This window comes from Schistocerca serialis, unplaced genomic scaffold (genome assembly GCF_023864345.2).
Source record: "Schistocerca serialis cubense isolate TAMUIC-IGC-003099 unplaced genomic scaffold, iqSchSeri2.2 HiC_scaffold_1393, whole genome shotgun sequence".
NCBI classification, from domain to species: domain Eukaryota; kingdom Metazoa; phylum Arthropoda; class Insecta; order Orthoptera; family Acrididae; genus Schistocerca; species Schistocerca serialis.
This window is the reverse complement of record NW_026047617.1, coordinates 2,435,124-2,507,212: the sequence shown is the minus strand read 5'-3', so window position 1 is coordinate 2,507,212 and position 72,089 is coordinate 2,435,124.

Below are 72,089 nucleotides of genomic sequence, written 5' to 3'. Positions count from 1 at the left end.
GTTGATGATCATCTGATATCCTCCTTTCGAGAGACTGTCCATTCCGTTCAACTTCTCATCCAAGTCCTTTGCTGTCTCTGGCAGAATTACAATGTCATCGTCGAAACTCAAAGTTTTTATTTCTTCTCCATGGATTTTAATACCTACTCCAAATTTTTCTTTTGTTTCCTTTACTGCTTGCTCAATATACAGAAATTAGACAAATCCACGCCACGTCATGTTGGGACACATCTGCATGCTCTCATGTGCTCTACACAATGTTAGGTAGGTGTCCCACATTCTGAGCACCTTCAGTGTATAATATAGAGTACGCCTGTATTGATGACCTCGTCTGAAGCATCTGGTAACCAAACTATAATCACACATTAACCAAAATATGTTACGAGAAGTGGAGCAACCAATTTGAAAGAAGCCTGCCTAAGAGTATTATGTTGTCAATAAGGAAGCAGTAATAACTTTGTGGCTCAAAAAAAATCCATGACTAACATTGTTGACTAATCATTAGGTGTCACGTGAATAACTAATGAATGTACTCAACAAATATAGTTCTTAAAAGGTAGCTACATCAACTTAATATAAGTAAGAAGTCTTTGATATCTAAATTGTAGTAAATTTTTATTTCCTCACAGCAGAGTGTTCTCGATACAAGGCTGCAATGTTTCTTAGGCCATCGACTGCGACTTTGGAGGAAATAACACACCACCAGGAGCTTGATGTTCACAACAGAATGAAATCGGACGTGCCTTCTTTCTATTGGTATCTACTCAGGCTTTACAGTTTTAAAAAGTGCGTTCCTTTAGGTTCATATAAGAACGTAATTTTATTTCCAAAATGCAGTAAATCTTTGTTTCCTCAAAGCAGGGTGTTCGCGTTGTAAGGCTGCAATTTTTATTTGCCCATTAACTGGGCTTTTGGTGGAAATGACACACCACCAGCAGCATGATGTCCACGAAGGGGGGAGGGGGGAGGAGGACAAATAGTTCTTCTATTGGTATGTACTCAGGCTTTGTATTGTTTTGGAAATTGTTTTTTCAAGTTCATATAAGAACGTTGTATTTTATTTCCCAAATGTAGTAAATCTTTGTTTCATCACAGCAGGGTGTTCGCGTTGTAAGATTGCAATTTTTATTTGCCCATTAAGTGGGCTTTTGGTGGTAATGAGACACCACCAGCAGCATGATGTCCACGAGGGGGGAGGGGGGAAGAGGACAAGTAGTTCTTCTATTGGTATATACTCAGGCTTGGTATTGTTGTAGAAATTGTTTTTTCAAGTTCATATAAGAACGTAGTATTTTATTTCCAAAAGTAGTAAATCTTTGTTTCCTCACAGCAAGGTGTTCGAGTTGTAAGATTGCAATTTTTATTTGCCCATTAACTGGACTTTTGGTGTATATAACACACCACCAGCAGCATGATGTCTGCGAGGGGGGGAGGGGGGAAGAGGACAAGTAGTTCTTCCATTGGTATGTACTCAGGCTTTGTATTGTTTTAAAAATTGTTTTTCAAGTTCATATAAAAAACGTAGTATTTTATTTCCCAAATGTAGTAAATCTTTGATTCCTCACAGCAGGGTGTTCGCGTTGTAAGATTGCAATTTTTATTTGCCCATTAACTGGACTTTTGGTGGAAATGACACACTACGAGCAGCATGTTGTCCACGAGAGGGGGTTGAGGGCGAGGGGGGGGGGATTGGGGGGGGAGCGGAAGAGGACAAGTTGTTCTTCTATTGGTATGTACTCAGGCTTTATAGTGATTGAAAGATTGTTCGATCAAGTATATAAGAACGTAGCATTTTATTTCCAAAGAGTGGTAAATCTCTGTTTTCTCACAGCAGGGTGATCGCACTACAAGGCTGCAATTTTTATTTGTCCATCAAGTGGGCTTTTGGTGGAAATGACTCACCACCAGCAGCATGTTGTCAACGAAAGGGTGGAGGGAGCAGAAGAGGACAAGTTGTTCTTCTATTGGTATGTACTCAGGCTTTATAGTGTTTTAAAGATTGTTCGTTCAAGTTCATATAAGAATGTAGCATTTTATTTCCAAAGTGTAGTAAATCTCTCCTTTCTCACAGCAGGGCGATCGCATTACAAGGCTGCAATTCTTATTTGCCCATGAATTGGGCTTTTGGTGGAAATGACACACCGCCAGCAGCATTTTGTCCATGAGGGAGGGGGGAGCGGAAGAGGACAAGTTGTTCTTCTATTGGTATGTACTCAGGCTTTATAGTGTTTTAAAGACTGTTCGTTCAAGTTCATATAAGAACGCAACATTTTATTTCCAATGTGTAGTAAATCTTTGTTTTCTCACAGCAGGGTGATCGCATTATAATGCTGCTATTTTTGTTTGCCCATGAAGAGGGCTTTTGGTGGAAATGACACACCACCAGCAGCATGTTGTCCAAGAGAGGGGGGGGGGGGGGGGGGGCGGGAGGAGCGGAGGAAGACATGTTTTTCTTCTATTGGTATGTACTCAGGCTTTATAGTGTTTTAAAGATGGATCGTTCAGTTCATATAATAACGTAGCATTTTATTTCCAAAGTCTAGTAAATCTTTGTTTTCTCACAGCAGGGTGACCGCATTATAATGCTGCCATTTTTGTTTGCCCATGAAGAGGGCTTTTGGTGGAAATGACACACCACCAGCAGCATGTTGTCCAAGAGAGGGGGGTGGGGGGTCGAGCGGAAGAGGACAAGTTGTTCTTCTATTGGTATGTACTCAGGCTTTATAGTGTTTTAAGGAATGTTCGTTCAAGTTCATATAATAACGTACCATTTTATTTCCAAAGTGTAATAAATGTTTGTTTTCACTCAGCAGGTAGAACGCACTACAAGGCTGCAATTTTTATTTGCCATCAAGTGGGCTTTTGGTGGAAATGACACACAACCAGCAGCATGTTGTCCACGAGATCCGGTGTGGACGGGGAAGGGGGGTGGGGGGTCGAGCGGAAGAGGACAAGTTGTTCTTCTATTGGTATGTACACAGGCTTTATAGTGTTTTAAAGAATGTTCGTTCAAGTTTATATAAAAACGTAGCATTATATTTCCAAAGTGTAGTAAATCTAGGTTTTCTCACACCAGGGTGATCGCACTACAAGGCTGCAATTTTTATTTGCCCATCAAGTGGGCTTTTGGTGGATATGACACACCACCAGCAGCAAGTTGTCCGCGAGGGGGGGGGGGGGGGGGGGCGTGCAGAAGTGGCTAGTTGTTCTTCTATTGGTATGTACTCAGGCATTATAGTGTTTTAAAGAATGTTCGTACAAGTTCATATAAGAATGTAGCATTTTTTTTCCAAAGTGTAGTAAATATTTGTTGCCTCACAGCAGGGTGTTCGCAGTACAGGGCTGCAATTTTATTTTGCCATCGAGTGGGCTTTTGGTGGAAATGACAAACCACCAGCAGCATGTTGTCCTCGAGAAGGGAGGGGGGGGGGGGGGGCGGAAGAGGAGAAGTTGTTCTTCTATTGGTATGTACTCAGGCTTTGTAATTTTTTAAAGAATGTTCGTTCAAGTTCATATAAGAACGTAGCATATTATTTCAAAAGTGTAGTAAATTTGTGTTTTCTCACAGCAGGGTGATCACACTACAAGACTGCAATTTTTATTTGCCCATCATGTGGGCTTTTGGTGGAAATGACACACCACCAGCAACATGTTGTCCTCGAGAGGAGGGGGGGGGGGGGGGGGCGGGCGAGCGGAAGAGGACAAATTGTTCTCAGGCTTTATAGTGTTTTAAAGAGTGTTCGTTCAAGTTCATATAAGAACGTAGCATTTCATTTCCAAATTGTAGTAAATCCTTGTTTTCTCACCACAGGATGATCGCACTACAAGGCTGCAATTTTTATTTTTCCCTAATGTGGGCTTTTGGTGGAAATGACACACCACCAGCAGCAAGTTGTCCACGAGAGAGGGTGGGTGGGGGGGGGGGGGGCGAGTAGAAGAGGCAAGTCGTTCTTCTATTGGTAAGTAATCAGGCTTAATAATGTTTTAAAGATTGTTCGTTCAAGTTCATATAATAACGTAGCATTTTATTTCCAAAGTCTAGTAAATCATTGTTTTCTCACAGCAGTGTGATCGCACTACCAGGCTGCAATTTTTATTTGCCCATCAAGTGGGCTTTTGGTGGAAATGACACACAACCAGCAACATGTTGTCCACGAGATCCGGTGTGGACGGGGAAGGGGGGTGGGTGGTCGAGCGGAAGAGGACAAGTTGTTCTTCTATTGGTATGTACTCAGGCTTTATAGTGTTTTAAGGAATGTTCGTTCAAGTTCATATAAGAACGTAGCATTTTATTTCCAAAGTGTAATAAATCTTTGTTTTCACACAGCAGGGTGATCGCAATACAAGGCTGCAATTTTTATTTGCCCATCAAGTGGGCTTTAGGTGGATATGACACACCACCAGCAGCATGTTGTCCACGACAGGGGGGGTGGGAGGGGGTGGGGCGAACAGAAGAGGGCAAGTTGTTTATCTATTGGTATGGACGCAGTCTTTATAGTGTTTTAAAGAATGGTCGTTCAAGTTCATATAATAACGTAGCATTTTATTTCCAAAGTGTAGTAAATCTTTGTTTTCCCACAGAAGTGTGATCGCAATACAAGGCTGCAATTTTTATTTGCCCATCAAGTGGGCCTTTGGTGGAAATGACACACCACCAGCAGCATGTTGTCCACGACAGGGGGGGTGGGAGGGAGTGGGGCGAACGGAAGAGCGCAAGTTGTTCTTCTATTGGTATGTACTCAGGCTTTATATCGTTTTAAAGAATGTTCGTTTAAGTTCATGTAAGAATGTAGCATTTTATGTCCAAAGTGTAGTAAATCTTTGTTTTCCCACAGAAAGGTGATCGCAATACATGGCTGCAATTTTCATTTGCCCATCAAGTGGGCTTTTGTTGGATGTGACACACCACCAGCAGCATGTTGTCCACGACAGGGGGGGGTGGGAGGGGGTGGGGCGAACGGAAGAGGGCAAGTTGTTCTTCTATTGGTATGTACTCAGGCTTTATAGTGTTTTAAGGAATGTTCGTTCAAGTTCATATAAGAACGTAGCATTTTATTTCCAAAGTGTAGTAAATCTTTGTTTTCCCACAGAAGGGTGATCGCAATACAAGGCTGCAATTTTCATTGGCCCATCAAGTGGGCTTTTGGTGGAAATGACACACCACCAGCAGCATGTTGTCGACGTCAGGGGGGGTGGGAGGTGGTGGGGTGAACGGAATAGGGCAAGTTGTTTATCTATTGGTATGTACTCAGGCTTTATGGTGTTTTGAAGAATGTTCATTCAAGTTCATATAAGAACGTAGCATTTTATTTCCAAAGTGTGGTAAATCTTTGTTTTCCCACAGAAGGGTGATCGCAATACATGGCTGCAATTTTCATTTGCCCATCAAGTGGGCTTTTGGTGGAAATGACACACCACCAGCAGCATGTTGTCCACGACAGGGGGGGTGGGAGGGGGTGGGGCGAACAGAAGAGGGCAAGTTGTTTATCTATTGGTATGGACGCAGTCTTTATAGTGTTTTAAAGAATGGTCGTTCAAGTTCATATAATAACGTAGCATTTTATTTCCAAAGTGTAGTAAATCTTTGTTTTCCCACAGAAGTGTGATCGCAATACAAGGCTGCAATTTTTATTTGCCCATCAAGTGGGCCTTTGGTGGAAATGACACACCACCAGCAGCATGTTGTCCACGACAGGGGGGGTGGGAGGGAGTGGGGCGAACGGAAGAGCGCAAGTTGTTCTTCTATTGGTATGTACTCAGGCTTTATATCGTTTTAAAGAATGTTCGCTTAAGTTCATGTAAGAATGTAGCATTTTATGTCCAAAGTGTAGTAAATCTTTGTTTTCCCACAGAAAGGTGATCGCAATACATGGCTGCAATTTTCATTTGCCCATCAAGTGGGCTTTTGTTGGATGTGACACACCACCAGCAGCATGTTGTCCACGACAGGGGGGGGTGGGAGGGGGTGGGGCGAACGGAAGAGGGCAAGTTGTTCTTCTATTGGTATGTACTCAGGCTTTATAGTGTTTTAAGGAATGTTCGTTCAAGTTCATATAAGAACGTAGCATTTTATTTCCAAAGTGTAGTAAATCTTTGTTTTCCCACAGAAGGGTGATCGCAATACAAGGCTGCAATTTTCATTTGCCCATCAAGTGGGCTTTTGGTGGATATGACATTCCACCAGCAGCATGTTGTCCACGACAGGGGGGAAGCGAGGGGTTGGGGCAAACGCAAGAGGGCAAGTTGTTCTTCTATTGGTATGTACTCAGGCTTTATAGCGTTTTAAAGAATGTTCGTTCAAGTTCATATAAGAACGTAGCATTTTATTTCCAAAGTGTAGTAAATATTGGTTTTCCCACAGAAGGGTGATTGGAATACAAGACTGCAATTTTTATTTGCCCATCAAGTGGGCTTTTGGTGGAAATGACACACCACCAGCAGCATGTTGTCGACGACAGTGGGGATGGGAGGGGGTGGGGCGAACGGAAGAGCGCAAGTTGTTCTTCTATTGGTATGTACTCAGGGTTTATAGTGTTTTAAAGAATGTTCGTTCATGTTCATATAATAACGTAGCATTTTATTTCCAAAGTGTAGTAATTCTTTGTTTTCCCACAAAAGGGTGATCGCAATACAAGGCTGCAATTTTCATTGGCCAATCAAGTGGGCTTTTGGTGGAAATGACACACCACCAGCAGCATGATGTCCACGACAAAGGGGGTGGAAGGCGGTGGGGCGAACGGAAGAGGGCAAGTTGTTTATCTATTGGTATGTACTCAGGCTTTATGGTGTTTTAAAGAATGTTCGTTCATGTTCATATAAGAACGTAGCATTTTATTTCCAAAGTGTGGTGAATCTTTGTTTTCCCACAAAAGGGTGATCGCAATACATGGCTGCAATTTTCATGTGCCCATCAAGTGGGCTTTTGGTGGAAATGACACACCACCAGCAGCATGTTGTCCAGGACAGGGGGGGTGGGAGGGGGTGGGGCGAACGGAAGAGGGCAAGTTGTTCTTCTATTGGTATGTATGCAGGCTTTATAGTGTTTTAAACAATGTTCGTTCAAGTTCATATAAGAACGTAGCATTTTATTACCAAAGTGTAGTAAATCTTTGTTTTCCCACAGAAGGGTGATCGCAATACAAGGCTGCAATTTTCATTTTCCCATCAAGTGGGCTTTTGGTGGAAACGACACACCACCAGCAGCATGTTGTCCACGACAGGGGGGTTGGGAGGGGGTGGGGCGAACGGAAGAGGGCAAGTTGTTCTTCTATTGGTATGTACTCAGGCTTTATGGTGTTTTAAAGAATGTTCGTTCAAGTTCATATAAGAACGTAGCATTTTATTTCCAAACTGTGGTAAATCTTTGTTTTCCCACAGAAGAGTGATCGCGATACATGGCTGCAATTTTCATTTGCCCATCAAGTGGGCTTTTGGTGGAAATGACACACCACCAGCAGCATGTTGTCCACGACAGGGGGTGTGGGAGGCGGTGGGGCGAACGAAAGAGGGCAAGTTGTTCTTCTATTGGTATGTACGCAGTCTTTATAGTGTTTTAGAGAATGGTCGTTCAAGTTCATATAATAACGTGGCATTTTATTTCCAAAGTGTAGCAAATCTTTGTTTTCCCACAGAAGGGTGATCGCAATACAAGGCTGCAATTTTTATTTGCCCATCAAGTGGGCTTTTGGTGGATATGATACAACACCAGCAGCATTTTGTCCACGACAGGGGGGGTGGGAGGGGGTGGGACGAACGGAAGAGCGCAAGTTGTTCTTCTATTGGTATGTACTCAGGCTCTATAGTGTTTTAAAGAATGTTCGTTCAAGTTCATATAATAACGTAGCATTTTATTTCCAAAGTTTAGTAACTCTTTGTTTTCCAACAGAAGGGTGATCGCAATACAAGGCTGCAATTTTTATTTGCCCATCAAGTGGGCATTTGGTGGAAATGACACACCACCACCAGCATGTTGTCCACGACAGGGAGGGTGGGAGAGAGGTGGGGCGAACGGAAGAGGGCAAGTTGTTATTCTATTGGTATGTACGCAGGCTTTATAGTGTTTTAAAGAATGTTCGTTCAAGTTCATATAAGAACGTAGCATTTTATTTCCAATGTGTAGTAAATCTTTGTTTTCCCACAGAAGGGTGATCGCAATACAAGGCTGCAATTTTCATTTGCCCATCAAGCGGGCTTTTGGTGAAAATGACACACCACCAGCAGCATGTTGTCCACCACAGGCGGGGTTGGAGGGGGTGGGGCGAACGGAAGAGGGCAAGTTGTTCTTCTATTGGTATGTACTCAGGCTTTATAGTGTTTTAAAGAATGTTCGTTCAAGTTCATATAAGAACGTAGCATTTTATTTCCAAAGTGTAGTTAATCTTTGTTTTCCCACAGAAGGGTGATCGCAATACAAGGCTGCAATTTTTATTTGCCCATCAAGTGGGCTTTTGGTGAAAATGACACACCACCAGCAGCATGTTGTCCACCACAGGCGGGGTTGGAGGGGGTGGGGCGAACGGAAGAGGGCAAGTTGTTCTTCTATTGGTATGTACTCAGGCTTTATAGTGTTTTAAAGAATGTTCATTCAAGTTCATATAATAACGTAGCATTTTATTTGCAAAGTGTAGTAAATCTTTGTTTTCCCACAGAAGGGTGATCGCAATACAAGGCTGCAATTTTCATTTGCCATTCAAGCGGGCTTTTGGTGGATATGACACACCACCAGCAGCATGTTTTCCACGACAGGCAGGGGGGGAGGGGGTGGGGCGAACGGAAGAGGGCACGTTGTTCTTCTATTGGTATGTACTCAGGCTTTATAGTGTTTTAAAGAATGTTCGTTCAAGTTCATATAAGAACGTAGCATTTTATTTCCAAAGTGTAGTTAATCTTTGTTTTCCCACAGAAGGGTGATCGCAATACAAGGCTGCAATTTTTATTTGCCCATCAAGTGGGCTTTTGGTGAAAATGACACACCACCAGCAGCATGTTGTCCACCACAGGCGGGGTTGGAGGGGGTGGGGCGAACGGAAGAGCGCAAGTTGTTCTTCTATTGGTATGTACTCAGGCTTTATAGCGTTTTAAAGAATGTTCGTTCAAGTTCATATAAGAACGTAGCATTTTATTTCCAAAGTGTAGTAAATCTTTGTTTTCCCACAGAAGGGTGATAGCAATACAAGGCTGCATTTTTCATTTGCCCATCAAGTGGGCTTTTGGTGGATATGACACCACCAGCAGCATGTTGTCCACGACAGGCGGTTGGGAGGGGGTGGGGCGAGCGGAAGAGCGCAAGTTGTTCTTCTATTGGTATGTACTCAGGCTTTATAGCGTTTTAAAGAATGTTCGTTCAAGTTCATATAAGAACGTAGCATTTTATTTCCAAAGTGTAGTAAATCTTTGTTTTCCCACAGAAGGGTGATAGCAATACAAGGCTGCATTTTTCATTTGCCCATCAAGTGGGCTTTTGGTGGATATGACACCACCAGCAGCATGTTGTCCACCACAGGCGGGGTTGGAGGGGGTGGGGCGAACGGAAGAGGGCAAGTTGTTCTTCTATTGGTATGTACTCAGGCTTTATAGTGTTTTAAAGAATGTTCGTTCAAGTTCATATAAGAACGTAGCATTTTATTTCCAAAGTGTAGTTAATCTTTGTTTTCCCACAGAAGGGTGATCGCAATACAAGGCTGCAATTTTTATTTGCCCATCAAGTGGGCTTTTGGTGAAAATGACACACCACCAGCAGCATGTTGTCCACCACAGGCGGGGTTGGAGGGGGTGGGGCGAACGGAAGAGGGCAAGTTGTTCTTCTATTGGTATGTACTCAGGCTTTATAGTGTTTTAAAGAATGTTCGTTCAAGTTCATATAAGAACGTAGCATTTTATTTCCAAAGTGTAGTTAATCTTTGTTTTCCCACAGAAGGGTGATCGCAATACAAGGCTGCAATTTTTATTTGCCCATCAAGTGGGCTTTTGGTGAAAATGACACACCACCAGCAGCATGTTGTCCACCACAGGCGGGGTTGGAGGGGGTGGGGCGAACGGAAGAGGGCAAGTTGTTCTTCTATTGGTATGTACTCAGGCTTTATAGTGTTTTAAAGAATGTTCATTCAAGTTCATATAATAACGTAGCATTTTATTTGCAAAGTGTAGTAAATCTTTGTTTTCCCACAGAAGGGTGATAGCAATACAAGGCTGCATTTTTCATTTGCCCATCAAGTGGGCTTTTGGTGGATATGACACCACCAGCAGCATGTTGTCCACGACAGGGGGGGTGGGAGGGGGTGGGACGAACGGAAGAGGGCACGTTGTTCTTCTATTGGTATGTACTCAGGCTTTATAGTGTTTTAAAGAATGTTCATTCAAGTTCATATAATAACGTAGCATTTTATTTGCAAAGTGTAGTAAATCTTTGTTTTCCCACAGAAGGGTGATCGCAATACAAGGCTGCAATTTTCATTTGCCATTCAAGCGGGCTTTTGGTGGATATGACACACCACCAGCAGCATGTTTTCCACGACAGGCAGGGGGGGAGGGGGTGGGGCGAACGGAAGAGGGCACGTTGTTCTTCTATTGGTATGTACTCAGGCTTTATAGTGTTTTAAAGAATGTTCGTTCAAGTTCATATAAGAACGTAGCATTTTATTTCCAAAGTGTAGTTAATCTTTGTTTTCCCACAGAAGGGTGATCGCAATACAAGGCTGCAATTTTTATTTGCCCATCAAGTGGGCTTTTGGTGAAAATGACACACCACCAGCAGCATGTTGTCCACCACAGGCGGGGTTGGAGGGGGTGGGGCGAACGGAAGAGCGCAAGTTGTTCTTCTATTGGTATGTACTCAGGCTTTATAGCGTTTTAAAGAATGTTCGTTCAAGTTCATATAAGAACGTAGCATTTTATTTCCAAAGTGTAGTAAATCTTTGTTTTCCCACAGAAGGGTGATAGCAATACAAGGCTGCATTTTTCATTTGCCCATCAAGTGGGCTTTTGGTGGATATGACACCACCAGCAGCATGTTGTCCACGACAGGGGGGGTGGGAGGGGGTGGGACGAACGGAAGAGCGCAAGTTGTTCTTCTATTGGTATGTACTCAGGCTCTATAGTGTTTTAAAGAATGTTCGTTCAAGTTCATATAATAACGTAGCATTTTATTTCCAAAGTTTAGTAACTCTTTGTTTTCCAACAGAAGGGTGATCGCAATACAAGGCTGCAATTTTTATTTGCCCATCAAGTGGGCATTTGGTGGAAATGACACACCACCACCAGCATGTTGTCCACGACAGGGAGGGTGGGAGAGAGGTGGGGCGAACGGAAGAGGGCAAGTTGTTATTCTATTGGTATGTACGCAGGCTTTATAGTGTTTTAAAGAATGTTCGTTCAAGTTCATATAAGAACGTAGCATTTTATTTCCAATGTGTAGTAAATCTTTGTTTTCCCACAGAAGGGTGATCGCAATACAAGGCTGCAATTTTCATTTGCCCATCAAGCGGGCTTTTGGTGAAAATGACACACCACCAGCAGCATGTTTTCCACGACAGGCAGGGGGGGAGGGGGTGGGGCGAACGGAAGAGGGCACGTTGTTCTTCTATTGGTATGTACTCAGGCTTTATAGTGTTTTAAAGAATGTTCGTTCAAGTTCATATAAGAACGTAGCATTTTATTTCCAAAGTGTAGTTAATCTTTGTTTTCCCACAGAAGGGTGATCGCAATACAAGGCTGCAATTTTTATTTGCCCATCAAGTGGGCTTTTGGTGAAAATGACACACCACCAGCAGCATGTTGTCCACCACAGGCGGGGTTGGAGGGGGTGGGGCGAACGGAAGAGGGCAAGTTGTTCTTCTATTGGTATGTACTCAGGCTTTATAGTGTTTTAAAGAATGTTCATTCAAGTTCATATAATAACGTAGCATTTTATTTGCAAAGTGTAGTAAATCTTTGTTTTCCCACAGAAGGGTGATCGCAATACAAGGCTGCAATTTTCATTTGCCATTCAAGCGGGCTTTTGGTGGATATGACACACCACCAGCAGCATGTTTTCCACGACAGGCAGGGGGGGAGGGGGTGGGGCGAACGGAAGAGGGCACGTTGTTCTTCTATTGGTATGTACTCAGGCTTTATAGTGTTTTAAAGAATGTTCGTTCAAGTTCATATAAGAACGTAGCATTTTATTTCCAAAGTGTAGTAAATCTTTGTTTTCCCACAGAAGGGTGATAGCAATACAAGGCTGCATTTTTCATTTGCCCATCAAGTGGGCTTTTGGTGGATATGACACCACCAGCAGCATGTTGTCCACGACAGGGGGGGTGGGAGGGGGTGGGACGAACGGAAGAGCGCAAGTTGTTCTTCTATTGGTATGTACTCAGGCTTTATAGCGTTTTAAAGAATGTTCGTTCAAGTTCATATAAGAACGTAGCATTTTATTTCCAAAGTGTAGTAAATCTTTGTTTTCCCACAGAAGGGTGATAGCAATACAAGGCTGCATTTTTCATTTGCCCATCAAGTGGGCTTTTGGTGGATATGACACCACCAGCAGCATGTTGTCCACCACAGGCGGGGTTGGAGGGGGTGGGGCGAACGGAAGAGGGCAAGTTGTTCTTCTATTGGTATGTACTCAGGCTTTATAGTGTTTTAAAGAATGTTCGTTCAAGTTCATATAAGAACGTAGCATTTTATTTCCAAAGTGTAGTTAATCTTTGTTTTCCCACAGAAGGGTGATCGCAATACAAGGCTGCAATTTTTATTTGCCCATCAAGTGGGCTTTTGGTGAAAATGACACACCACCAGCAGCATGTTGTCCACCACAGGCGGGGTTGGAGGGGGTGGGGCGAACGGAAGAGGGCAAGTTGTTCTTCTATTGGTATGTACTCAGGCTTTATAGTGTTTTAAAGAATGTTCATTCAAGTTCATATAATAACGTAGCATTTTATTTGCAAAGTGTAGTAAATCTTTGTTTTCCCACAGAAGGGTGATCGCAATACAAGGCTGCAATTTTCATTTGCCATTCAAGCGGGCTTTTGGTGGATATGACACACCACCAGCAGCATGTTTTCCACGACAGGCAGGGGGGGAGGGGGTGGGGCGAACGGAAGAGGGCACGTTGTTCTTCTATTGGTATGTACTCAGGCTTTATAGTGTTTTAAAGAATGTTCGTTCAAGTTCATATAAGAACGTAGCATTTTATTTCCAAAGTGTAGTTAATCTTTGTTTTCCCACAGAAGGGTGATCGCAATACAAGGCTGCAATTTTTATTTGCCCATCAAGTGGGCTTTTGGTGAAAATGACACACCACCAGCAGCATGTTGTCCACCACAGGCGGGGTTGGAGGGGGTGGGGCGAACGGAAGAGCGCAAGTTGTTCTTCTATTGGTATGTACTCAGGCTTTATAGCGTTTTAAAGAATGTTCGTTCAAGTTCATATAAGAACGTAGCATTTTATTTCCAAAGTGTAGTAAATCTTTGTTTTCCCACAGAAGGGTGATAGCAATACAAGGCTGCATTTTTCATTTGCCCATCAAGTGGGCTTTTGGTGGATATGACACCACCAGCAGCATGTTGTCCACGACAGGGGGGGTGGGAGGGGGTGGGACGAACGGAAGAGCGCAAGTTGTTCTTCTATTGGTATGTACTCAGGCTCTATAGTGTTTTAAAGAATGTTCGTTCAAGTTCATATAATAACGTAGCATTTTATTTCCAAAGTTTAGTAACTCTTTGTTTTCCAACAGAAGGGTGATCGCAATACAAGGCTGCAATTTTTATTTGCCCATCAAGTGGGCATTTGGTGGAAATGACACACCACCACCAGCATGTTGTCCACGACAGGGAGGGTGGGAGAGAGGTGGGGCGAACGGAAGAGGGCAAGTTGTTATTCTATTGGTATGTACGCAGGCTTTATAGTGTTTTAAAGAATGTTCGTTCAAGTTCATATAAGAACGTAGCATTTTATTTCCAATGTGTAGTAAATCTTTGTTTTCCCACAGAAGGGTGATCGCAATACAAGGCTGCAATTTTCATTTGCCCATCAAGCGGGCTTTTGGTGAAAATGACACACCACCAGCAGCATGTTTTCCACGACAGGCAGGGGGGGAGGGGGTGGGGCGAACGGAAGAGGGCACGTTGTTCTTCTATTGGTATGTACTCAGGCTTTATAGTGTTTTAAAGAATGTTCGTTCAAGTTCATATAAGAACGTAGCATTTTATTTCCAAAGTGTAGTTAATCTTTGTTTTCCCACAGAAGGGTGATCGCAATACAAGGCTGCAATTTTTATTTGCCCATCAAGTGGGCTTTTGGTGAAAATGACACACCACCAGCAGCATGTTGTCCACCACAGGCGGGGTTGGAGGGGGTGGGGCGAACGGAAGAGGGCAAGTTGTTCTTCTATTGGTATGTACTCAGGCTTTATAGTGTTTTAAAGAATGTTCATTCAAGTTCATATAATAACGTAGCATTTTATTTGCAAAGTGTAGTAAATCTTTGTTTTCCCACAGAAGGGTGATCGCAATACAAGGCTGCAATTTTCATTTGCCATTCAAGCGGGCTTTTGGTGGATATGACACACCACCAGCAGCATGTTTTCCACGACAGGCAGGGGGGGAGGGGGTGGGGCGAACGGAAGAGGGCACGTTGTTCTTCTATTGGTATGTACTCAGGCTTTATAGTGTTTTAAAGAATGTTCGTTCAAGTTCATATAAGAACGTAGCATTTTATTTCCAAAGTGTAGTTAATCTTTGTTTTCCCACAGAAGGGTGATCGCAATACAAGGCTGCAATTTTTATTTGCCCATCAAGTGGGCTTTTGGTGAAAATGACACACCACCAGCAGCATGTTGTCCACCACAGGCGGGGTTGGAGGGGGTGGGGCGAACGGAAGAGCGCAAGTTGTTCTTCTATTGGTATGTACTCAGGCTTTATAGCGTTTTAAAGAATGTTCGTTCAAGTTCATATAAGAACGTAGCATTTTATTTCCAAAGTGTAGTAAATCTTTGTTTTCCCACAGAAGGGTGATAGCAATACAAGGCTGCATTTTTCATTTGCCCATCAAGTGGGCTTTTGGTGGATATGACACCACCAGCAGCATGTTGTCCACGACAGGCGGTTGGGAGGGGGTGGGGCGAGCGGAAGAGCGCAAGTTGTTCTTCTATTGGTATGTACTCAGGCTTTATAGCGTTTTAAAGAATGTTCGTTCAAGTTCATATAAGAACGTAGCATTTTATTTCCAAAGTGTAGTAAATCTTTGTTTTCCCACAGAAGGGTGATAGCAATACAAGGCTGCATTTTTCATTTGCCCATCAAGTGGGCTTTTGGTGGATATGACATTCCACCAGCAGCAAGTTGTCCACGACAGGGGGGGTGGGTGGGGGTGGGGCGAACGGAAGGGGGCAAGTTGTTCTTCTATTGGTATGTACTCAGGCTTTATTGCGTTTTAAAGAATGTTCGTTCAAGTTCATATAAGAACCTAGCATTTTATTTCCAAAGTGTATTAAATCTTTGTTTTCCCACAGAAGGGTGATCGCAATTCAAGGCTGCAATTTTCATTTGAACATCAAGTGGGCTTTTGGTGGAAATGACACACCACCAGCAGCATGTTGTCCACGACAGGGGGGGTGGGTGGGGGTGGGGCGAACGGAAGGGGGCAAGTTGTTCTTCTATTGGTATGTACTCAGGCTTTATAGTGTTTTAAAGAATGTTCGTTCAAGTTCATATATGAACGTAGCATTTTATTTCCAATGAGTAGTAAATCTTTGTTTTCCCACAGAAGGGTGATCGCAATACAAGGCTGCAATTTTCATTTGCCCATCAAGTGGGCTTTTGGTGGATAAGACACACCACCAGCAGCAGGTTATCCATGACAGGGGTGGGGGGAGGGGGTGGGGCGAACGGAAGAGGGCAAGTTGTTCTTCTATTGGTATGTACTCAGGCTTTATGGTGTTCTAAAGAATGTTCGTTCAAGTTCATATAAGAACGTAGCATTTTATTTCCAAACTGTGGTAAATCTTTGTTTTCCCACAGAAGAGTGATCGCGATACATGGCTGCTATTTTCATTTGCCCATCAAGTGGGCTTTTGGTGGAAATGACACACCACCAGCAGCATGTTGTCCACGACAGGGGGCGTGGGAGGGGGTGGGTCGAACGGAAGAGGGCAAGTTGTTCTTCTATTGGTATGTACACAGTCTTTATAGTGTTTTAGAGAATGGTCGTTCAAGTTCATATAATAACGTGGCATTTTATTTTCAAAGTGTAGCAAATCTTTGTTTTCCCACAGAAAGGTGATCGCAATACAAGGTTGCAATTTTTATTTGCCCATCAAGTGGGCTTTTGGTGGAAATGACACAACACCAGCAGCATTTTGTCCACGACAGGGGGGGTGGGAGGGGGTGGGGCGAACGGAAGAGCGCAAGTTGTTCTTCTATTGGTATGTACTCAGGCTCTATAGTGTTTTAAAGAATGTTCGTTCAAGTTCATATAATAACGTAGCATTTTATTTCCAAAGTTTAGTAACTCTTTGTTTTCCCACAGAAGGGTGATCGCAATACAAGGCTGCAATTTTTATTTGCCCATCAAGTGGGCATTTTGTGGAAATGACACACCACCAGCAGCATGTTGTCCACGACAGGGGGGGTGGGAGGGCGTGGGGCGAACGGAAGAGCACAAGTTGTTTATCTATTGATATGTACTCAGGTTTTATGGTGTTATAAAGAATGTTCGTTCAAGTTCATATAAGAACGTAGCATTTTATTTCCAAAGTGTGGTAAATCTTTGTTTTCCCACAGAAGGGTGATCGCAATTCATGGCTGCTATTTTCATTTGCCCATCAAGTGGGCTTTTGGTGGAAATGACACACCACCAGCAGCATGTTGTCCACGACAGGGAGGGTGGGAGGGGGTGGGGCGAACGGAAGAGGGCAAGCTGTTCTTCTATGGGTATGTACTCAGGCTTTATAGTGTTTTAAAGAATGTTCGTTCAAGTTCATATAAGAACGTAGCATTTTATTTCCAATGTGTAGTAAATCTTTGTTTTCCCACAGAAGGGTGATCGCAATACAAGGCTGCAATTTTCATTTGCCCATCAAGTGGGCTTTTGGTGGATATGACACTACACCAGCAGCATGTTGTCCACGACAGGCGGGGGGGGGAGGGGGTGGGGCGAACGGAAGAGGGCACGTTGTTCTTCTATTGGTATGTACGCAGGTTTTATAGTGTTTTAAAGAATGTTCGTTCAAGTTCATATAAGAACGTAGCATTTTATTTCCAATGTGTAGTAAATCTTTGTTTTCCCACAGAAGGGTGATCGCAATACAAGGCTGCAATTTTCATTTGCCCATCAAGTGGGCTTTTGGTGGAAATGACACACCACCAGCAGCATGTTGTCCACGTCAGGGGGGGTGGGAGTTGGTGGGGTGAACGGAAGAGGGCAAGTTGTTTATCTATTGGTATGTACTCAGGCTTTATGGTGTTTTAAAGAATGTTCGTTCAAGTTCATATAAGAACGTAGCATTTGATTTCCAAAGTGTGGTAAATCTTTGTTTTCCCACAGAAGGGTGATCGCAATACATGGCTGCAATTTTCATTTGCCTATCAAGTGGGCTTTTGGTGGAAATGACACACCACCAGCAGCATGTTGTCCACAACAGGGGGGGTGGGAGGGGGTGGGGCGAACGGAAGAGGGCAAGTTGTTTTTCTATTGGTATGTACGCAGTCTTTATAGTGTTTTAAAGAATGGTCGTTCAAGTTCATATAAGAACGTAGCATTTTATTTCCAAAGTGTAGTAAATCTTTGTTTTCCCACAGAAGGGTGATCGCAATACAAGGCTGCAATTTTTATTTGCCCATCAAGTGGGCTTTTGGACGAAATGACACACCACCAGCAGCATGTTGTCCACGACAGTGGGGATGGGAGGGGGTGGGGCGAACGGAAGAGCGCAAGTTGTTCTTCTATTGGTATGTACTCAGGGTTTATAGTGTTTTAAAGAATGTTCGTTCAAGTTCATATAATAACGTAGCATTTTATTTCCAAAGTGTAGTAAATCTTTGTTTTCCCACAGAAGGGTTATCGCATTACAAGGCTACAATTTTCATTGGCCAATCAAGTGGGCTTTTGGTGGAAATGACACACCACCAGCAGCATGATGTCCACAACAGGGGGGTTGGGAGGCGGTGGGGCGAACGGAAGAGGGCAAGTTGTTTATCTATTGGTATGTACTCAGGCTTTATGGTGTTTTTAAGAATGTTCGTTCAAGTTCATATAAGAACGTAGCATTTTATTTCCAAAGTGTGGTGAATCATTGTTCTCCCACAGAAGGGTGATCGCAATACATGGCTGCAATTTTCATGTGCCCATCAAGTGGGCTTTTGGTGGAAATGACACACCACCAGCAGCATGTTGTCCAGGACAGGGGGGGTGGGAGGGGGTGCGGCGAACAGAAGAGGGCAAGTTGTTCTTCTATTGGTATGTACGCAGGCTTTATAGTGTTTTAAACAATGTTCGTTCAAATTCATATAAGAACGTAGCATTTTATTACCAAAGTGTAGAAAATCTTTGTTTTCCCACAGAAGGGTGATCGCAATACAAGGCTGCAATTTTCATTTGCCCATCAAGTGGGCTTTTGGTGGAAATGACACACCACCAGCAGCATGTTGTCCACTACAGGGGGGTTGGGAGGGGGTGGGGCGAACGGAAGAGGGCAAGTTGTTCTTCTATTGGTATGAACTCAGGCTTTATGGTGTTTTAAAGAATGTACGTTCAAGTTCATATAAGAACGTAGCATTTTATTTCCAAACTGTGGTAAATCTTTGTTTTCCCACAGAAGAGTGATCGCGATACATTGCTGCAATTTTCATTTGCCCATCAAGTGGGCTTTTGGTGGAAATGACACACCACCTGCAACATGTTGTCCACGACAGGGGGCGTGGGAGGGGGTGGGGCGAACGAAAGAGGGCAAGTTGTTCTTCTATTGGTATGTACGCAGTCTTTATAGTGTTTTAGAGAATGGTCGTTCAAGCTCATATAATAACGTGGCATTTTATTTCCAAAGTGTAGCAAATCTTTGTTTTCCCACAGAAGGGTGATCGCAATACAAGGCTGCAATTTTTATTTGCCCATCAAGTGGGCTTTTGGTGGAAATGACACAACACACGCAGCATTTTGTCCACGACAGGGGGGGTGGGAGGGGGTGGGGCGAACGGAAGAGCGCAAGTTGTTCTTCTATTGGTATGTACTCAGGCGCTATAGTGTTTTAAAGAATGTTCGTTCAAGTTCATATAATAACGTAGCATTTTATTTCCAAAGTTTAGTAACTCTTTGTTTTCCCACAGAAGGGTGATCGCAATACAAGGCTGCAATTTTTATTTGCCCATCAAGTGGGCATTTGGTGGAAATGACACACCACCAGCAGCATGTTGTCCACGACAGGGGGGGTGGCAGGGCGTGGGGCGAACGGAAGAGCGCAAGTTGTTTATCTATTGGTATGTACTCAGGTTTATGGTGTTATAAAGAATGTTCGTTCACGTTCATATAAGAACGTAGCATTTTATTTCCAAAGTGTGGTAAATCTTTGTTTTCCCACAGAAGGGTGATCGCAATACATGGCTGCAATTTTCATTGGCCCATCAAGTGGGCTTTTGGTGGAAATGACACACCACCAGCAGCATGTTGTCCACGACAGTGAGGGTGGGAGGGGGTGGGACGAACGGAAGAGGGCAAGTTGTTCTTCTATTGGTATGTACTCAGGCTTTATAGTGTTTTATAGAAAGATCGTTCAAGTTCATACAAGAACGTAGCATTTTATTTCCAATGTGTAGTAAATCTTTGTTTTCCCACAGAAGGGTGATCGCAATACAAGGCTGCAATTTTCATTTGCCCAACAGGTGGGCTTTTGGTGGATATGACACACCACCAGCAGCATGTTGTCCACGACAGGCGGGGGGGGGAGTGGGTGGGGCGAACGGAAGAGGGCACGTTGTTCTTCTATTGGTATGTACGCAGGCTTTATAGTGTTTTAAAGAATGTTCGTTAAAGTTCATATAAGAACGTAGCATTTTATTTCCAATGTGTTCTAAATCTTTGTTTTCCCACAGAAGGGTGATCGCAATACAAGGCTGCAATTTTCATTTGCGCATCAAGTGGGCTTTTGGTGGATATGACACACCACCAGCAGCATGTTATCCACGACAGGTGGGGGGGGGAGGGGGTGGGGCGAACGGAAGAGGGCACGTTGTTCTTCTATTGGTATGTACTCAGGCTTTATAGTGTTTTAAAGAATGTTCGTTCAAGTTCATATAAGAACGTAGCATTTTATTTCCAAAGTGTGGTAAATCTTTGTTTTCCCACAGAAGGGTGATCGCAATACATGGCTGCAATTTTCACTTGCCCATCAAGTGGGCTCTTGGAGGAAATGACACACCACCTGCAGCATGTTGTCCACGACAGGGGGGGTGGGAGGGGGTGGGTCGAACGGAAGAGGGCAAGTTGTTCTTCTATTGGTATGTACTCATGCTTTATAGTGTTTTAAAGAATGTTCGTTCAAGTTCATATAAGAACGTAGCATTTTATTTCCAAAGTGTATTAAATCTTTGTTTTCCCACAGAAGGGTGATCGCAATTCAAGGCTGCAATTTTCATTTGATTATCAAGTGGGCTTTTGGTGGAAATGGCACACCACCAGCAGCATGTTGTCCACAACAGGGGGGGTGGGTGGGGGTGGGGCGAACGGAAGGGGGCAAGTTGTTCTTCTATTGGTATGTACTCAGGCTTTAAAGTGTTTTAAAGAATGTTCGTTCAAGTTCATATAAGAACGTAGCATTTTATTTCCAATGAGTAGTAAATCTTTGTTTTCCCACAGAAGGGTGATCGCAATACAAGGCTGCAATTCTCATTTGCCCATCAAGTGGGCTTTTGGTGGATATGACACACCACCAGCAGCAGGTTATCCATGACTGGGGCGGGGGGAGGGGGTGGGGCGAACGGAAGAGGGCAAGTTGTTCTTCTATTATTATGTACTCAGGCTTTATGGTGTTCTAAAGAATGTTCGTTCAAGTTCATATAAGAACGTAGCATTTTATTTCCAAACTGTGGTAAATCTTTGTTTTCCCACAGAAGAGTGATCGCGATACATGGCTGCTATTTTCATTTGCCCATCAAGTGGGCTTTTGGTGGAAATGACACACCACCAGCAGCATGTTGTCCACGACAGGGGGCGTGGGAGGGGGTGGGGCGAACGAAAGAGGGCAAGTTGTTCTTCTATTGGTATGTACACTGTCATTATAGTGTTTTAGAGAATGGTCGTTCAAGTTCATATAATAACGTGGCATTTTATTTTCAAAGTGTAGCAAATCTTTGTTTTCCCACAGAAGGGTGATCGCAATACAAGGCTGCAATTTTTATTTGCCCATCAAGTGGGCTTTTGGTGGAAATGACACTACACCAGCAGCATGTTGTCCACGACAGGCGGGCGGGGAGGGGGTGGGGCGAACGGAAGAGGGCACGTTGTTCTTCTATTGGTATGTACGCAGGTTTTATAGTGTTTTAAAGAATGTTCGTTCAAGTTCATATAAGAACGTAGCATTTTATTTCCAATGTGTAGTAAATCTTTGTTTTCCCACAGAAGGGTGATCGCAATACAAGGCTGCAATTTTCATTTGCCCATCAAGTGGGCTTTTGGTGGAAATGACACACCACCAGCAGCATGTTGTCCACAACAGAGGGGGTGGGAGGGGGTGGGGCGAACGGAAGAGGGCAAGTTGTTTTTCTATTGGTATGTACGCAGTCTTTATAGTGTTTTAAAGAATGGTCGTTCAAGTTCATATAATAACGTAGCATTTTATTTCCAAAGTGTAGTAAATCTTTGTTTTCCCACAGAAGTGTGATCGCAATACAAGGCTGCAATTTTTATTTGCCCATCAAGTGGGCCTTTGGTGGAAATGACACACCACCAGCAGCATGTTGTCCACGACAGGGGGGGTGGGAGTGTACTCAGGCTTTATATCGTTTTAAAGAATGTTCGTTTAAGTTCATGTAAGAATGTAGCATTTTATGTCCAAAGTGTAGTAAATCTTTGTTTTCCCACAGAAAGGTGATCGCAATACATGGCTGCAATTTTCATTTGCCCATCAAGTGGGCTTTTGGTGGAAATGACACACCACCAGCAGCATGTTGTCCACAACAGAGGGGGTGGGAGGGGGTGGGGCGAACGGAAGAGGGCAAGTTGTTTTTCTATTGGTATGTACGCAGTCTTTATAGTGTTTTAAAGAATGGTCGTTCAAGTTCATATAATAACGTAGCATTTTATTTCCAAAGTGTAGTAAATCTTTGTTTTCCCACAGAAGGGTTATCGCAATACAAGGCTGCAATTTTCATTGGCCAATCAAGTGGGCTTTTGGTGGAAATGACACACCACCAGCAGCATGATGTCCACGACAGGGGGGGTGGGAGGCGGTGGGGCGAACGGAAGAGGGCAAGTTGTTTATCTATTGGTATGTACTCAGGCTTTATGGTGTTTTTAAGAATGTTCGTTCAAGTTCATATAAGAACGTAGCATTTTATTTCCAAAGTGTGGTGAATCATTGTTTTCCCACAGAAGGGTGATCGCAATACATGGCTGCAATTTTCATGTGCCCATCAAGTGGGCTTTTGGTGGAAATGACACACCACCAGCAGCGTGTTGTCCAGGACAGGGGGGGTGGGAGGGGGTGCGGCGAACAGAAGAGGGCAAGTTGTTCTTCTATTGGTATGTACGCAGGCTTTATAGTGTTTTAAACAATGTTCGTTCAAATTCATATAAGAACGTAGCATTTTATTACCAAAGTGTAGTAAATCTTTGTTTTCCCACAGATGGGTGATCGCAATACAAGGCTGCAATTTTCATTTGCCCATCAAGTGGGCTTTTGGTGGAAATGACACACCACCAGCAGCATGTTGTCCACTACAGGGGGGTTGGGAGGGGGTGGGGCGAACGGAAGAGGGCAAGTTGTTTATCTATTGGTATGTACTCAGGCTTTATGGTGTTTTTAAGAATGTTCGTTCAAGTTCATATAAGAACGTAGCATTTTATTTCCAAAGTGTGGTGAATCATTGTTTTCCCACAGAAGGGTGATCGCAATACATGGCTGCAATTTTCATGTGCCCATCAAGTGGGCTTTTGGTGGAAATGACACACCACCAGCAGCGTGTTGTCCAGGACAGGGGGGGTGGGAGGGGGTGCGGCGAACAGAAGAGGGCAAGTTGTTCTTCTATTGGTATGTACGCAGGCTTTATAGTGTTTTAAACAATGTTCGTTCAAATTCATATAAGAACGTAGCATTTTATTACCAAAGTGTAGTAAATCTTTGTTTTCCCACAGATGGGTGATCGCAATACAAGGCTGCAATTTTCATTTGCCCATCAAGTGGGCTTTTGGTGGAAATGACACACCACCAGCAGCATGTTGTCCACGTCAGGGGGGGTGGGAGTTGGTGGGGTGAACGGAAGAGGGCAAGTTGTTTATCTATTGGTATGTACTCAGGCTTTATGGTGTTTTAAAGAATGTTCGTTCAAGTTCATATAAGAACGTAGCATTTTATTTCCAAAGTGTGGTAAATCTTTGTTTTCCCACAGAAGGGTGATCGCAATACATGGCTGCAATTTTCATTTGCCCATCAAGTGGGCTTTTGGTGGAAATGACACACCACCAGCAGCATGTTGTCCACAACAGAGGGGGTGGGAGGGGGTGGGGCGAACGGAAGAGGGCAAGTTGTTTTTCTATTGGTATGTACGCAGTCTTTATAGTGTTTTAAAGAATGGTCGTTCAAGTTCATATAATAACGTAGCATTTTATTTCCAAAGTGTAGTAAATCTTTGTTTTCCCACAGAAGTGTGATCGCAATACAAGGCTGCAATTTTTATTTGCCCATCAAGTGGGCCTTTGGTGGAAATGACACACCACCAGCAGCATGTTGTCCACGACAGGGGGGGTGGGAGTGTACTCAGGCTTTATATCGTTTTAAAGAATGTTCGTTTAAGTTCATGTAAGAATGTAGCATTTTATGTCCAAAGTGTAGTAAATCTTTGTTTTCCCACAGAAAGGTGATCGCAATACATGGCTGCAATTTTCATTTGCCCATCAAGTGGGCTTTTGGTGGAAATGACACACCACCAGCAGCATGTTGTCCACAACAGAGGGGGTGGGAGGGGGTGGGGCGAACGGAAGAGGGCAAGTTGTTTTTCTATTGGTATGTACGCAGTCTTTATAGTGTTTTAAAGAATGGTCGTTCAAGTTCATATAATAACGTAGCATTTTATTTCCAAAGTGTAGTAAATCTTTGTTTTCCCACAGAAGGGTTATCGCAATACAAGGCTGCAATTTTCATTGGCCAATCAAGTGGGCTTTTGGTGGAAATGACACACCACCAGCAGCATGATGTCCACGACAGGGGGGGTGGGAGGCGGTGGGGCGAACGGAAGAGGGCAAGTTGTTTATCTATTGGTATGTACTCAGGCTTTATGGTGTTTTTAAGAATGTTCGTTCAAGTTCATATAAGAACGTAGCATTTTATTTCCAAAGTGTGGTGAATCATTGTTTTCCCACAGAAGGGTGATCGAAATACATGGCTGCAATTTTCATGTGCCCATCAAGTGGGCTTTTGGTGGAAATGACACACCACCAGCAGCGTGTTGTCCAGGACAGGGGGGGTGGGAGGGGGTGCGGCGAACAGAAGAGGGCAAGTTGTTCTTCTATTGGTATGTACGCAGGCTTTATAGTGTTTTAAACAATGTTCGTTCAAATTCATATAAGAACGTAGCATTTTATTACCAAAGTGTAGTAAATCTTTGTTTTCCCACAGATGGGTGATCGCAATACAAGGCTGCAATTTTCATTTGCCCATCAAGTGGGCTTTTGGTGGAAATGACACACCACCAGCAGCATGTTGTCCACTACAGGGGGGTTGGGAGGGGGTGGGGCGAACGGAAGAGGGCAAGTTGTTCTTCTATTGGTATGAACTCAGGCTTTATGGTGTTTTAAAGAATGTACGTTCAAGTTCATATAAGAACGTAGCATTTTATTTCCAAACTGTGGTAAATCTTTGTTTTCCCACAGAAGAGTGATCGCGATACATGGCTGCAATTTTCATTTGCCCATCAAGTGGGCTTTTGGTGGAAATGACACACCACCTGCAACATGTTGTCCACGACAGGGGGCGTGGGAGGGGGTGGGGCGAACGAAAGAGGGCAAGTTGTTCTTCTATTGGTATGTACGCAGTCTTTATAGTGTTTTAGAGAATGGTCGTTCAAGCTCATATAATAACGTGGCATTTTATTTCCAAAGTGTAGCAAATCTTTGTTTTCCCACAGATGGGTGATCGCAATACAAGGCGGCAATTTTTATTTTCCCATCAAGTGGGCTTTTGGTGGAAATGACACAACACCAGCAGCATTTTGTCCACGACAGGGGGGGTGGGAGGGGGTGGGGCGAACGGAAGAGCGCAAGTTGTTCTTCTATTGGTATGTACTCAGGCGCTATAGTGTTTTAAAGAATGTTCGTTCAAGTTCATATAATAACGTAGCATTTTATTTCCAAAGTTTAGTAACTCTTTGTTTTCCCACAGAAGGGTGATCGCAATACAAGGCTGCAATTTTTATTTGCCCATCAAGTGGGCATTTGGTGGAAATGACACACCACCAGCAGCATATTGTCCACGACAGGGGGGGTGGCAGGGCGTGGGGCGAACGGAAGAGCGCAAGTTGTTTATCTATTGGTATGTACTCAGGTTTATGGTGTTATAAAGAATGTTCGTTCACGTTCATATAAGAACGTAGCATTTTATTTCCAAAGTGTGGTAAATCTTTGTTTTCCCACAGAAGGGTGATCGCAATACATGGCTGCAATTTTCATTTGCCCATCAAGTGGGCTTTTGGTGGAAATGACACACCACCAGCAGCATGTTGTCCACGACAGTGAGGGTGGGAGGGGGTGGGGCGAACGGAAGAGGGCAAGTTGTTCTTCTATTGGTATGTACTCAGGCTATATAGTGTTTTATAGAAAGATCGTTCAAGTTCATATAAGAACGTAGCATTTTATTTCCAATGTGTAGTAAATCTTTGTTTTCCCACAGAAGGGTGATCGCAATACAAGGCTGCAATTTTCATTTGCCCAACAAGTGGGCTTTTGGTGGATATGACACACCACCAGCAGCATGTTGTCCACGACATGCGGGGGGGGAGTGGGTGGGGCGAACGGAAGAGGGCACGTTGTTGTTCTATTGGTATGTACGCAGGCTTTATAGTGTTTTAAAGAATGTTCGTTAAAGTTCATATAAGAACGTAGCATTTTATTTCCAATGTGTTCTAAATCTTTGTTTTCCCACAGAAGGGTGATCGCAATACAAGGCTGCCATTTTTATTTGCCCATCAAGTGGGCTTTTGGTGAAAATGACACACCACCAGCAGCATGTTTTCCATGACAGGCGGGGGGGGAGGGGGTGGGGCGAACGGAAGAGGGCACGTTGTTCTTCTATTGGTATGTACTCAGGCTTTATAGTGTTTTAAAGAATGTTCGTTCAAGTTCATATAAGAACGTAGCATTTTATTTCGAATGTGTAGTAAATCTTTGTTTTCCCACAGAAGGGTGAACGCAATATAAGGCTGCAATTTTCATTTGCCCATCAAGTAGGCTTTTGGTGGATATGACACACCACCAGCAGCATGTTGTCCACGACAGGCGGGGGGGGAGGGGGTGGGGCGAACGGAAGAGGGCACGTTGTTCTTCTATTGGTATGTACGCAGGCTTTATAGTGTTTTAAAGAATGTTCGTTCAAGTTCATATAAGAACGTAGCATTTTATTTCCAAAGTGTAGTAAATTTTTGTTTTCCCACAGAAGGGTAATCGCAATACAAGGCTGCCATTTTTATTTGCCCATCAAGTGGGCTTTTGGTGAAAATGACACACCACCAGCAGCATGTTTTCCATGACAGGCGGGGGGGGAGGGGGTGGGGCGAACGGAAGAGGGCACGTTGTTCTTCTATTGGTATGTACTCAGGCTTTATAGTGTTTTAAAGAATGTTCGTTCAAGTTCATATAAGAACGTAGCATTTTATTTCGAATGTGTAGTAAATCTTTGTTTTCCTACAGAAGGGTGATCGCAACACAAGGCTGCAATTTTCATTTGCCCATCAAGTGGTCTTTTGGTGGATATGACACACCACCAGCAGCATGTTGTCCACGACAGGCGGGGGGGCAGGGGGTGGGGCGAACGGAAGAGGGCACGTTGTTCTTCTATTGGTATGTATGCAGGCTTTATAGTGTTTTAAAGAATGTTCGTTCAAGTTCATATAAGAACGTAGCATTTTATTTCCAATGTGTAGTAAATCTTTGTTTTCCCACAGAAGGGTGAACGCAATATAAGGCTGCAATTTTCATTTGCCCATCAAGTAGGCTTTTGGTGGATATGACACACCACCAGCAGCATGTTGTCCACGACAGGCGGGGGGGGAGGGGGTGGGGCGAACGGAAGAGGGCACGTTGTTCTTCTATTGGTATGTACGCAGGCTTTATAGTGTTTTAAAGAATGTTCGTTCAAGTTCATATAAGAACGTAGCATTTTATTTCCAATGTGTAGTAAATCTTTGTTTTCCCACAGAAGGGTGATCACAATACAAGGCTGCAATTTTCATTTGCCCATCAAGTGGGCTTTTGGTGGATATGACACTACACCAGCAGCATGTTGTCCACGACAGTGAGGGTGGGAGGGGGTGGGGCGAACGGAAGAGGGCAAGTTGTTCTTCTATTGGTATGTACTCAGGCTTTATAGTGTTTTATAGAAAGATCGTTCAAGTTCATACAAGAACGTAGCATTTTATTTCCAATGTGTAGTAAATCTTTGTTTTCCCACAGAAGGGTGATCGCAATACAAGGCTGCAATTTTCATTTGCCCAACAGGTGGGCATTTGGTGGATATGACACACCACCAGCAGCATGTTGTCCACGACAGGCGGGGGGGGGAGTGGGTGGGGCGAACGGAAGAGGGCACGTTGTTCTTCTATTGGTATGTACGCAGGCTTTATAGTGTTTTAAAGAATGTTCGTTCAAGTTCATATAAGAACGTAGCATTTTATTTCCAATGTGTAGTAAATCTTTGTTTTCCCACAGAAGGGTGATCGCAATACATGGCTGCAATTTTCATTGGCCCATCAAGTGGGCTTTTGGTGGAAATGACACACCACCAGCAGCATGTTGTCCACGACAGTGAGGGTGGGAGGGGGTGGGGCGAACGGAAGAGGGCAAGTTGTTCTTCTATTGGTATGTACTCAGGCTTTATAGTGTTTTATAGAAAGATCGTTCAAGTTCATACAAGAACGTAGCATTTTATTTCCAATGTGTAGTAAATCTTTGTTTTCCCACAGAAGGGTGATCGCAATACAAGGCTGCAATTTTCATTTGCCCAACAGGTGGGCTTTTGGTGAAAATGACACACCACCAGCAGCATGTTTTCCACGACAGGCGGGGGGGGAGGGGGTGGGGCCAACGGAAGACGGCACGTTGTTCTTCTATTGGTATGTACGCAGGCTTTATAGTGTTTTAAAGAATGTTCGTTCAAGTTCATATAAGAACGTAGCATTTTATTTCCAATGTGTAGTAAATCTTTGTTTTCCCACAGAAGGGTGATCGCAATACATGGCTGCAATTTTCATTGGCCCATCAAGTGGGCTTTTGGTGGAAATGACACACCACCAGCAGCATGTTGTCCACGACAGTGAGGGTGGGAGGGGGTGGGGCGAACGGAAGAGGGCAAGTTGTTCTTCTATTGGTATGTACTCAGGCTTTATAGTGTTTTATAGAAAGATCGTTCAAGTTCATACAAGAACGTAGCATTTTATTTCCAATGTGTAGTAAATCTTTGTTTTCCCACAGAAGGGTGATCGCAATACAAGGCTGCAATTTTCATTTGCCCAACAGGTGGGCTTTTGGTGGATATGACACACCACCAGCAGCATGTTGTCCACGACAGGCGGGGGGGGGAGTGGGTGGGGCGAACGGAAGAGGGCACGTTGTTCTTCTATTGGTATGTACGCAGGCTTTATAGTGTTTTAAAGAATGTTCGTTAAAGTTCATATAAGAACGTAGCATTTTATTTCCAATGTGTTCTAAATCTTTGTTTTCCCACAGAAGGGTGATCGCAATACAAGGCTGCAATTTTCATTTGCGCATCAAGTGGGCTTTTGGTGGATATGACACACCACCAGCAGCATGTTATCCACGACAGGTGGGGGGGGGGGAGGGGGTGGGGCGAACGGAAGAGGGCACGTTGTTCTTCTATTGGTATGTACTCAGGCTTTATAGTGTTTTAAAGAATGTTCGTTCAAGTTCATATAAGAACGTAGCATTTTATTTCCAAAGTGTGGTAAATCTTTGTTTTCCCACAGAAGGGTGATCGCAATACATGGCTGCAATTTTCACTTGCCCATCAAGTGGGCTCTTGGAGGAAATGACACACCACCTGCAGCATGTTGTCCACGACAGGGGGGGTGGGAGAGGGTGGGTCGAACGGAAGAGGGCAAGTTGTTCTTCTATTGGTATGTACTCAGGCTTTATTGCGTTTTAAAGAATGTTCGTTCAAGTTCATATAAGAACCTAGCATTTTATTTCCAAAGTGTATTAAATCTTTGTTTTCCCACAGAAGGGTGATCGCAATTCAAGGCTGCAATTTTCATTTGATTATCAAGTGGGCTTTTGGTGGAAATGGCACACCACCAGCAGCATGTTGTCCACGACAGGGGGGGTGGGTGGGGGTGGGGCGAACGGAAGGGGGCAAGTTGTTCTTCTATTGGTATGTACTCAGGCTTTAAAGTGTTTTAAAGAATGTTCGTTCAAGTTCATATAAGAACGTAGCATTTTATTTCCAATGAGTAGTAAATCTTTGTTTTCCCACAGAAGGGTGATCGCAATACAAGGCTGCAATTTTCATTTGCCCATCAAGTGGGCTTTTGGTGGATATGACACACCACCAGCAGCAGGTTATCCATGACTGAGGTGGGGGGAGGGGGTGGGGCGAACGGAAGAGGGCAAGTTGTTCTTCTATTATTATGTACTCAGGCTTTATGGTGTTCTAAAGAATGTTCGTTCAAGTTCATATAAGAACGTAGCATTTTATTTTCAAACTGTGGTAAATCTTTGTTTTCCCACAGAAGAGTGATCGCGATACATGGCTGCTATTTTCATTTGCCCATGAAGTGGGCTTTTGGTGGAAATGACACACCACCAGCAGCATGTTGTCCACGACAGGGAGCGTGGGAGGGGGTGGGGCGAACGAAAGAGGGCAAGTTGTTCTTCTATTGGTATGTACACTGTCTTTATAGTGTTTTAGAGAATGGTCGTTCAAGTTCATATAATAACGTGGCATTTTATTTTCAAAGTGTAGCAAATCTTTGTTTTCCCACAGAAGGGTGATCGCAATACAAGGTTGCAATTTTTATTTGCCCATCAAGTGGGCTTTTGGTGGAAATGACACAACACCAGCAGCATTTTGTCCACGACAGGGGGGGTGGGAGGGGGTGGGGCGAACGGAATAGCGCAAGTTGTTCTTCTATTGGTATGTACTCAGGCTCTATAGTGTTTTAAAGAATGTTCGTTCAAGTTCATATAATAACGTAGCATTTTATTTCCAAAGTTTAGTAACTCTTTGTTTTCCCACAGAAGGGTGATCGCAATACAAGGCTGCAATTTTTATTTGCCCATCAAGTGGGCTTTTGGTGGAAATGACACACCACCAGCAGCATGTTGTCCATGAGAGGGGGGGTGGGAGTTGGTGGGGTGAACGGAAGAGGGCAAGTTGTTTATCTATTGGTATGTACTCAGGCTTTATGGTGTTTTAAAGAATGTTCGTTCAAGTTCATATAAGAACGTAGCATTTTATTTCCAAAGTGTGGTAAATCTTTGTTTTCCCACAGAAGGGTGATCGCAATACATGGCTGCAATTTTCATTTGCCCATCAAGTGGGCTTTTGGTGGAAATGACACACCACCAGCAGCATGTTGTCCGCAACAGAGGGGGTGGGAGGGGGTGGGGCGAACGGAAGAGGGCAAGTTGTTTTTCTATTGGTATGTACGCAGTCTTTATAGTGTTTTAAAGAATGGTCGTTCAAGTTCATATAATAACGTAGCATTTTATTTCCAAAGTGTAGTAAATCTTTGTTTTCCCACAGAAGTGTGATCGCAATACAAGGCTGCAATTTTTATTTGCCCATCAAGTGGGCCTTTGGTGGAAATGACACACCACCAGCAGCATGTTGTCCACGACAGGGGGGGTGGGAGTGTACTCAGGCTTTATATCGTTTTAAAGAATGTTCGTTTAAGTTCATGTAAGAATGTAGCATTTTATGTCCAAAGTGTAGTAAATCTTTGTTTTCCCACAGAAAGGTGATCGCAATACATGGCTGCAATTTTCATTTGCCCATCAAGTGGGCTTTTGGTGGAAATGACACACCACCAGCAGCATGTTGTCCACAACAGAGGGGGTGGGAGGGGGTGGGGCGAACGGAAGAGGGCAAGTTGTTTTTCTATTGGTATGTACGCAGTCTTTATAGTGTTTTAAAGAATGGTCGTTCAAGTTCATATAATAACGTAGCATTTTATTTCCAAAGTGTAGTAAATCTTTGTTTTCCCACAGAAGGGTTATCGCAATACAAGGCTGCAATTTTCATTGGCCAATCAAGTGGGCTTTTGGTGGAAATGACACACCACCAGCAGCATGATGTCCACGACAGGGGGGGTTAGAGGCGGTGGGGCGAACGGAAGAGGGCAAGTTGTTTATCTATTGGTATGTACTCAGGCTTTATGGTGTTTTTAAGAATGTTCGTTCAAGTTCATATAAGAACGTAGCATTTTATTTCCAAAGTGTGGTGAATCATTGTTTTCCCACAGAAGGGTGATCGCAATACATGGCTGCAATTTTCATGTGCCCATCAAGTGGGCTTTTGGTGGAAATGACACACCACCAGCAGCGTGTTGTCCAGGACAGGGGGGGTGGGAGGGGGTGCGGCGAACAGAAGAGGGCAAGTTGTTCTTCTATTGGTATGTACGCAGGCTTTATAGTGTTTTAAACAATGTTCGTTCAAATTCATATAAGAACGTAGCATTTTATTACCAAAGTGTAGTAAATCTTTGTTTTCCCACAGATGGGTGATCGCAATACAAGGCTGCAATTTTCATTTGCCCATCAAGTGGGCTTTTGGTGGAAATGACACACCACCAGCAGCATGTTGTCCACTACAGGGGGGTTGGGAGGGGGTGGGGCGAACGGAAGAGGGCAAGTTGTTCTTCTATTGGTATGAACTCAGGCTTTATGGTGTTTTAAAGAATGTACGTTCAAGTTCATATAAGAACGTAGCATTTTATTTCCAAACTGTGGTAAATCTTTGTTTTCCCACAGAAGAGTGATCGCGATACATGGCTGCAATTTTCATTTGCCCATCAAGTGGGCTTTTGGTGGAAATGACACACCACCTGCAACATGTTGTCCACGACAGGGGGCGTGGGAGGGGGTGGGGCGAACGAAAGAGGGCAAGTTGTTCTTCTATTGGTATGTACGCAGTCTTTATAGTGTTTTAGAGAATGGTCGTTCAAGCTCATATAATAACGTGGCATTTTATTTCCAAAGTGTAGCAAATCTTTGTTTTCACACAGATGGGTGATCGCAATACAAGGCGGCAATTTTTATTTTCCCATCAAGTGGGCTTTTGGTGGAAATGACACAACACCAGCAGCATTTTGTCCACGACAGGGGGGGTGGGAGGGGGTGGGGCGAACGGAAGAGCGCAAGTTGTTCTTCTATTGGTATGTACTCAGGCGCTATAGTGTTTTAAAGATTGTTCGTTCAAGTTCATATAATAACGTAGCATTTTATTTCCAAAGTTTAGTAACTCTTTGTTTTCCCACAGAAGGGTGATCGCAATACAAGGCTGCAATTTTTATTTGCCCATCAAGTGGGCATTTGGTGGAAATGACACACCACCAGCAGCATGTTGTCCACGACAGGGGGGGTGGCAGGGCGTGGGGCGAACGGAAGAGCGCAAGTTGCTTATCTATTGGTATGTACTCAGGTTTATGGTGTTATAAAGAATGTTCGTTCACGTTCATATAAGAACGTAGCATTTTATTTCCAAAGTGTGGTAAATCTTTGTTTTCCCACAGAAGGGTGATCGCAATACATGGCTGCAATTTTCATTTGCCCATCAAGTGGGCTTTTGGTGGAAATGACACACCACCAGCAGCATGTTGTCCACGACAGTGAGGGTGGGAGGGGGTGGGGCGAACGGAAGAGGGCAAGTTGTTCTTCTATTGGTATGTACTCAGGCTATATAGTGTTTTATAGAAAGATCGTTCAAGTTCATATAAGAACGTAGCATTTTATTTCCAATGTGTAGTAAATCTTTGTTTTCCCACAGAAGGGTGATCGCAATACAAGGCTGCAATTTTCATTTGCCCAACAAGTGGGCTTTTGGTGGATATGACACACCACCAGCAGCATGTTGTCCACGACATGCGGGGGGGGAGTGGGTGGGGCGAACGGAAGAGGGCACGTTGTTGTTCTATTGGTATGTACGCAGGCTTTATAGTGTTTTAAAGAATGTTCGTTAAAGTTCATATAAGAACGTAGCATTTTATTTCCAATGTGTTCTAAATCTTTGTTTTCCCACAGAAGGGTGATCGCAATACAAGGCTGCAATTTTCATTTGCCCATCAAGTGGGCTTTTGGTGGATATGTCACACCACCAGCAGCATGTTATCCACGACAGGTGGGGGGGGGAGGGGGTGGGGCGAACGGAAGAGGGCACGTTGTTCTTCTATTGGTATGTACTCAGGCTTTATAGTGTTTTAAAGAATGTTCGTTCAAGTTCATATAAGAACGTAGCATTTTATTTCCAAAGTGTAGTAAATTTTTGTTTTCCCACAGAAGGGTAATCGCAATACAAGGCTGCCATTTTTATTTGCCCATCAAGTGGGCTTTTGGTGAAAATGACACACCACCAGCAGCATGTTTTCCATGACAGGCGGGGGGGGAGGGGGTGGGGCGAACGGAAGAGGGCACGTTGTTCTTCTATTGGTATGTACTCAGGCTTTATAGTGTTTTAAAGAATGTTCGTTCAAGTTCATATAAGAACGTAGCATTTTATTTCGAATGTGTAGTAAATCTTTGTTTTCCTACAGAAGGGTGATCGCAACACAAGGCTGCAATTTTCATTTGCCCATCAAGTGGTCTTTTGGTGGATATGACACACCACCAGCAGCATGTTGTCCACGACAGGCGGGGGGGCAGCGGGTGGGGCGAACGGAAGAGGGCACGTTGTTCTTCTATTGGTATGTATGCAGGCTTTATAGTGTTTTAAAGAATGTTCGTTCAAGTTCATATAAGAACGTAGCATTTTATTTCCAATGTGTAGTAAATCTTTGTTTTCCCACAGAAGGGTGAACGCAATATAAGGCTGCAATTTTCATTTGCCCATCAAGTAGGCTTTTGGTGGATATGACACACCACCAGCAGCATGTTGTCCACGACAGGCGGGGGGGGGGGGGGGTGGGGCGAACGGAAGAGGGCACGTTGTTCTTCTATTGGTATGTACGCAGGCTTTATAGTGTTTTAAAGAATGTTCGTTCAAGTTCATATAAGAACGTAGCATTTTATTTCCAATGTGTAGTAAATCTTTGTTTTCCCACAGAAGGGTGATCACAATACAAGGCTGCAATTTTCATTTGCCCATCAAGTGGGCTTTTGGTGGATATGACACACCACCAGCAGCATGTTTTCCACGACAGGCGGGGGGGGAGGGGGTGGGGCCAACGGAAGAGGGCACGTTGTTCTTCTATTGGTATGTACGCAGGCTTTATAGTGTTTTAAAGAATGTTCGTTCAAGTTCATATAAGAACGTAGCATTTTATTTCCAAAGTGTAGTAACTCTTTCTTTTCCCACAGAAGGGTGATCGCAATACAAGGCTGCAATTCTCATTTGCCCATCAAGTGGGATTTTGGTGGATATGACACACCACCAGCAGCATGTTGTCCACGACAGGGGGGGTGGGAGGGGGTGGGGCAAATGCAAGTGGGAAAGTTGTTCTTCTCTTGGTATGTACTCAGGTTTTATAGTGTTTCAAAGAATGTTCGATCAAGTTCATATAAGAACGTAGCATTTTATTTCCAAAGTGTAGTAACTCTTTGTTTTCCCACAGAAGGGTGATCGCAATACAAGGCTGCAATTCTCATTTGCCCATCAAGTGTGCTTTTGGTGGATATGACACACCACCAGCAGCATGTTGTCCACGACAGGGGGGGTGGGAGGGGTGGGGCGAACGGAAGAGTGCAAGTTGTTCTTCTATTGGTATGTACTCAGGCTTTATAGTGTTTTAAAGAATGTTCGGTCAAGTTCATATAAGAACGTAGCATTTTATTTCCAAAGTGTAGTAAATCTTTGTATTCCCACAGAAGGGTGATCGCAATACAAGGCTGCAATTTTCATTTGCCCATCAAGTGGGATTTTGGTGGATATGACACACCACCAGCAGCATGTTGTCCACGACAGGGGGGGTGGGAGGGGGTGGGGCGAACGGAAGGGGGCAAGTTGTTCTCCTATTGGTATGTACTCGGGCTTTATAGTGTTTTAAAGAATGTTCGTTCAAGTTCATATAAGAACGTAGCATTTTATTTACAAAGTGTGGTAAATCTTTGTTTTCCCACAGAAGGGTGATCGCAATACATGGCTGCAATTTTCATTAGCCCATCAAGTGGGCTTTTGGAGGAAATGACACACCACAAGCAGCATGTTGTCCACGACAGGGGGGGGGAAGGGGGTGGGGCGAACGGAAGAGGGCAAGTTGTTCTTCTATTGGTATGTATGCAGGCTTTATAGTGTTTTAAAGAATGTTCGTTGAAGTTCATATAAGAACGTAACATTTTATTTCCAAAGAGTAGTAAATCTTTGTTTTCCCACAGAAGGGTGATCGCAATACAAGGCTGCAATTTTCATTTGCCCATCAAGTGGGCTTTTGGTGGATATGACACACCACCAGCAGCAGGTTATCCATGACAGGGGGGCCGGGAGGGGGTGGGGGTGAACGGAAGAGGGCAAGTTGTTCTTCTATTGGTATGTACTCAGGCTTTATAGTGTTTTAAAGAATGTTCGGTCAAGTTCATAAAAGAACGTAGGATTTTATTTCCAAAGTGTAGTAAATCTATGTATTCCCACAGAAGGGTGATCGCAACACAAGGCTGCAATTTTCATTTGCCCATCAAGTGGTCTTTTGGTGGATATGACACACCACCAGCAGCATGTTGTCCACGACAGGCGGGGGGGCAGCGGGTGGGGCGAACGGAAGAGGGCACGTTGTTCTTCTATTGGTATGTATGCAGGCTTTATAGTGTTTTAAAGAATGTTCGTTCAAGTTCATATAAGAACGTAGCATTTTATTTCCAATGTGTAGTAAATCTTTGTTTTCCCACAGAAGGGTGAACGCAATATAAGGCTGCAATTTTCATTTGCCCATCAAGTAGGCTTTTGGTGGATATGACACACCACCAGCAGCATGTTGTCCACGACAGGCGGGGGGGGGGGGGGGGTGGGGCGAACGGAAGAGGGCACGTTGTTCTTCTATTGGTATGTACGCAGGCTTTATAGTGTTTTAAAGAATGTTCGTTCAAGTTCATATAAGAACGTAGCATTTTATTTCCAATGTGTAGTAAATCTTTGTTTTCCCACAGAAGGGTGATCACAATACAAGGCTGCAATTTTCATTTGCCCATCAAGTGGGCTTTTGGTGGATATGACACACCACCAGCAGCATGTTTTCCACGACAGGCGGGGGGGGAGGGGGTGGGGCCAACGGAAGAGGGCACGTTGTTCTTCTATTGGTATGTACGCAGGCTTTATAGTGTTTTAAAGAATGTTCGTTCAAGTTCATATAAGAACGTAGCATTTTATTTCCAAAGTGTAGTAACTCTTTCTTTTCCCACAGAAGGGTGATCGCAATACAAGGCTGCAATTCTCATTTGCCCATCAAGTGGGATTTTGGTGGATATGACACACCACCAGCAGCATGTTGTCCACGACAGGGGGGGTGGGAGGGGGTGGGGCAAATGCAAGTGGGAAAGTTGTTCTTCTCTTGGTATGTACTCAGGTTTTATAGTGTTTCAAAGAATGTTCGATCAAGTTCATATAAGAACGTAGCATTTTATTTCCAAAGTGTAGTAACTCTTTGTTTTCCCACAGAAGGGTGATCGCAATACAAGGCTGCAATTCTCATTTGCCCATCAAGTGTGCTTTTGGTGGATATGACACACCACCAGCAGCATGTTGTCCACGACAGGGGGGGTGGGAGGGGTGGGGCGAACGGAAGAGTGCAAGTTGTTCTTCTATTGGTATGTACTCAGGCTTTATAGTGTTTTAAAGAATGTTCGGTCAAGTTCATATAAGAACGTAGCATTTTATTTCCAAAGTGTAGTAAATCTTTGTATTCCCACAGAAGGGTGATCGCAATACAAGGCTGCAATTTTCATTTGCCCATCAAGTGGGATTTTGGTGGATATGACACACCACCAGCAGCATGTTGTCCACGACAGGGGGGGTGGGAGGGGGTGGGGCGAACGGAAGGGGGCAAGTTGTTCTCCTATTGGTATGTACTCGGGCTTTATAGTGTTTTAAAGAATGTTCGTTCAAGTTCATATAAGAACGTAGCATTTTATTTACAAAGTGTGGTAAATCTTTGTTTTCCCACAGAAGGGTGATCGCAATACATGGCTGCAATTTTCATTAGCCCATCAAGTGGGCTTTTGGAGGAAATGACACACCACAAGCAGCATGTTGTCCACGACAGGGGGGGTGGAAGGGGCTGGGGCGAACGGAAGAGCGCAAGTTGTTCTTCTATTGGTATGTACACAGGCTTTATAGCGTTATAAAGAATGTTCGTTCGAGTTCATATAAGAACGTAGCATTTTATTTTCAAAGTGTAGTAAATCTTTGTTTTCCCACAGAAGGGTGATCGCAATACAAGGCTGCAATTTTCATTTGCCCATCAAGTGGGCTTTTGGTGGATATGATACACCACCAGCAGCATGTTGTCCACGACAGGGGTGGTGGGAGGGGGTGGGGCGAACGGAAGAGGGCAAGTTGTTCTTCTATTGGTATGTACTCAGGCTTTATAGTGTTTTAAAGAATGTTCGTTCAATTTCATGTAATAATATAGCATTTAATTTACAAATGGTAGTAAATCTTTGTTTTCCCACAGAAGGGTGATCGCAATACAAGGCTGCAATTTTTATTTGCCCATCAAGTGGGCTTTTGGTGGTAATGACACACCACCAGCAGCATGTTGTCCACGACAGGGGGGGTGGGAGGTGGTGGAGCGAACGGAAGAGCGCAAGTTGTTCTTCTATTGGTATGTACTCAGGCTTTATAGTGTTTTAAAGAATGTTCGTTCAAGTTCATATAAGAACGTAGCTTTTTATTTCCAAAGTGTAGTAAATCTTTGTTTTCCCACAGAAGGGTGATCGCAATACAAGGCTGCAATTTTCATATGCCCATCAATTGGGCTATTGGTGGAAATGACACACCACCAGCAGCATGTTGTCCACGACAGTGGGGGTGGGAGGGGGTGGGGCGAACGGAAGAGGGCAAGTTGTTCTTCTATTGGTATGTACTCAGGATTTATGGTGTTTTAAAGAATGTACGTTAAAGTTCATATAAGAACGTAGCATTTTATTTCCAAAGTGTAGTAAATCTTTTTTTCCCACAGAAGGGTGATCGCAATACAAGGCTGCAATTTTCATTTGCCCATCAAGTGGGATTTTGGTGGTTATGACACACCACCAGCAGCATGTTGTCCACGACAGGGGGGGTGGGAGGGGGTTGGGCGAACGGAAGAGGGCAAGTTGTTCTTCTATTGGTATGTACTCAGGCTATATGGTGTTTTAAAGAATGTTCGTTCAAGTTCATATAAGAACGTAGCATTTTATTCCAAAGTGTAGTAAACCTTTGTTTTGCCACTGAAGGGTGATCGCAATACAAGGCTGCAATTCTCATTTGCCCATCAAGAGGGGTTTTGTTGGAAATGACACACCACCAGCAGCATGTTGTCCACGACAGGGGCGGTTGGAGGCTGTGGGGCGAACGGAAGAGGGTGAGTTGTTCTTCTATTGGTATGTACTCAGTTTTTATGGTGTTTTAAAGAATGTTCGTTCAAGTTCATATAAGAACGTAGCATTTTATTTCCAAAGTGTAGTAAATTTTTGTTTTCTCACAGCAGGGTGATCGCACTACAAGCCTGCAGTTTTTATTTGCCCATCAAGTGGGCTTTTGGTGGAAATGACACACCACCAGCAGCATGTTGTCCTCGATACGGGGAGGGTAGGGGGAAGGAGGAGCGGAAGAAGACAAGTTGTTCTTCTATTGGTATGTACTCAGACTTTATGGTGTTTTAAAGAATGTTCGTTCAAGTTCATATAAGAACGTACCATTTTATTTCCAAAGTGTAGTTAATCTGTGTTTTCTCACAGCAGGGTGATTGCACTACAAGGCTGCAATTTTTATTTGTCCATCAAGTGGGCTTTTGGTGGAAATGACACACCACCAGCAGCATGTTGTCCACGACAGGGGGGTTGGGAGGGGGTGGGGCAAACGGACGAGGGCAAGTTGTTCTTCTATTGGTATGTACGCAGGCTTTGTAGTGTTTTAAAGAATGTTCGTTCAAGTTCATATAAGAACATAGCGTTTTATTTCCAAAGTTTAGTAAATCTTTGTTTTCCCACAGAAGGGTGATCGCAATACAAGGCTGCAATTTTCATTTGCCCGTCAAGTGGGCTTTTGGTGGATATAACACACCACCAGCAGCATGTTGTCCACGACAGGGGGGGTGGGAGGGGGTGGGGCGAACGGATGAGGGCAAGTTGTTCTTCGATTGGTATGTACTCAGGCTTTATAGTGTTTTAAAGAATGTTTGCTCAAGTTCATATAAGAACGTAGCATCTTATTTCCAAAGTTTAATAAATCTTTGTTTTCCCACAGAAGTGTGATCGCAATACAAGGCTGCAATTTTCATTTGCCCGTCAAGTGGGCTTTTGGTGGATATGACACACCACCAGCAGCATGTTGTCCTCGATACGGGGAGGGTAGGGGGAAGGAGGAGCGGAAGAGGACAAGTTGTTCCTCTATTGGTATGTACTCAGACTTTATGGTGTTTTAAAGAATGTTCGTTCAAGTTCATATAAGAACGTACCATTTTATTTCCAAAGTGTAGTAAATCTGTGTTTTCTCACAGCAGGGTGATCGCACTACAAGGCTGCAATTTTTATTTGTCCATCAAGGGGGCTTTTGGTGGAAATGACAACTACCAGCAGCATGTTGTCCACGACAGGGGGGTTGGGAGGGGGTGGGGCGAACGGACGAGGGCAAGTTGTTCTTCTATTGGTATGTACGCAGGCTTTATAGTGTTTTAAAGAATGTTCGTTCAAGTTCATATAAGAACATAGCATTTTATTTCCAAAGTTTAGTAAATCTTTGTTTTCCCACAGAAGGGTGATCGCAATACAAGGCTGCAATTTTCATTTGCCCATCAAGTGGGCTCTTGGTGGATATGACACACCACCAGCAGCAGGTTATCCACGACAGCGGGGGGTGGGAGGGGTGGGGCGAACGGAAGAGGGCAAGTTGTTCTTCTATTGGTATGTACTCAGGCTTTATAGTGTTTTAAAGAATGTTCGTTCAAGTTCATATAAGAACGTAGCATTTTATTTCCAAAGTGTAGTAAATCTTTATTTTCCCACAGAAGGGTGATCGCAATACAAGGCTGCAATTCTCATTTGCCCATCAAGTGGGCTTTTGGTGGATATGACACACCACCAGCAGCATGTTGTCCACGACAGGGGGGGTGGGAGGGGGTGGGGCGAACGGAAGAGGGGAAGTTGTTCTTCGATTGGTATGTACTCAGGCGTTATAGTGTTTTAAAGAATGTTCGTTCAAGTTCATAAAAGAACGTAGAATTTTATTTCCAAAGTTTAATAAATCTTTGTTTTCCCACAGAAGGGTGATCGCAATACAAGGCTGCAATTTTCATTTGCTAAACAAGTGGACTTTTGGTGGATATGGCACACCACCAGCAGCATGTTGTCCACGACAGGGGGGGTGGGAGGGGGTGGGACGAACGGACGAGGGCAAGTTGTTCTCCTATTGGTATGTACGCAGGCTTTATAGTGTTTTAAAGAATGTTCGTTCAAGTTCAGATAAGAACGTAGCATTTTATGTCCAAAGTGTAGTAAATCTTTGTTTTCCCACAGAAGGGTGATCGCAATACAAGGCTGCAATTTTCATTTGCTAATCAAGTGGACTTTTGGTGGATATGGCACACCACCAGCAGCATGTTGTCCACGACAGGGGGGGTGGGAGGGGGTGGGACGAACGGACGAGGGCAAGTTGTTCTCCTATTGGTATGTACGCAGGCTTTATAGTGTTTTAAAGAATGTTCGTTCAAGTTCATATAAGAACGTAGCATTTTATTTCCAAAGTGTAGTAAATCTTTGTTTTCCCACAGAAGGGTGATCGCAATACAAGGCTGCAATTTTCATTTGCCCATCAAGTGGACTTTTGGTGGATATGGCACACCACCAGCAGCATGTTGTCCACGACAGGGGGGGTGGGAGGGGGTGGGACGAACGGACGAGGGCAAGTTGTTCTTCTATTGGTATGTACGCAGGCTTTATAGTGTTTTAAAGAATGTTCGTTCAAGTTCATATAAGAACGTAGCATTTTATTTCCAAAGTGTAGTAAATCTTTGTTTTCCCACAGAAGGGTGATCGCAATACAAGGCTGCAATTTTCATTTGCCCATCTAGTGGGCTTTTGGTGGATATGACACACCACCAGCAGCAGGTTATCCATGACAGGGGGGGTGGGAGGGGGTGGGCGAACGGAAGAGGGCAAGTTGTTCTTCTATTGGTATGTCGTCAGGCTTTATAGTGTTTTAACGAATGTTCGTTATAGTTCATATAAGAACGTAGCATTTTATTTCCAAAGTGTAGTAAATCTTTGCTTTCCCACAGAAGGGTGACCACCATACAAGGCTGCAATTCTCTTTTGCCCATCAAATGGGCTTTTGGTGGATATGAAACACCACCAGCAGCATGTTGTCCACGACAGGGGGGGTGGGAGGGGTTGGGGCGAACGGAAGAGGGCAAGTTGTTCTTCTATTGGTATGTACTCAGGCTGTATAGTGTTTTAAAGAATGTTCGTTTAAGTTCATATAAGAAAGTAGAATTTTATTTCCAAACTGTAGTAAATCTTTGTCTTCCCACAGAAGGGTGATCGCAATACAAAGCTGCAATTCTCATTTGCCCATCAAGTGGGCTTTTGATGGATAAGACACACCACCAGCAGCAGGTTATCCTAGACACGGGGGCTGGGAGCGTGTGGGGCGAACGGAAGAGGGCAAGTTGTTCTTCTATTGGTATGTACTCAGGCTTTATAGTGTTTTAAAGAATGTTCGTTCATGTTCATATAAGAACGTAGCATTTTATTTCCAAAGTGTAGTAAATCTTTGTTTTCCCACAAAAGGGTGATCGCAATACAAGGCTGCAATTCTCATTTCCCCCTCAAGTGGGCTTTTGATGGATTTGACACACCACCAGCAGCATGTTGTCCTTGTCAGGGGTGCTGGGAGGGGGTGGGGCGAACGGAAGAGGGCAAGTTGTTCTTCTATTGGTATGTACCTAGGCTTTATAGTGTTTTAAAGAATGTTCATTCAAGTTCATATAAGAACGTAGCATTTTATTTCCAAAGTGTAGTAAATCTTTGTTTTTCCACAGAAGGGTGATCGCAATACAAGGCTGCAATTTTCATTTGCCCATCAAGTGGGCTTTTGGTGGATATGACACACCACCAGCAGAAGGTTATCCATGACAGGGGGGGTGGGAGGGGGTGGGGCAAACGGAAGAGGGCAAGTTGTTCTTCTATTGGTATGTACTCAGGCTTTATAGTGTTTTAAAGAATGTTTGTTCAAGTTCATATAAGAACGTAGCATTTTATTTCCAAAGTTTAGTAAATCTTTGTTTTCCCACAGAAGGGTGATCGCAATACAAGGCTGCAATTCTCATTTGCCCATCAAGTGGTCTTTTGGTGGATATGACACACCACCAGCAGCACGTTGTCCACGGCAGGGGGGGTGGGAGGGGATGGGGCGAACGGAGGAGGGCAAGTTGTTCTTCTATTGGTATGTACTCAGGCTTTATAGTGTTCTAAAGAATGTTCGTTCAAGTTCATATAAGAACGTAGCATTTTATTTCCAAAGTGTAGTAAATCTTTGTTTTCCCACAGAAGGGTGATCGCAATACAAGGCTGCAATTTTCGTTTGCCCATCAAGTGGGCTATTGGTGGATATGACACACCACTAGCAGCAGGTTATCCATGACAGGGGGGAGGGAGGGGGTGGGGCGAACGGAAGCGGGCAAGTTGTTTTTCTATTGGTATGTACGCAGGCTTTATAGTGTTTTAAAGAATGTTCGTTCAAGTTCATATAAGAACGTAGCATTTTATTTCCAAAGTGTAGTAAATCTTTGTTTTCCCACAGAAGGGTGATCGCAATACAAGGCTGCAATTTTCATTTGCCCATCAAGTGGGCTTTTGGTGGATATGACACACCACTAGCAGCAGGTTATCCATGACAGGGGGGGTGGGAGGGGGTGGGGCGAACGGAAGCGGGCAAGTTGTTTTTCTATTGGTATGTACGCAGGCTTTATAGTGTTTTAAAGAATGTTCGTTCAAGTTCATATAAGAACGTAGCATTATATTTCCAAAGTGTAGTAAATCTTTGTTATCCCACAGAAGGGTGATCGCAATACAAGGCTGCAATTTTCATTTGCCCATCAAGTGGGCTTTTGGTGGATATGACACACCACCAGCAGAAGGTTATCCATGACAGGGGGGGTGGGAGGGGGTGGGGCAAACGGAGGAGGGCAAGTTGTTCTTCTATTGGTATGTACTCAGGCTTTATAATGTTTTAAAGAATGTTCGTTCAAGTTCATATAAGAACATAGCATTTTATTTCCAAAGTGTAGTAAATCTTTGTTTTCCCACAGAAGGGTGATCGCAATACAAGGTTGCAATTTTAATTTGCATATCAAGTGGGCTTTTGGTGGATATGACACACCACCACCAGCATGTTGTCCACGACAGTGGGGGTGGGAGGGGGTAGGGCGAACGGACGAGGGCAAGTTGGTCTTCTATTGGTATGAACGCAGGCTTTATGGTGTTTTGAAGAATGTTCGTTCAAGTTCATATAAGAACGTAGCATTTTATTTCCAAAGTGTAGTAAATCTTTGTTTTCCCACAGAATGGTGATCGCAATACAAGGCTGCATATTTCATTTGCCCATCAAGTGGGCTTTTGGTGGATATGACATTCCACCAGCAGCATGTTGTCCACGACAGGGGGGGTGGGAGGGGGTGGGGCGAACGGAAGAGGGCAAGTTGTTCTTCTATTGGTATGTACTCAGGCTTTATAGTGTTTTAAAGAATGTTCGTTCAAGTTCATAAAAGAACGTAGCATTTTATTTCCAAAGTGTAGAAAATCTTTGTTTTCCCACAGAAGTGTGATCGCAATACAAGGCTGCAATTTTCATTTGCCCATCAAGTGGGCTTTTGGTGGATATGACGCACCACCAGCAGCATGTTGTCCACCACAGAGGGGGTGGGAGGGGGTGGGGCGAACGGACGACGGCAAGTTGTTCTTCTATTGGTATGTACGCAGGCTTTATAGTGTTTTAAAGAATGTTCATTCAAGTTCATATAAGAACGTAGCATTTTATTTCCAAAGTATAGTAAATCTTTGTTTTCCCACAGAAGGGTGATCGCAAAACAAGGCTGCAATTTTCATTTGCCCATCAAGTGGGCTTTTGGTGGATATGACACACCACCAGCAGCAGGTTATCCATGACAGGGTGGGTGGGAGGGGGTGGGGCGAACGGAAGAGGGCAAGTTGTTCTTCTATTGGTATGTACTCAGGCTTTATAGTGTTTTAAAGAATGTTCGTTGAAGTTCATATAAAAACGTAGCATTTTATTTCCAAAGTGTAGTAAATCTTTTTTTTCCCACAGAATGGTGATCGCAATACAAGGCTGCATATTTCATTTGCCCATCTAGTGGGCTTTTGGTGGATATGACATTCCACCAGCAGCATGTTGTCCACGACAGGGGGGGTGGGAGGGGGTGGGGCGAACGGAAGAGGGCAAGTTGTTCTTCTAAAGGTATGTACTCAGGCTTTATACTGTTTTAAAGAATGTTCGTTCAAGTTCATAAAAGAACGTAGCATTTTATTTCCAAAGTGTACAAAATCTTTGTTTTCCCACAGAAGGGTGATCGCAATACAAGGCTGCAATTTTCATTTGCCCATCAAGTGGGCTTTTGTTGGATATGACGCACCACCAGCAGCATGTTGTCCACCACAGAGGGGGCTGAGAGAGGGTGGGTCGAACGGACGACGGCAAGTTGTTCTTCGATTGGTATGTACGCAGGCTTTATAGTGTTTTAAAGAATGTTCGTTCAAGTTCATATAAGAACGTAGCATTTTATTTCCAAAGTGTAGTAAATCTTTGTTTTCCCACAGAAGGGTGATCGCAATACAAAGCTGCAATTCTCATTTGCCCATCAAGTGGGCTTTTGATGGATAAGACACACCACCAGCAGCAGGTTATCCTAGACAGGGGGGCTGGGAGCGTGTGGTGCGAACGGAAGAGGGCAAGTTATTCTTCTATTGGTATGTACTCAGGCTTTATAGTGTTTTAAAGAATGTTCGTTCAAGTTCATATAAGAACGTAGCATTTTATTTCCAAAGTGTAGTAAATCTTTGTTTTCCCACAGAAGGGTGATCGCAATCCAAGGCTGCAATTCTCATTTGCCCATCAAGTGGGCTTTTGGTGGATATGACACACCACCAAGGGCATGTTGTCCACGACAGGGGGGGGTGGGAGGGGGTGGGGCGAACGGAAGAGGGCAAGTTGTTCTTCTATTGGTATGTACTCAGGCTTTATAGTGTTTTAATGAATGTTCGTTCAAGTTCATATAAGAAAGTAGAATTTTATTTCCAAAGTGTAGTAAATCTTTGTTTTCCCACAGAAGGGTGATCGCAATACAAGGCTGCAATTCTCATTTCCCCCTCAAGTGGGCTTTTGGTGGATTTGACACACCACCAGCAGCATGTTGTCCTTGTCAGGGGTGCTGGGAGGGGGTGGGGCGAACGGAAGAGGGCAAGTTGTTCTTCTGTTGGTATTTACCTAGGCTTTATAGTGTTCTAAAGAATGTTCGTTCAAGTTCATATAAGAACGTAGCATTTTATTTCCAAAGTGTAGTAAATCTTTGTTTTCCCACAGAAGGGTTATCGCAATACAAGGCTGCAATTCTCATTTCCCCCTCAAGTGGGCTTTTGGTGGATTTGACACACCACCAGCAGCATGTTGTCCACGACAGGGGGGGTGGGAGGGGATGGGGCGAACGGAGGAGGGCAAGTTATTCTTCTATTGGTATGTACTCAGGCTTTATAGTGTTCTAAAGAATGTTCGTTCAAGTTCATATAAGAACGTAGCATTTTATTTCCAAAGTGTAGTAAATCTTTGTTTTCCCACAGAAGGGTGATCGCAATACAAGGCTGCAATTTTCATTTGCCCATCAAGTGGGCTTTTGGTGGATATGACACACCACTAGCAGCAGGTTATCCATGACAGGGGGGTTGGGAGGGGGTGGGGCGAACGGAAGCGGGCAAGTTGTTTTTCTATTGGTATGTACGCAGGCTTTATAGTGTTTTAAAGAATGTTCGTTCAAGTTCATATAAGAACGTAGCATTATATTTCCAAAGTGTAGTAAATCTTTGTTATCCCACAGAAGGGTGATCGCAATACAAGGCTGCAATTCTCCTTTGCCCATCAAGTGGGCTTTTGTGGATATGACACACCACCAGCAGCATGTTGTCCACGACAGGGGGGGCGGGAGGGGGTGGGGCGAACGGAAGAGGGCAAGTTGTTCTTCTATTGGTATGTACTCAGGCTTTATCTTGTTTTAAAGAATGTTCATTGAAGTTCATATAAGAACGTAGCATTTTATTTCCAAAGTGTAGTAAATCTTTTTTTTCCCACAGAATGGTGATCGCAATACAAGGCTGCATATTTCATTTGCCCATCAAGTGGGCTTTTGGTGGATATGACATTCCACCAGCAGCATGTTGTCCACGACAGGGGGGGTGGGAGGGGGTGGGGCGAACGGAAGAGGACAAGTTGTTCTTCTAAAGGTATGTACTCAGGCTTTATAGTGTTTTAAAGAATGTTCGTTCAAGTTCATATAAGAACGTAGCATTTTATTTCCAAAGTGTAGTAAATCTTTGTTTTCCCACAGAAGGGTGTTCGCAATACAAGGCTGCAAATTTCATTTGCCCATCAAGTGGGCTTTTGGTGGATATGACACACCACCAGCAGCAGGTTATCCATGACAGGGTGGGTGGGAGGGGGTGGGGCGAACGGAAGAGGGCAAGATGTTCTTCTATTGGTATGTACACAGGCTTTATAGTGTTTTAAAGAATGTTCGTTCAAGTTCATATAAGAACGTAGCATTTTATTTCCAAAGTGTAGTAAATCTTTGTTTTCCCACAGAAGGGTGTTCGCAATACAAGGCTGCAAATTTCATTTGCCCATCAAGTGGGCTTTTGGTGGATATGACACACCACCAGCAGCAGGTTATCCATGACAGGGTGGGTGGGAGGGGGTGGGGCGAACGGAAGAGGGCAAGATGTTCTTCTATTGGTATGTACACAGGCTTTATAGTGTTTTAAAGAATGTTCGTTCAAGTTCATATAAGAACGTACCATTTTATTTCCAAAGTGTAGTAAATCTTTGTTATCCCACAGAAGGGTGATCGCAATACAAGGCTGCAAATCTCCTTTGCCCATCAAGTGGGCTTTTGTGGATATGACACACCACCAGCAGCATGTTGTCCACCACAGAGGGGGTGGGAGGGGGTGGGGCGAACGGACGACGGCAAGTTGTTCTTCTATTGGTATGTACGCAGGCTTTATAGTGTTTTAAAGAATGTTCGTTCAAGTTCATATAAGAACGTAGCATTTTATTTCCAAAGTGTAGTAAATCTTTGTTTTCCCACAGAAGGGGGATCGCAAAACAAGGCTGCAATTTTCATTTGCCCAACAAGTGGGCTTTTGGTGGATATGACACACCACCAGCAGCAGGTTATCCATGACAGGGGGGGTGGGAGGGGGTGGGGCGAATGGAAGAGGGCAAGTTGTTCTTCTATTGGTATGTACTCAGGCTTTATAGTGTTTTAAAGAAAGTTCGTTGAAGTTCATATAGGAACGTAGCATTTTATTTCCAAAGTGTAGTAAATCTTTGTTTTCCCATAGAATGGTGATCGCAATACAAGGCTGCATATTTCATTTGCCCAACAAGTGGGCTTTTGGTGGATATGACATTCCACCAGCAACATGTTGTCCACGACAGGTGGGGTGGGAGGGGGTGGGGCGAACGGAAGAGGGCAAGTTGTTCTTCTATTGGTATGTACTCAGGCTTTATAGTGTTTTAAAGAATGTTCGTTCAAGTTCATAAAAGAACGTAGCATTTTATTTCCAAAGTGTAGAAAATCTTTGTTTTCCCACAGAAGGGTGATCGCAATACAAGGCTGCAGTTTTCATTTGCCCATCAAGTGGGCTTTTGGTGGATATGACGCACCACCAGCAGCATGTTGTCCACCACAGAGGGGGCTGGGAGAGGGTGGGGCGAACGGACGACGGCAAGTTGTTCTTCTATTGGTATGTACGCAGGCTTTATAGTGTTTTAAAGAATGTTCGTTCAAGTTCATATAAGAACGTAGCATTTTATTTCCAATGTGTAGTAAATCTTTGTTTTCCCACAGAAGGGTGTTCGCAATACAAGGCTGCAAATTTCATTTGCCCATCAAGTGGGCTTTTGGTTGATATGACACACCACCAGCAGCAGGTTATCCATGACAGGGTGGGTGGGAGGGGGTGGGGCGAACGGAAGAGGGCAAGTTGTTCTTCTATTGGTATGTACACAGGCTTTATAGTGTTTTAAAGAATGTTCGTTCCAGTTCATTTAAGAATGTAGCATTTTATTTCCAAAGTGTAGTAAATCTTTGTTTTTCCACAGAAGGGTGATCGCAATACAAGGCTGCAATTCTCATTTGCCCATCAAGTGGGCTTTTGGTGGATATGACACACCACCAGCAGCATGTTGTCCATGACAGCGTGGGTGGGAGGGGGTGGGGCGAACGGAAGAGGGCAAGTTGTTCTTCTATTGGTATGTACTCAGGCTTTATAGTGTTTTAAAGAATGTTCGTTCCAGTTCATTTAAGAATGTAGCATTTTATTTCCAAAGTGTAGTAAATCTTTGTTTTTCCACAGAAGGGTGATCGCAATACAAGGCTGCAATTTTCATTTATCCATCAAGTGGGCTTTCGGTGGATATGACACACAACCAGCAGCAGGTTATCCATGACAGGGGGGGTGGGAGGGGGTGGGGTGAACGGAAGAGTGCAAGTTGTTCTTCTATTGGTATCTACTCAGGCTTTATAGTGTTTCAAAGAATGTTCGTCCAGTTCATATAAGTACGTAGCATTTTATTTCCAAAGTGTAGTAAATCTTTGTTTTCCCACAGAAAGGTGATCGCAATACAAGGCTGCAATTCTCATTTGCCCATCAAGTGGGCTTTTGGTGGATATGACACACCACCAAGGGCATGTTGTCCACGACAGGGGGGGTGGGAGGGGGTGGGGCGAACGGAAGAGGGCAAGTTGTTCTTCTATTGGTATGTACTCAGGCTTTATAGTGTTTTAATGAATGTTCGTTCAAGTTCATATAAGAAAGTAGAATTTTATTTCCAAAGTGTAGTAAATCTTTGTTTTCCCACAGAAGGGTGATCGCAATACAAGGCTGCAATTCTCATTTCCCCCTCAAGTGGGCTTTTGGTGGATTTGACACACCACCAGCAGCATGTTGTCCTTGTCAGGGGTGCTGGGAGGGGGTGGGGCGAACGGAAGAGGGCAAGTTGTTCTTCTATTGGTATGTACCTAGGCTTTATAGTGTTTTAAAGAATGTTCGTTCAAGTTCATATAAGAACGTAGCATTTTGTTTCCAAAGTGTAGTAAATCTTTATTTTCCCACAGAAGGGTGATCGCAATACAAGGCTGTATTCTCATTTGCCCATCAAGTGGGCTTTTGGTGGATATGACACACCACCAGCAGCATGTTGTCCACGACAGGGGGGTTGGGAGGGGGTGGGGCGAACGGAAGAGGGGAAGTTGTTCTTCGATTGGTATGTACTCAGGCTTTATAGTGTTTTAAAGAATGTTCGTTCAAGTTCATAAAAGAATGTAGCATTTTATTTCCAAAGTTTATTAAATCTTTGTTTTCCCACAGAAGGGTAATCGCAATACAAGGCTGCAATTTTCATTTGCTAATCAATTGGACTTTTGGTGGATATGGCACACCACCAGCACCATGTTGTCCACGACATGGGGGGTGGGAGGGGGTGGGACGAACGGACGAGGGCAAGTTGTTCTCCTATTGGTATGTACGCAGGCTTTATAGTGTTTTAAAGAATGTTCGTTCAAGTTCATATAAGAACGTAGCATTTTATGTCCAAAGTGTAGTAAATCTTTGTTTTCCCACAGAAGGGTGATCGCAATACAAGGCTGCAATTTTCATTTGCTAATCAAGTGGACTTTTGGTGGATATGGCACACCACCAGAGCATGTTGTCCACGACAGGGGGGGTGGGAGGGGGTGGGACGAACGGACGAGGGCAAGTTGTTCTCCTATTGGTATGTACGCAGGCTTTATAGTGTTTTAAAGAATGTTCGTTCAAGTTCATATAAGAACGTAGCATTTTATTTCCAAAGTGTAGTAAATCTTTGTTTTCCCACAGAAGGGTGATCGCAATACAAGGCTGCAATTTTCATTTGCTAATCAAGTGGACTTTTGGTGGATATGGCACACCACCAGCAGCATGTTGTCCACGACAGGGGGGGTGGGAGGGGGTGGGACGAACGGACGAGGGCAAGTTGTTCTTCTATTGGTATGCACGCAGGCTTTATAGTGTTTTAAAGAATGTTCGTTCAAGTTCATATAAGAACGTAGCATTTTATTTCCAAAGTGTAGTAAATCTTTGTTTTCCCACAGAAGGGTGATCGCAATACAAGGCTGCAATTTTCATTTGCCCATCAAGTGGGCTTTTGGTGGATATGACACACCACCAGCAGCAGGTTATCCATGACAGGGGGGGTGGGAGGGGGTGGGCGAACGGAAGAGTGCAAGTTGTTCTTCTATTGGTATATCGTCAGGCTTTATAGTGTTTTAACGAATGTTCGTTATAGTTCATATAAGAACGTAGCATTTTATTTCCAAAGTGTAGTAAATCTTTGTTTTCCCACAGAAGGGTGATCGCCATACAAGGCTGCAATTCTCTTTTGCCCATCAAATGGGCTTTTGGTGGATATGACACACCACCAGCAGAAGGTTATTCATGACAGGGGGGGTGGGAGGGGGTGGGGCAAACGGAAGAGGGCAAGTTGTTCTTCTATGGGTATGTACTCAGGCTTTATAGTGTTTTAAAGAATGTTCGTTCAAGTTCATATAAGAACGTAGCATTTTATTTCCAAAGTTTAGTAAATCTTTGTTTTCCCACAGAAGGGTGATCGCAATACAAGGCTGCAATTCTCATTTGCCCATCAAGTGGTCTTTTGGTGGATATGACACACCACCAGCAGCATGTTGTCCACGACAGGTGGGGTGGGAGGGGATGGGGCGAACGGAAGAGGGCAAGTTGTTCTTCTATTGGTATGTACTCAGGCTTTATAGTGTTCTAAAGAATGTTCGTTCAAGTTCATATAAGAACGTAGCATTTTATTTCCAAAGTGTAGTAAATCTTTGTTTTCCCACAGAAGGGTGATCGCAATACAAGGCTGCAATTTTCATTTGCCCATCAAGTGGGCTTTTGGTGGATATGACACACCACTAGCAGCAGGTTATCCATTACAGGTGGGGTGGGAGGGGGTGGGGCGAACGAAAGCGGGCAAGTTGTTTTTCTATTGGTATGTACTCAGGCTTTATAGTGTTTTAAAGAATGTTCGTTCAAGTTCATATAAGAACGTAGCATTTTATTTCCAAAGTGTAGTAAATCTTTATTTTCCCACAGAAGGGTGATCGCAATACAAGGCTGTATTCTCATTAGCCCATCAAGTGGGCTTTTGGTGGATATGACACACCACCAGCAGCATGTTGTCCACGACAGGGGGTTGGGAGGGGGTGGGGCGAACGGAAGAGGGGAAGTTGTTCTTCGATTGGTATGTACTCAGGCTTTATAGTGTTTTAAAGAATGTTCGTTCAAGTTCATAAAAGAATGTAGCATTTTATTTCCAAAGTTTATTAAATCTTTGTTTTCCCACAGAAGGGTGATCGCAATACAAGGCTGCAATTTTCATTTGCTAATCAAGTGGACTTTTGGTGGATATGGCACACCACCAGCAGCATGTTGTCCACGACAGGGGGGGTGGGAGGGAGTGGGACGAACGGACAAGGGCAAGTTGTTCTCCTATTGGTATGTACGCAGGCTTTATAGTGTTTTAAAGAATGTTCGTTCAAGTTCATATAAGAACGTAGCATTTTATTTCCAAAGTGTAGTAAATCTTTGTTTTCCCACAGAAGGGTGATCGCAATACAAGGCTGCAATTTTCATTTGCTAATCAATTGGACTTTTGGTGGATATGGCACACCACCAGCAGCATGTTGTCCACGACAGGGGGGGTGGCAGGGGGTGGGACGAACGGACGAGGGCAAGTTGTTCTTCTATTGGTATGTACGCAGGCTTTATAGTGTTTTAAAGAATGTTCGTTCAGGTTCATATAAGAACGTAGCATTTTATTTCCAAAGTGTAGTAAGTCTTTGTTTTCCCACAGAAGGGTGATCGCAATACAAGGCTGCAATTTTCATTTGCCCATCAAGTGGGCTTTTGGTGGATATGACACACCACCAGCAGCAGGTTATCCATGACAGGGGGGGTGGGAGGGGGTGGGCGAACGGAAGAGTGCAAGTTGTTCTTCTATTTGTATGTCGTCAGGCTTTATAGTGTTTTAACAAATGTTCGTTATAGTTCATATAAGAACGTAGCATTTTATTTCCAAAGTGTAGTAAATCTTTGTTTTCCCACAGAAGGGTGATCGCCATACAAGGCTGCAATTCTCTTTTGCCCATCAAATGGGCTTTTGGTGGATATGACACACCACCAGCAGAAGGTTATTCATGACAGGGGGGGTGGGAGGGGGTGGGGCAAACGGAAGAGGGCAAGTTGTTCTTCTATTGGTATGTACTCAGGCTTTATAGTGTTTTAAAGAATGTTCGTTCAAGTTCATATAAGAACGTAGCATTTTATTTCCAAAGTTTAGTAAATCTTTGTTTTCCCACAGAAGGGTGATCGCAATACAAGGCTGCAATTCTCATTTGCCCATCAAGTGGTCTTTTGGTGGATATGACACACCACCAGCAGCATGTTGTCCACGACAGGTCGGGTGGGAGGGGATGGGGCGAACGGAAGAGGGCAAGATGTTCTTCTATTGGTATGTACTCAGGCTTTATAGTGTTCTAAAGAATGTTCGTTCAAGTTCATGTAAGAACGTAGCATTTTATTTCCAAAGTGTAGTAAATCTTTGTTTTCCCACAGAAGGGTGATCGCAATACAAGGCTGCAATTTTCATTTGCCCATCAAGTGGGCTTTTGGTGGATATGACACACCACTAGCAGCAGGTTATCCATGACAGGTGGGGTGGGAGGGGGTGGGGCGAACGGAAGCGGGCAAGTTGTTTTTCTATTGGTATGTATGCAGGCTTTATAGTGTTTTAAAGAATGTTCGTTCAAGTTCATATAAGTACGTAGCATTATATTTCCAAAGTGTAGTAAATCTTTGTTATCCCACAGAAGGGTGATCGCAATAAAGGCTGCAATTCTCCTTTGCCCATAAAGTGGGTTTTTGTGGCTATGACACATCACCAGCAGCATGTTGTCCACGACAGGGGGGGGCGGGAGGGGTTGGGGCGAACGGAAGAGGGCACGTTGTTCTTCTATTGGTATGTACTCAGGCTTTATAGTGTTTTAAAGAATGTTCGTTCAAGTTCATATAAGAACGTAGCATTTTATTTCCAAAGTGTAGTAAATCTTTGTTTTCCCACAGAAGGGTGATCGCAATACAAGGTTGCAATTTTAATTTGCATATCAAGTGGGCTTTTGGTGGATATGACACACCACCACCAGCATGTTGTCCACGACAGTGGGGGTGGGAGGGGGTAGGGCGAACGGACGAGGGCAAGTTGGTCTTTTATTGGTATGAACGCAGGCTTTATGGTGTTTTGAAGAATGTTCGTTCAAGTTCATATAAGATCGTAGCATTTTATTTCCAAAGTGTAGTAAATCTTTGATTTCCCACAGAATGGTGATCGCAATACAAGGCTGCATATTTCATTTGCCCATCAAGTGGGCTTTTGGTGGATAAGACATTCCACCAGCAGCATGTTGTCCACGACAGGGGGGGTGGGAGGGGGTGGGGCGAACGGAAGAGGGCAAGTTGTTCTTCTATTGGTATGTACTCAGGCTTTATAGTGTTTTAAAGAATGTTCGTTCAAGTTCATAAAAGAACGTAGCATTATATTTCCAAAGTGTAGAAAATCTTTGTTTTCCCACAGAAGGGTGATCGCAATACAAGGCTGCAATTTTCATTTGCCCATCAAGACGGCTTTTGGTGGATATGACGCACCACCAGCAGCATGTTGTCCACCACAGAGGGGGTGGGAGGGGGTGGGGCGAACGGACGACGGCAAGTTGTTCTTCTATTGGTATGTACGCAGGCTGTATAGTGTTTTAAAGAATGTTCGTTCAAGTTCATATAAGAACGTAGCATTTTATTTCCAAAGTGTAGTAAATCTTTGTTTTCCCACAGAAGGGTGATCGCAAAACAAGGCTGCAATTTTCATTTGCCCATCAAGTGGGCTTTTGGTGGATATGACACACCACCAGCAGCAGGTTATCCATGACAGTGGGGGTGGGAGGGGATGGGGCGAACGGAAGAGGGCAAGTTGTTCTTCTATTGGCATGTACTCAGGCTTTATAGTGTTTTAAAGAATGTTCGTTGAAGTTCATATAAGAACGTAGCATTTTATTTCCAAAGTGTAGTAAATCTTTGTTTTCCCACAGAATGGTGATCGCAATACAAGGCTGCATATTTCATTTGCCCATCAAGTGGGCTTTTGGTGGATATGACATTCCACCAGCAGCATGTTGTCCACGACAGGGGGGGTGGGAAGGGGTGGGGCGAACGGAAGAGGGCAAGTTGTTCTTCTAAAGGTATGTACTCAGGCTTTATAGTGTTTTAAAGAATGTTCGTTCAAGTTCATAAAAGAACATAGCATTTTATTTCCAAAGTGTAGAAAATCTTTGTTTTCCCACAGAAGGGTGATCGCAATACAAGGCTGCAATTTTCAATTGCCCATCAAGTGGGCTTTTGGTGGATATGACGCACCACCAGCAGCATGTTGTCCACCACAGAGGGGGCTGGGAGAGGGTGGGGCGAATAGACGACGGCAAGTTGTTCTTCTATTGGTATGTACGCAGGCTTTATAGTGTTTTAAAGAATGTTCGTTCAAGTTCATATAAGAACGTAGCATTTTATTTCCAAAGTGTAGTAAATCTTTGTTTTCCCACAGAAGGGTGTTCGCAATACAAGGCTGCAAATTTCATTTGCCCATCAAGTGGGCTTTTGGTGGATATGACACACCACCAGCAGCAGGTTATCCATGACAGGGTGGGTGGGAGGGGGTGGGGCGAACGGAAGAGGGCAAGTTGTTCTTCTATTGGTATGTACACAGGCTTTATAGTGTTTCAAAGAATGTTCGTTCCAGTTCATTTAAGAATGTAGCATTTTATTTCCAAAGTGTAGTAAATCTTTGTTTTTCCACAGAAGGGTGATCGCAATACAAGGCTGCAATTCTCATTTGCCCATCAAGTGGGCTTTTGGTGGATATGACACACCACCAGCAGAAGGTTATCCATGACAGGGGTGGTGGGAGGGGGTGGGGCAAACGGAAGAGGGCAAGTTGTTCTTCTATTGGTATGTACTCAGGCTTTATAGTGTTTTAAAGAATGTTCGTTCAAGTTAATATAAGAACGTAGCATTTTATTTCCAAAGTTTAGTAAATCTTTGTTTTCCCAAAGAAGAGTGATCGCAATACAAGGCTGCAATTCTCATTAGCCCATCAAGTGGTCTTTTGGTGGATATGACACACCACCAGCAGCATGTTGTCCACGACAGGGGGGGTGGGAGGGGATGGGGCGAACGGAAGAGGGCAAGTTGTTCTTCTATTGGTATGTACTCAGGCTTTATAGTGTTCTAAAGAATGTTCGTTCAAGTTCATATAAGAACGTAGCATTTTATTTCCAAAGTGTAGTAAATCTTTGTTTTCCCACAGAAGGGTGATCGCAATACAAGGCTGCAATATTCATTTGCCCATCAAGTGGGCTTTTGGTGGATATGACACACCACTAGCAGCAGGTTATCCATGACAGGGGGGGTGGGAGGGGGTGGGGCGAACGGAAGCGGGCAAGTTGTTTTTCTATTGGTATGTACGCAGGCTTTATAGTGTTTTAAAGAATGTTCGTTCAAGTTCATATAAGAACGTAGCATTTAATTTCCAAAGTGTAGTAAATCTTTGTTTTCCCACAGAAGGGTGACCGCAATACAAGGCTGCAATTTTCATTTGCCCATCAAGTGGGCTGTTGGTGGATATGACACACCACCAGCAGCATGTTGTCCACGACAGGGGAGGTGGGAAGGGGTGGGGAGAACGGAAGAGAGCAAGTTGTTCTCCTATTGGTATGTACTCAGGCTTTATAGTGTTTTAAAGAATGTTCGTTCAAGTTCATATAATAACGTAGCATTTTATTTCCAAAGTGTAGTAACTCTTTGTTTTCCCACAGAAGGGTGATCGCAATACAAGGCTGCAATTCTCATTTGCCCATCAAGTGGGCTTTTGGTGGATATGACACACCACCAGCAGCATGTTGTCCAAGACAGGGGGGGGGGGGGTGGGAGGGGTTGGGGCCAACGGAACAGGGCAAGCTGTTCTTCTATTGGTATGTACTCAGGCTTTATAGTGTTTTAAAGAAAGTTCGTTGAAGTTCATATAAGAACGTAGCATTTTATTTCCAAAGTGTAGTAAGTCTTGGTTTTCTCACATCAGTGTGATCGCACCACAAGGCTGCAATTTTTATTTGCCCATTAAGTGGGCTTTTGGTGGATATGACACACCACCAGCAGCATGTTGTCCACGACAGGGGGGGTGGGAGGGGTGGGGCGAATGGAAGAGGGCAAGTTGTTCTTCTATTGGTATGTACTAAGCCTTCATAGTGTTTTAAGGAATGTTCGTTCAAGTTCATATAATAACGTAGCATTTTATTTCCAAAGTGTAGTAAATCTTGGTTTTCTCGCATCAGGGTGATCGCACTACAAGGCTGCAATTTTCTTTTGCCCATCAAGTGGGCATTTGGTGGATATGACACACCACCAGCAGCATGATGACACGACAGGGGGGGTGGGAGGGGATTGGGCGAACGGAAGAGGGCAAGTTGTTCTTCTATTGGTATGTACTCAGGCTTTATAGTGTTTTAATGAATGTTCGTTCAAGTTCATATAATAACGTAGCATTTTATTTCCAAAATGTTGTAAATCTTGGTTTTCTCACATCAGGGTGGTCGCACTACAAGGCTGCAAATTTTATTTGCCCATCTAGTGGGATTTTGGTGGATATGACATGCCACAAGCAGCATGTTGTCCACGAGAGATGATGGGGGGGGGGGGGGGGGGGGGGGGGGGAGCATGTGGAAGAGGACAAGTTGTTCTTCTATTGGTATGTAGTCAGGCTTTATGGTGTTTTAAAGAATGTTCGTTCAAGCTCATATAATAACGTAGCATTTTATTTCCAAAGTGTAGTAGATCTTGGTTTCCTCACATCAGGGTGATCGCACTACAAGGCTGCAATTTTTATTTGCCCATCAAGTGAGCTTTTGGTGGATATGACACACCACCAGCAGCATGTTGTCCACGACCGGGAGGGCGGGAGGGGGTGGGGCGAACGGAAGAGGGCAAGTTGTTCTCCTATTGGTATGTACTCAGGCTTTATAGTGTTTTAAAGAATGTTCGTTCAAGTTCATATAAGAACGTAGCATTTTATTTCCAAAGTGTATTAAACCTTTCTTTTCCCACAGAAGACTGATCACAATACAAGGCTGCAATTCTTATTTGCCCATCAAGTGGGCTTTTGGTGGATATGACACACCACCAGCAGCATGTTTTCCACGAGAAATGATGGTGGGGGGGAGCAAGCGGAAGAGGACAAGTTGTTCTTCTATTGGTATATACTCAGGCTTTATGGTGTTTTAAAGAAAGTTCGTTCAAGTTCATATAATAACGTAGCATTGTATTTCCAATGTGTAATAAATCTTGGTTTTCTCACAACAGGGTGATCACACTACAAGGCTGCAATTTTTATTTGCCCATAAAGTGGGCTTTTGGTGGATATGACACACCACCAGCAGCATGTTGCCCACGACAGGGGGGTCGGGAGGGGGTGGGGCGAACGGAAGAGGGCAAATTGATCTTCTATTGGTATGTACTCAGGCTTTATAGCGTTTTAAAGAATGTTCGTTCAAGTTCATATAAGAACGTAGCATTTTATTTCCAAAGTGTAGTAAATCTTTGTTTTCCCACAAAAGGTTGATCGCAATACAAGGCTGCAATTTTCATTTGCCCATCAAGTGGGCTTTTGGTGAAAATGACACACCACCAGCAGCATGTTGTCCACGACAGGGGTGGTGGGAGAGGGTGGGGCGAACGGAAGAGGGCAAGTTGTTCTTCCATTGGTATGTACTCAGCCTTTATAGTGTTTTAAAGAATGTTCGTTCAAGTTCATATAAGAACGTAGCATTTTGTTTCCAAAATGTTGCAAATCTTTGTTTTCCCACAGAAGGGTGATCGCAATACAAGGCTGCAATTTTTATTTGCCCGTCAAGTGGTCTTTTGGTGGAAATGACACACCACCAGCAGCATGATGTCCACGACAGTGGGGGTGGGAGGGGGTGGGGCGAACGGAACAGGGCAAGTGGTTCTTCTATTGGTATGTACCCAGGCTTGATAGTGTTTTAAAGAATGTTCGTTCAAGTTCATATTAGAACGTAGCATTTTATTTTTAAAGTGTAGTAAATCTTTGATTTCCCACAGAAGGGTGATCGCAATACTAGGCTGCAATTTTCATTTGCACATCAAGTGGGCTATTGGTGGATATGACACACCACCAGCAGCATGTTGTCCACGATGGGGGGGGGGGGGGGGGAGGGGTTGGGCCGAACAGAAGAGGGCAAGTTGTTCTTCTATTGGTATGTACTCAGGCTTTATCGTGTTTTAAAGAATGTTCGTTCAATTTCATATTAGAACGTAGCATTTTATTTCCAAAGTGTAGTAAATCTTGGTTTTCTCACATCAGAGTGATCGCACTACAAGGTTGCAATTTTTATTTTCCCATCAAGTGGGCTTTTGGTGGATATGACACACCACCAGCAGCATGTTGTCCACGACAGGGGAGATGGGAGGGGGTGGGGCGAATGGAAGAGGGCAAGTTGTTCTTCTATTAATATGTACTCAGGTTTTATAGTGTTTTAAGGAATGTTCGTACAAGTTCATATAATAACGTAGCATTTTATTTCCAAGGTGTAGTAAATCTTGGTTTTCTCACATCAGGGTGATCGCACCACAAGGCCTCAATTTTTGTTTGTCCATCAAGTGTGCATTTGGTGGATATGACACACCACCAGCAGCATGTTGTCCACGACAGGGGGGGTCGGAGCGGGTGCGGCGAACGGAAGAGGGCAAGTTGTTCTTCTATTGGTATGCACTCAGGCTTTATAGTGTTTTAAAGAATGTTCGTTCAAGTTCATATAATAACGTAGCATTTTATTTCCAAAGTGTTGTAAATCTTTGTTTTCCCACAGAAGGGAGCTTGCAATACAAGGCTGCAATTTTCATTTCCCCAGCAAGTGGGCTTTTGGTGGATATGACACACCACCAGCAGCATGCTGCCCACGACAGGGGGGGTGGGAGGGGGTGGGGCGAACGGAAGAGGGCAAGTTGTTCTTCTATTGGTATGTACTCAGGCTTTATAGTGTTTTAAAGAATGTTCATTTAAGTTCATATAAGAACGTAGCATTTTACTTCCAAAGTGTAGTAAATCTTTGTTTTCCCACAGAAGGGTAATCGCAATACAAAGCAGCAATTTTCATTTGCCCATCAAGTGGGCTTTTGGTGGATATGACACACCAGCAGCAGCATGTTGCCCCTGACAGGGGGGGGTGGGTGAGGTTGGGGCGAACAGAAGAGGGCAAGTTGTTCTTCTATTGGTATGTACACAGGCTTTATAGTGTTTTAAAGAATGTTCGTTCAAGTTCATATAAGAACGTAGCATTTTATTGCCAAAGTGTAGTAAATCTTGGTCTTCTCACATCAGGGTGATCGCACTACAAGGCTGCAATTTTTATTTGCCCATCAAGTGGGCTTTTGGTGGATATGACACAACACGAGCAGCATGTTGTCCTCGACAGGGGGGGCGGGAGGGGGTGGGGTGAACGGAAGAGGGCAAGTTGTTCTTCTATTGGTACGTACTCAGGCTTTATAGTGTTTTAAAGAATGTTCGTTCAAGTTCATATAAGAACGTAGCATTTCATTTCCAAAATGTAGTAAATCTTTGTTATCCCACAGAAGGATGATCGCAATACAAGGCTGAAATTTTCATTTGCCCATCAAGTGGGCTTTTGGAGGAAATGACACACCTCCAGCAGCATTTTGTCCACGACAGGGGGGGGTGGGAGGGGGTGGGGCGAACGGAAGTGTCCAAGTTGTTCTTCTATTGGTATGTACTCAGGCTTTATAGTGTTTTAAAGAATGTTCGTTCAAGTTCATATAAGAACGTAGCATTTTATTTCCAAAGTGTAGTAAATCTTTGTTTTCCCACAGTGGGGTGATCGCAATACAAGGCTGCAATTTTCATTTGCCCATCAAGTGGGCTTTTGGTGGAAATGACACACCACCAGCAGCATGTTGTCCACGAGAGATGATTGGGGGGGGGGGGGGGGGTGGGGGAGCAAGCGGAAGAGGACAAGTTGTTCTTCTATTGGTATGTACTCAGGCTTTATGGTGTTTTAAAGAATGTTCATTCTAGTTCATATAATAACGTAGCATTTTATTTCCAAAGTGTAGTAAAACTTGGTTTTCTCACATCAGGGTGATCGCACTACATGGCTGCAATTTTTATTTGCCCATCAAGTGGGCGTTTGTGGATATGACACTACACCAGCAGCATGTTGTCCACGACAGGGAGGGTGGGAGTGGGTGGGGTGGACGGAAGAGGGCAAGTTGTTCTTCTATTGGTATGTACTCAGGCTTTATAGTGTTTTAAAGAATGTTCGTTCAAGTTCATATAAGAACGTAGCATTTTATTTCCAAAGTGTAGTAAATCTTTGTTTTCCCACAGAAGGGTGATCGCAATACAAGGCTGCAATTTTCATTTGCCCACCAAGTGGGCTTTTGGTGGATATGACACACCACCAGCAGCATGTTGTCCACGACAGGGGTGGTGGGAGGGGGTGGGGCGAACGGAAGAGCGCAAGTCGTTCTTCTATTGGTATGTACTCAGGCTTTATAGTGTTTTAAAGAATATTCGTTCAAGTTCATATAAGAACGTGGCATTTTATTTCCAAAGTGTAGTAAATCTTGGTCTTCTCACAACAGGGTGATCGCAATACAAGGCTGCAATTTTTATTTGCCCATCAAGTGGGCTTTTGGTGGAAATGACACACCACCAGCAGCATGTTGTCCACGACAGGGGGGGTGGGAGGGGGTGGGTCAAACGGAAGGGGGCAAGTTGTTCTTCTATTGGTATGTACTCAGGCCTTATAGTGTTTTAAAGAATGTTCGTGCAAGTTCATATAAGAACGTAGCATTTTATTTCCAAAGTGTAGTAAATCTTTGTTTTCCCACAGAAGGGTGATCGCAATACAAGGCTGCAATTTTTATTTGCCCATCAAGTGGGCTTTTGGTGGATATGACACACCACCAGCAGCATGTTGTCCACGAGAGATGATGTGGAGGGAGCAAGCGGAAGAGGACAAATTGTTCTTCTATTGGTATGTACTCTGGCTTTATGGTAATTTAAAGAACGTTCGTTCAAGTTCATATAATAATGTAGCATTTTATTTTCAAAGTGTAGTTAATCTTGGTTTTCTCACATCATGGTGATCACACTACAAGGCTGCAATTCTTATTTGACCATCAAGTGGGCTTTTGGTGGATATGACACACCACCAGCAGCATAGTTGTCCATGACAGGGGGGGGTGGGAAGGGGTGGGGCGAACGGAAGGGGGCAAGTTGTTCTTCTATTGGGATGTACTCAGGTTTTATAGTGTTTTAAAGAATGTCCGTACAAGTTCATAAAAGAACGTAGCATTTTATTTCCAAAGTGTAGAAAATCTTGGTTTTCCCACACAAGGGTGATCGCAATACAAGACTGCAATTTCCATTTGCCCATCAAGTGGGCTTTTGGTGAAAATGACACACCACCAGCAGCATGGTGTCCACGACAGGGGGGGTGGGAGGGGATGGGGCGAACGGAAGCAGGCAAGATGTTCTTCTACTGGTATGTACTCAGGCTTTATGGTGTTTTAAAGAATATTCATACAAGTTCATATAAGAACGTAGCATTTTATTTCCAAAGTGTAGTAAAACTTGGTTTTCTCACATCAGGGTGATCGCACTACAAGCCTGCAATTTTTAATTGCCCATCAAGTGGGCGTTTGGTGGATATGACACTGCACCAGCAGCATGTTGTCCACGACAGGGAGGGTGGGAGTGGGTGGGGTGGACGGAAGAGGGCAAGTTGTTCTTCTATTGGTATGTACTCAAGCTTTATAGTGTTTTAAAGAATGTTCGTTCAAGTTCATATAAGAACGTAGCATTTTATTTCCAAAGTGTAGTAAATCTTTGTTTTCCCACAGAAGGGTGATCGCAATACAAGGCTGCAATTTTCATTTGCCCATCAAGTGGGCTTTTGGTGGATATGACACACCACCAGCAGCATGTTGTCCACGACAGGGGTGGTGGGAGCGGGTGGGGCAAACGGAAGAGCGCAAGTCGTTCTTCTATTGGTATGTACTCAGGCTTTATAGTGTTTTAAAGAATATTCGTTCAAGTTCATATAAGAACGTAGCATTTTATTTCCAAAGTGTAGTAAATCTTGGTCTTCTCACATCATGGTGATCGCACTACAAGGCTGCAATTTTTATTTGCCCATCAAGTGGGCTTTTGGTGGATATGACACACCAGCAGCAGCATGTTGCCCACGACATGGGGGGTGGGAGGGGGTGGGGTGAACGGAAGAGGGCAAGTTGTTCTTCTATTGGTATGTACTCAGGCTTTATAGTGTTTTAAAAATTTTCGTTCAAGTTCATATAAGAACGTAGCATTTTATTTCCAGAGTGTAGGAAATCTTTGTTTTCCCACAGAAGGGTGATCGCAATACAAGGCTGCAATTTTCATTTGCCCATCATGCGGGCTTTTGGTGGAAATGACACACCACCAGCAGCATGTTGTCCACGACAGGGGGTGGGTGGGGAGCAAGCGGAAGGGGCCAAGTTGTTCTTCTATTGGTATGTACTCAGGCTTTATGGTGTTTTAAAGAATGTTCATTCAAGTTCAAATAATAACGTAGCATTTTATTTCCAAAGTGTAGTAAATCTTTGTTTTCCCACAGAAGGGTGATCGCAATACAAGGCTGCAATTTTCATTTGCCCATCAAGTGGCCTTTTGGTGGAAATGACACACCACCAGCAGCATGTTGTCCACGACAGGCGGGGTGGGAGGGGGTTGGGCGAACAGAAGAGGGCAAGTTATTCTTCTATTGGTATGTACTCAGGCTTTATAGTGTTTTAAGGAATGTTCGTTCAAGTTCATATAAGAACGTAACATTTTATTTCCAAAGTGTAGTAAATCTTTGTTTTCCCACAGAAGGGTGATCGCAATACAAGGCTGCAATTTTCATTTGCCCATCAAGTGGGCTTTTGGTGGATATGACACACCACCAGCAGCATGTTGTCCATGACAGGGGGGGTGGGAGGGGGAGGGGCGAACGGAAGAGGGCAAGTTGTTCTTCTATTGGTATGTACTCAGGCTTTATGGTGTTTTAATGAATGTTCGTTCAAATTCATATAATAACGTAGCATTTTATGTCCAAAGTGTAGTAAATCTTGGTTTTCTCACATCAGGATGATCGCACAACAAGGCTGTAATTTTTATTTGCCCATCAAGTGGGCTTTTGGTGGATATGACACACCACCAGCAGCATGTTGTCCATGACAGGGGGGGTGAGAGGGGGAGGGGCGAACGGAAGAGGGCAAGTTGTTCTTCTATTGGTATGTACTCAGGCTTTATAGTGTTTTAAAGAATGTTCGTTGAAATTCATATAAGAACGTAGCTTTTTATTTCCAAAGTGTAGTAAATCTTTGTTTTCCCACAGAAGGGTGATCGCAATACAAGGCTGCAATTTTCATTTGCCCATTAAGTGGACTTTTGGTGGACATGACACACCACCAGCAGCATGTTGTCCACGACAGGGGTGGGTTGGGAGCAAGCGGAAGAGGCCAAGTTGTTCTTCTATTGGTATGTACTCAGGCTTTATAGTGTTTTGAAGAATGTTCGTTCAAGTTCATATAGGAACGTAGCATTTTATTTCCAAAGTGTAGTAAATCTTTGTTTTCCCACATCAGGGTGATCGCACTACAAGGCTGCAATTTTTATTTGCCCATCAAGTGGGCTTTTGGTGGATATGACACACCACCAGCAGCATGTTGTCCACGACAGGGGGGGTGGGTGGGGGTGGGGCGAACTGAAGAGGGCAAGTTGTTCTTCTATTGGTATGTACTCAGGCTTTATAGTGTTTTGAAGAATGTTCGTTCAAGTTGATATAGGAACGTAGCATTTTATTTCCAAAGTGTAGTAAATCTTTGTTTTCCCACAGAAGGGTGATCGCAATACAAGGCTGCAATTTTCATTTGCCCATCAAGTGGGCATTTGGTGGAAATGACACACCACCAGCAGTATGTTGTCCACGAGAGATGATGGGGGCTGAGCAAGCGGAAGAGGACAAGTTGTTCTTCTATTGGTATGTACTCAGGCTATATAGTGTTTTAAAGAATGTTCGTTCAAGTTCATATAAGAACGTAGCATTTTATTTCCAAAGTGTAGTAAATCTTTGTTTTCCCACAGAAGGGTGATCGCAATACAAGGCTGCAATTATCATTTGCCCATCTAGAGGGCTTTTGGAGGAAATGACACACCACCAGCATCACGTTGTCCACGACAGGGGGGGTGGGAGGGGGTGGGGTGAACAGAAGAGGGCAAGTTGTTCTTCTATTAGTATGTACTCAGGTTTTATAGTGTTTTAAAGAATGTTCGTTCGAGTTCATATAAGAACGTAGCAATTTATTTCCAAAGTGTAGTAAATCTTTGTTTTCCCACAGAAGGGTGATCGCAATACACGGCTGCAATTTTTATTTGCCCATCAAGTGGTCTTTTGGTGGAAATGTCACACCACCAGCTGCATGTTGTCCACGACAGGGGGCGTGGGAGAGGGTGGGGCGAACGGGATAGGGCGAGTTGTTCATCTATTGGTATGTACTCAAACTTTATAGTGTTTTATGGAATGTTCGTTCAAGTTCATATAAGAACGTAGCATTTTATTTCCAAAGTGTAGTAAATCTTTGTTTTCCCACAGAAGGGTGATCGCAATACAAGGCTGCAATTTTCATTTGCCCATCAAGTGGGCTTTTGGTGGAAATGACACACTACCAGCAGCATGTTGTCCACTAGAGATGATGTGGGTTGGAGCAAGCGGAAGAGGACAAGTTGTTCTTCTATTGGTATGTACTCAGGCTTTATAGCGTTTTAAAGAATGTTCGTTCAAGTTCATATAAGAACGTAGCATTTTATTTCCAAAGTGTAGTAAGTCTTTGTTTTCCCACAGAAGGGTGATCGCAATACAATTCTGCAATTTTCATTTGCTCATCAAGAGGGCTTTTGGTGGAAATGACACACCACCATCAGCACGTTGTCCTCGACAGGGTGGGTGGGAGGGGGTGGGGTGAACGGAAGAGGGCAAGTTGTTCTTCTATTGGTATGTACTCAGGCTTTATGGTGTTTTAAAGAATGTTCATTCAAGTTCATATAAGAACGTAGCATCTTATTTCCAAAGTGTAGTAAATCTTGGTTTTCTCACATCATGGTGATCGCACTACAAGGCTGCAATTTTTGTTTGCTCATCAAGTGGGCTTTTGGTGGATATGACACACTACCTATGGCATGTTGTCCACGACAGGGGGCGAGGGAGGGGGTGGGGCGATCGGAAGAGGGCAAGTTGTTCTTCTATTGGTATGTACTCAGGCTTTATAGTATTTTAAAAATTTTCGTTCAAGTTCACATAAGAACGTAGCATTTTATTTCCAGAGTGTAGTAAATCTTTGTTTTCCCACAGAAGGGTGATCGCAATACAAGGCTGCAATTTTCATTTGCCCATGAAGCGGGCTTTTGGTGGAAATGACACACCACCAGCAGCATGTTGTCCACGACAGGGGGTGGGCGGAGAGCAAGCGGAAGAGGCCAAGTTGTTTTTCTATTGGTATGTACTCAGGCTTTGTGGTGTTTTAAAGAATGTTCGTTCAAGTTCATATAATAACGTAGCATTTTATTTCCAAAATGTAGTAAAACTTGGTTTTCTCACATCAGGGTGTTCGCACTACAAGGCTGCAATTTTTATTTGCCCATCAACTGGTCTTTTGGTGGAAATGACACACCACCAGCAGCATGTTCTCCACAACAGGGGGGGTGGGTGGGGGTGGGGCGAACGGAAGAGGGCAAGTTGTTCTTCTACTGGTATGTACTCTGGCTTTATAGTGTTTTAAGGAATGTTCGTTCAAGTTCATATAAGAACGTAGCATTTTATTTCCAAAGTGGTGTAAATCTTTGTTTTCCCACAGAAGGGTGATCGCAATACATGGCTGCAATTTTATTTTGCCTATCAAGTGGGCTTTTGGTGGAAATGACACACCACCAGCAGCATGTTGTCCACGAGATATGATTATATGATTGTGGTGGGGGGGGGGGGGGGGATCATAGGGAAGAGGACAAGTTGTTATTCTATTGGTATGTACTCAGGCTTTATGGTGTTTTAATGAATGTTCGTTCAAATTCATATAATAACGTAGCATTTTATTTCCAAAGTGTAGTAAATCTTGGTTTTCTCACATCAGGATGATCGCACAACAAGGCTGTAATTTTTATTTGCCCATCAAGTGGGCTTTTGGTGGATATGACACACCACCAGCAGCATGTTGTCCATTACAGGGGGGGTGGGAGGGGGAGGGGCGAACGGAAGAGGGCAAGTTGTTCTTCTATTGGTATGTGCTCAGGCTTTATAGTGTTTTAAAGAATGTTCGTTGAAATTCATATAAGAACGTAGCTTTTTATTTCCAAAGTGTAGTAAATCTTTGTTTTCCCACAGAAGGGTGATCGCAATACAAGGCTGCAATTTTCATTTGCCCATTAAGTGGACTTTTGGTGGAAATGACACACCACCAGCAGCATGTTGTCCACGACAGGGGTGGGTGGGGAGCAAGCGGAAGAGGCCAAGTTGTTCTTCTATTGGTATGTACTCAGGATTTATGGTGTTTTAAAGAATGTTCATTCAAGTTCAAATAATAACGTAGCATTCTATTTCCAAAGTGTAGTAAATCTTGGTTTTCCCACATCAGGGTGATCGCACTACAAGGCTGCAATTTTTATTTGCCCATGAAGTGGGCTTTTGGTGGATATGACACACCACCAGCAGCATGTTGTCCACGACAGGGGGGGTGGGTGGGGGTGGGGCGAACTGAAGAGGGCAAGTTGTTCTTCTATTGGTATGTACTCAGGCTTTATAGTGTTTTTGAAGAATGTTCGTTCAAGTTCATATAGGAACGTAGCATTTTATTTCCAAAGTGTAGTAAATCTTTGTTTTCCCACAGAAGGGTGATCGCAATACAAGCCTGCAATTTTCATTTGCCCATCAAGTGGGCTTTTGGTGGATATGACACACCACCTATGGCATGTTGTCCACGACAGGGGGGGTGGGAGGGGGTGGGGCGAACAGAAGAGGGCAAGTTGTTCTTCTATTGGTATGTACTCAGGCTTTATAGTGTTTTAAAAATCTTCATTCAAGTTCATATAAGAACGTAGCATTTTATTTCCAAAGTGTAGTAAATCTTTGTTTTCCCACAGAAGGGTGATCGCAATACAAGGCTGCAATTTTCATTTGCCCATCAAGTGGTCTTTTGGTGGAAATGACACACCACCAGCAGCATGCTGTCCACAACAGGGGGGGTGGGTGGGGGTGGGGCGAACGGAAGAGGGCAAGTTGTTCTTCTACTGGTATATACTCTGGCTTTATAGTGTTTTAAGGAATGTTCGTTCAAGTTCATATAAGAACGTAGCATTTTATTTCCAAAGTGTAGTAAATCTTTGTTTTCCCACAGAAGGGTGATCGCAATACAAGGCTGCAATTTTCATTTGCCCATCAAGTGGGCTTTTGGTGGAAATGACACACCAGCAGCAGCATGTTGTCCACGAGAGATGATGGGGGGGGGGGGGGGGGGGGGGGGGAGCAAGCGCAAGAGGACAAGTTGTTATCCTATTGGTATGTACTCAGGCTTTATGGTGTTTTAAAGAATGTTCGTTCAAATTCATATAATAACGTCGCATTTTATTTCTAAAGTGTAGTAAATCTTGGTTTTCTCACATCAGGGTGATCGCACTACAAGGCTGCAATTTTTATTTGCCCATCAAGTGGGCTTTTGGTGGATATGACACACCACCAGCAGCATGTTGTCCACGACAGGGGGGGTGGGTGGGGGTGGGGCGAACTGAAGAGGGCAAGTTGTTCTTCTATTGGTATGTACTCAGGCTTTATAGTGTTTTGAAGAATGTTCGTTCAAGTTCATATAGGAACGTAGCATTTTATTTCCAAAGTGTAGTAAATCTTTGTTTTCCCACAGAAGGGTGATCGCAATACAAGGCTGCAATTTTTATTTGCCCATCAAGTGGTCTTTTGGTGGAAATGACAAACCACCAGCTGCATGATGTCCACGACAGGGGGGGTGGGAGGGGGTGGGGCGAACGGGATAGGGCAAGTTGTTCTTCTATTGGTATGTACTCAGGCTTTATAGTGTTTTATGGAATGTTCGTTCAAGTTCATATAAGAACGTAGCATTTTATTTCCAAAGTGTAGTAAATCTTTGTTTTCCCACAGAAGGGTGATCGCAATACAAGGCTGCAATTTTCATTTGCACATTAAGTGGGCTTTTGGTGGATATGACACACCACCAGCAGCATATTGTCCACGACAGGGGGGGTGGGAGGGCGTGGGGCGAACGGAAGAGGGCAAGTTGTTCTTCTATTGGTATGTACTCAGGCTTTATAGTGTTTTAAAGATAGTTCGCTCAAGTTCATATAAGAACGTAGCATTTTATTTCCAAAGTGTAGTAAATCTTTGTTTTCCTACAGAAGGGTGATCACAATACAAGGCTGCAATTTTCATTTGCCCATCAAGTGGTCTTTTGGTGGAAATGACACACCACCAGCAGCATGCTGTCCACAACAGGGGGGGTGGGTGGGGGTGGGGCGAACGGAAGAGGGCAAGTTGTTCTTCTACTGGTATATACTCTGGCTTTATAGTGTTTTAAGGAATGTTCGTTCAAGTTCATATAAGAACGTAGCATTTTATTTCCAATGTGTAGTAAATCTTTGTTTTCCCACAGAAGGGTGATCGCAATACAAGGCTGCAATTTTCATTTGCGAGTCAAGTGGGCTTTTGGTGGAAATGACACACCACCAGCAGCATGTTGTCCACGAGAGATGATAGGGGGGGAGCAAGCGGAAGAAGACAAGATGTTCTTCTATTGGTATGTACTCAGGCTTTATAGTATTTTAAAGAATGTTCGTTCAAGTTCATATAAGAACGTAGCATTTTATTTCCAAAGTGTAGTAAATCTTGGTTTTCTCATATCAGGGTGATCGCACTACAAGGCTGCAATTTTTATTTGCCCATCAAGTGGGCTTTTGGTGGATATGACACACCACCTATGGCATATTGTCCACGACAGGGGGGGTGGGAGGGGGTGGGGCGAACTGAAGACGGCAAGTTGTTCTTCTATTGGTATGTACTCAGGCTTTATAGTGTTTTAAAGATAGTTCGTTCAAGTTCATATAAGAACGTAGCATTTTATTTCCAAAGTGTAGTAAATCTTTGTTTTCCCACAGAAGGGTGATCGCAATACAAGGCTGCAATTTTCATTTGCACATTAAGTGGGCTTTTGGTGGATATGACACATTACCAGCAGCATATTGTCCACGACAGGGGGGGTGGGAGGGCGTGGGGCGAACGGAAGAGGGCAAGTTGTTCTTCTATTGGTATGTACTCAGGCTTTATGGTGTTTTAAAGAATGTTCATTCAAGTTCATATAAGAACGTAGCATCTTATTTCCAAAGTGTAGTAAATCTTGGTTTTCTCACATCATGGTGATCGCACTACAAGGCTGCAATTTTTATTTGCTCATCAAGTGGGCTTTTGGTGGATATGACACACTACCTATGGCATGTTGTCCACGACAGGGGGGGAGGGGGGGGTGGGGCGATCGGAAGAGGGCAAGTTGTTCTTCTATTGGTATGTACTCAGGCTTTATAGTATTTTAAAAATTTTCGTTCAAGTTCACATAAGAACGTAGCATTTTATTTCCAGAGTGTAGTAAATCTTTGTTTTCCCACAGAAGGGTGATCGCAATACAAGGCTGCAATTTTCATTTGCCCATCAAGCGGGCTTTTGGTGGAAATGACACACCACCAGCAGCATGTTGTCCACGACAGGGGGTGGGCGGAGAGCAAGCGGAAGAGGCCAAGTTGTTCTTCTATTGGTATGTACTCAGGCTTTATGGTGTTTTAAAGAATGTTCGTTCAAGTTCATATAATAACGTAGCATTTTATTTCCAAAATGTAGTAAATCTTGGTTTTCTCACATCAGGGTGTTCGCACTACAAGGCTGCAATTTTTATTTGCCCATCAACTGGTCTTTTGGTGGAAATGACACACCACCAGCAGCATGTTGTCCACAACAGGGGGGGTGGGTGGGGGTGGGGCGAACGGAAGAGGGCAAGTTGTTCTTCTACTGGTATGTACTCTGGCTTTATAGTGTTTTAAGGAATGTTCGTTCAAGTTCATATAAGAACGTAGCATTTTATTTCCAAAGTGGTGTAAATCTTTGTTTTCCCACAGAAGGGTGATCGCAATACAAGGCTGCAATTTTATTTTGCCTATCAAGTGGGCTTTTGGTGGAAATGACACACCACCAGCAGCATGTTGTCCACGAGAGATGATTGGGGTGGGGGGGATCATGCGGAAGAGGACAAGTTGTTATTCTATTGGTATGTACTCAGGCTTTATGGTGTTTTAATGAATGTTCGTTCAAATTCATATAATACCGTAGCATTTTATTTCCAAAGTGTAGTAAATCTTGGTTTTCTCACATCAGGATGATCGCACAACAAGGCTGTAATTTTTATTTGCCCATCAAGTGGGCTTTTGGTGGATATGACACACCACCAGCAGCATGTTGTCCACGACAGGGGGGGTGGGAGGGGGAGGGGCGAACGGAAGAGGGCAAGTTGTTCTTCTATTGGTATGTGCTCAGGCTTTATAGTGTTTTAAAGAATGTTCGTTGAAATTCATATAAGAACGTAGCTTTTTATTTCCAAAGTGTAGTAAATCTTTGTTTTCCCACAGAAGGGTGATCGCAATACAAGGCTGCAATTTTCATTTGCCCATTAAGTGGACATTTGGTGGAAATGACACACCACCAGCAGCATGTTGTCCACGACAG